Consider the following 58,645-nt stretch of genomic DNA (forward strand, 5'->3'; position numbering starts at 1 on the left):
GGGCCCAAGCCCCCATGAGGGTCTGCTCCCAAAGGACTGACATTGAATAAGTAGCAAATGCAAAACAGTATGACTGGCAGACATAGAGAAGAGGAACAAGCCTTGTTGATGTTTTAACAAAAGGGCCTGCATTTTCATTTTGCACTGGGCCCCAAAAATCATGTAGCCAGTGATGTCTGGAGAGCATCTCCAAACTCAACTCAGGGTTGGCCAGAGCTGGGTGTGAGTCATGGGGACCAGGATGGGACTTCAGGCAGCTGTGTGGCAACTGTTGGGAGCCCTAAAGTTCTAGGTCACCCAGAGAACGACATCTATGCATACCTTGGCGCAGGATGCTCTGTAGCTCGGAGATGATATACAACTTCCCCCAAGTGCTCAGGTCAGTCTGACTTCCACTAGGTCATCCTGTCCCTATCCTCACTTGAATTCGTGGTGACCATCAGAACAATCTGTGCACATACATTTTGTTTCTTCTGCAGCTGTCCACAGGCACCCAGCTGATGCAAGGGCATCAGGAAATGGGAGCAGGACCAGTCTGCTAGACAGTGAGCACAGGTGACAGCTCACTGTTCTCTTTAGCCACACGGCAACATCTCAATCCACGTTTACTGGGTGAGTAATGACCAGTAGTGTAAGGCGTCTCCAGGGTTGCTAAGTCAATTAGGCCTTGATAAACCATAACACTTTGTCCCATTCCTTGCCTCTTCTTGTGCTTTCTACACTCTTATCTGATAACACAGTCATATGAACTTGCTGTTTTTGCCAAGAGAATCAGGATTATAGCATTCAATTATTCAAGCCAATGTTCAGCTCTGGAAAGCCAATGTTCAACCCTTAAATATACCTGCAAGATGACAGGATCGTCTGGCTTCCCATGGAGTGTTCTTCTGTTTATATACACACCTATGCCATGGACATGGACCTTACCTAAGCGGCTTGTGTGGAGGTGAGGGTGGGGCAGCCAACGATACGAAGAGGAAATATTCTGGGACTGAGGAAGCTGTTGAATATGTGAGATAATCCAACTCAGCAACAAAACCACCCCCAAATCCAGGAATGTATCAAAACATGTTGCTAATTCTACAATGTTCTAAACATCACAGTTTTTAAGTTCACTTAATATACTTGACTTTGGCCCTGAAGTTAAAAATATTTATCCACATGGTTCTGTGAGTATATTACCCTGCCCAGTGACATTTATAAAGCCCTTAATTAAAAAAAAAAAATCACATTCAATTAAATCCCAAGTAACATTTGCTAAAACCCCAGTTATAAGGAGCTATTGGCAGCAGGATTGAATTTAACCACACTAAAAAGGTGAAACATGACTTTAATTTTGAACAGAAATGTTCTGAAAGGAGAAGCTGTCTATACAACAAGCTATTGCCATGTTGATTGTCCTCACTATTGAGGTCCTCAGTGCAAACAATGTAATCCGCAAAATATCCGCTTCGTGAACTGGAAAGCCGAAATTCAAGGAACGGCCCCAGAAGTACTTTAAGTGAAGAGGAAAGGCAAGTTTTTTGTACAAGTTCTATTAGTCAACAGGGCAGTTCAAATCAACTTTGTTTCAGATTTTTCTCTCCCAATCACCATCCCTCCAATATATCACCCCTATGAAATCACAGCCAAATTGCATCTTAGCTTCAAGTAACAAAATTTGTGGTTTGGCTCTGATATTTGGTAAACCTGGAACCCAAGTCACCCAAGATACCCTTGTTGGACCCTGCGAAGCAGGTAGCTGAACACATGTTGACGTGCTCACGTATTTCTCAGAGCACACCTTTAAATCTTAAATGTGCCTTGGACTAGGACCTAGTAGGGTATGTTCAGTCTCTCTAAATCAGGCATGGAGGTCAGGGAGAAACAAAGAATCTCATACATTAAAGAATATTTTTCTGACCTTAGCAATATTACATCTATTTGATTTGAAAAGTATTGGATAAATATTGGTTAATAAAAATTGACAGTGAGCGCATGACTAGAGACCAGCCAATTTCAATAAAAACAGACTAATATTTGAATGCTTTTGTTCATGTATTTATTAATATTTATTCAATGCCTACTATGTGCCATGCACTGTTCTAGAAGATTCACTGGTGAGGAAGAGAATCAAGGCCCTCCTCTCATAGAGGTCACATTTTAATTTAATTGAGTTCACATTTGATTCACATTTACAGAAGTTTGAGCCAGGTCTCTAATGTTTTTAACAACTGATTATTCACATTCCTACTTAAAAATTGTATTAAAAGTTCAAACTCCAAGTTGGCCTGCTAAAGTTGTTTTTCTTTCCAAATAAAGGATAGAAAACCAAGAAACCAGTGCAAGCAACACCTCCTATTATGTATTTTAACACCCAAAACATTCAGAGTATAAATTAATTCCTCCCAGTTTGCTTACTCACCTGAAAATGGGATAACAGAGAACGCTTGTCATGGCTAAATGTGATGGTGTATGTGAAATCACTCTGTATGTGTGTAACAGGGTAATAGTGACTGCTTTAGGAGTGAACTGTTTTCTATTAAAATCCTAAGAGAATTAAGAAAAATTATAAAAAATAACATAATTGACCGCAAATGCTTTAAGGCCTAAGTACCGTGTTTCCCCGAAAATAAGACCTAGCCGGACAATCAGCTCTAATGCGTCTTTCCCTTATAGTAAAATAAGACCGGGTCTTATATAATATAATGTAAGACTAGGTCTTACATTAATTTTTGCTCCAAAACACACATTAGAGCTGATTGTCAGGCTAGGTCTTATTTGCAGGGAAACACGGTAGGTTTGGTAGTCCACAGGGTGGCAGGTTCTGCTGTCCTTCTAGGCCTCTGGGAGACTGAAGCTTCCAGCCTCTTTGCGACGTAGGTGAGTGGAAGTCAAGTGAGTCACTTCTGGGATGGACTGCTTACTGCTAGCAGGACACTCTCTAGAGTTCCCTTTCCCTTGTCCTGCCAAGAGTGGAAGACATGGAACAGAGCCCTCAGCTGACTTGAGATGCACATGGAGCCTGAATGAAAATGACCTTTGCTGCTTGAATGCACTGAGATTCTGGGGCTGGTTGCTGCTACAGCATAACCCGGCCCTTCCTGACTCATCCACATGCCTCCCCTATAATCCAGACCACATTACCTGTAGTGGTTGTTTCATTAAGTTTATCAAAATAATGCCTACTGAATTATGAGTTTATCAATAACATGACTACTAACTCATGACCTAAAATCCATGAAATATGGAAAGACACAGAAGCCAACTGGGCAATAAATACTTGAAATCAAGTAAGGAAGTAAATGATCTTCAAATTAGTTATAGGTACAGAATTCTATCTATCCAAATCAGACTACAAAACGTTGAAAGAGGTTATTTAAAAAACAAACAAACAAAAAATTACACAGGCTGATGTTTTAAAAACACCCAGAGGGTGCGTGGTCGGTCCACCGTGATGTGAAACTAAAACCTGAGCTAAACGTACAGGCTTACTGTCCTCCATTGACACAGTACAAGAACAAAAGAAAGGGTCAAGTTTGCTCTTCTTGGTATGTGGAGAACCATCCTGCAAGTAGTTAGCACCCAGCGCCCTTAGTCTCTGAACTCTAGCTGTATTGTGGTCCCAATAGCATTTTGGCCTAACCAAGATGGCAAATTTATTCCCTTTAATGGCGTAAGTTACATGACTTACCTGGGTAAATGTAGAAATAAGTATTTCATATTGACAAAGTAAGTGAACCCTATGGTGATAATACTTCCTGTTAGGTTAGGAATGAGTCTTATAATTACTGTGGTAATCTGTATATTTTTATATTAAAGGTTCTTGAAACATTTAACAGAATCTGACATATTAACCTTCTGATTTTCGTTTTAAATATTTGTGATTAATTTGAGAATTTAAGTTCACAAACAGCACTTGAAAATTTGGAAACTTGATTTACTACAAGTGTAAGTTGGATTTATTGGCGTACAAGTTAGTTAAGTGCTTGCAAAGATTTTGAAAGTTAACTTTCAAGACTGCTCTAACTTAGGTTGCTTGAAAGCTCTGGTGGAATCAGATGTAAAAAAGATTGTAAATGTAACTTAAAACATTTAAGCCTTAAACTCTAAGGGGATTTAATTAACCTGTTTGTAGGTGGGGCTAATTATTGAGGGGAATCTTATTCAGTGCTCTTGAATGCTAATTAAAAGCCCTGTAACTCCCTCTTATGCTCAAAGAGCTCTTGGCCATTTAAAAGAAAACACTAGAATGGAAGAGGTTTGCTCTCCATTTTCAATTGTTATTTGCCTCAATCCTTTTTTCAAGACATTTTTAATGTCCTTAAATTCAGTATCAAATCAAAGTTAATATTGAGCCTCTTACTGGTCCTAGCCTAATGAAAACAATGAGGAGGGTAGAAGGAGATGGATTTTGTTTATCCTTCCTAGCTGGCCATCTTAATGCTACAAAATACCAGGGTGACCACAAAGCACAGTCAGAACACTCCAAAGTGTTCTGAAAGAAATGCAAAAATCACATTATGTCCAAGATCCACTCCTTCCCCTGCACTACTTCTACCTCTTGCTCCAACTTCTATTAAGTTCAGGTATCAAATAAGATTGACTCCCATTCTAGTCAAGACACGGACAATATTACATAGTAGACACTCAAAAAATATCTCATTAATTGTAAGTAAATTCACTGGTAATTAAGGTGCTAACTATATATAAATGCAAAACAATGCCATTTCACATTAGTTTTCTTAGCCTCCTAATAATGTATTTTTACCTCACTTAACTCAATGAAAGAAGTATTCTCTTGGAAGATGCATTCAAGTCTTCCATCTCACCAAATAGCAGACAGTACAGTATTATAGTAACTGGATGATCAGTTTCTTAAAAAGCCCAAGTAGCTTAATGTAACTCCCAAAAGTTCTTAACTAACTCCCAAATACCAGACTATACAACTTAAAATAACAGATAAAATACTGTTGTTATATAATATAGCTGGAATCATGTAAATAATTGAGAACATGTTCTTGGAAAAAAGGAAATAAACAAGTAAAACAAAATGAATAATAATAATAAAAAGAACGATACTCACAGTTTCAGATTTTATTTTCATAATTTCATAATTTATTTTCATAGAAGCAATAATCTGCATTTCCATAACAACACATTTAATATTCTACTCATCAAAGAGCTGGAAAAAATAGGCATAAAGCAGATTCCATACACAAATACCACACTCTGCATATGTACAAATAAATTCAATATATTACATATACGTATTTTGTAGGCTGACTGCACTTGCAATATAATATAACATTGAACATTACATTCTGAACATATTCATGCAGACTTCCACTTTGGTAAAAGTAATGACATGAGTTGTAGAAAACAATCTTTCCTGTTGTAAACACCAAATTTTCCACTCTGACTATACTCTGAGGATAAAGATTTATGTAAGTGGAAAAACTAAATGCTTAAGGTGGAACCAGTGCTCTTTACTGGAATAACCCTGACATAAGAGAAACCCACAAGTGCCACGTATCAGTTCTTCAATGCGGGCAGGGAAGGTGGAGAGAGGCTGCACTCCTGTAAAGCCCTTTATGCTGTTTAAGACTCACTTGCTGCCCCAGAATGCACTGAATCATTCTTCATTTTTGTTTAATATGTAAGAAAAGAGTAAAAGTGAAAAAAAAATTTCCAAGGCTGTAATGGATAATATGGTCTATCAATAAATGATGTAAAGTATCTTTTAAGTGCTACCAAATCTGTTTAAATAGATAAGCAGCTCAAATTACATTAATATAAGACTCCTGAAGTTTCTCACTGGATCTAAAGGGAACAGCAGCAATGAAAAGTCTTTGAAATATCAATATGTCATTAAATATAACTGCCTAAATAAAGTTTTATTGAAATTGGTCAAAGTTAATCTTCACACAATTATTGAAAATTAGCAGCTACCCGCTGAGCTATGCAAGTAACTTATGGAATCAAAACATCAAATTTACTAGTGTTTTGAATCAGACCTTCAGTAAAGATTTCTATCCTAATATCCACCCACCCCAAGCATACTTGCCAAATGAGGAAGTTATTCTAAGCTCTCCCACCTAACCAACTGTGATTAAAACTATTTATGATAATCTACCTTAGTGTTTTCAGGAAGTCTGGCAAAACTGAACACACTGTGCCTGCATCAGGTAGGAATGAGGAGACGGAGCAAATAAACAGGAAACCACTCTGGGTAGCATCTGCCTGCAGAATGCCCAGTGCTGGTGTTTGGAGCCTCTTTCCAATTGGGAAAAGGGTCTAAGCCACATACGGTGAAAAAGGAATGCTTCAAAACAATCTTTTAGGAAATATCTATAAAGGATCAAAATAGTGGCAGCACAGGACTTTAAATATAAGTACTTCAAAAACAATTTTCCATTTCAGCAAAATTTTTGTGGTCTACAGCATTTCCCATGTCAAGTTACTGTTCTGTTGCAACTCTAAATCAACCAAATTATTTTGGAGGAAAAAAATGTGTATGTAGATTGATGGAACGTTAACTCTTTGTTAGAATACATATAAATATCCACATCAGTTCCCACTTAGTCAAGAACCAAGTGGGTTTGGAGACAGTAACTATGTGGGGATATTTTTAGGTGGAAAAAATACCTGTATTTCACAGAGAACTAAAGACATTTACAGAATAAGTTTCACGTGCTACCTACTTTCAAACTTACATATAAGACTTTAAATGTATCTTTTATTGGGCTAAATAATATTGTAAGGCTCAAAACTGTTTCCTGTCCCAATCTCACCTCTGAAAAGACTTAATAATTTAAATGTATCTGATATCATAGGGGATAAATTTCATTTTCAAAACAAATGTTTAAAATACTATTTTGTTTAACTAGTAAACTTCAATTTTAGCAGCAATTATTAAATAAAATGCAAAGAAAATTTGCTAACAATAAATTACAAGACCCCAAGAGAAAAGAGTATCTATGCCTACTGTCTCTTTTGTTTAGAACATAAAGTATTTAGAATTTGGCTTTCAAACTTTAAAATCAACTGTATTAAAATATGACAGTACTTTTCCCTGTTCATTCCTGCTGCTGTCTTAGAAAAGCTCTTCTGGAAAGAAAAAAATGCTTCATAGATAGTGGGTACAACGGGTGGTTTGGGGAAATAGTAACTAAAGAATGAGTCTTTATTAGCATTCAAAACCATGCCTGAATGAAGTGTGGGCACCCTTAGGTAAGTTCCCAGTCCATGAGAGGCTTGTCAGGATTCTTCCCATGCTTTCAGCGAAGTCTAGCACAGCCCTCCTGCATACTCATCTTCGTCTTCCTCCACAGCAGTGGTAGTGGCGCCTTCAGGTTTGGCCTGTGGTGTTGCTGCCGCTTTCTTCTTGATCCCCCCACCTGGAACTACCAGACTCAGGCCCAGCTTAGCATACTGTCAATGACAAAGCATGTTCTCAAAAACTAGAAAACTAGAATCTCCACATGTGATGTCTCAATAACAGCTATCTGTAAAAGGCAGCTCTCTAACTCATGAAAACCAATAATGTAATACCCTTTAGATGGAAAAACAATCACAAAAACCCTACATTGCTCTGCCATCAGACAGCTCATGATCATGACTTGAGAAGTACACAACTAACAAAAATGTCAATTATACACCACACTTAGGAATTTGAGATAATCGGGGCATAGTGAGTTAGTAATACTTGCATGCAGTTCCTATGAAATAAAGATCTGTGAGTACATGAAGAGTGTAAGCTAGGGACAAATTCTTTAAAAATATATACAAATTTATAAAAGCCTATTAGGAATTTTTCTAGAAAAAAATTGGTTTCTCTATATACACCGTGATAAAATAATTGAAGGTATTAAACTGATCTGACACCATAATAAGACTAAAGTTGCAAGACAAAATCAAATGACCAGGTGCTCACAAATCTACTGAAAAGGGAAATTTGAAAGAAGAGAAACTCATTATCATGGCTCACTTTCTACGTACAGCATCGTGTGAAGCTATTCTGTAAACGCGGCTAAATCGACTCTTCACACAGGCCTGCGAGACCAGGACCATTTATTTCTCCAGACGAGTTAACTGAGGCTATGGTTAGTTAATTAATACCCTGCATCACACAGCTACTTGTCCAGAACAGTGGGATTCCAAGAAGTCTAATGAATTACAAAGGCCACTGTATGATGGGCCTCTTTCGGACAGTAAGCCTAAAAGAAACTTAATAAACTAAGCAACCTATAGAAGCCAACAGATGGAGGAAGCTGAAAAATGGGGCTGAATTAAAAAATACACACATGGTCAACACAGTTCAATGGATAAATAACTGGCTGTAAACGCACATGGTTGACATTCAAATATTTTAAACCTATACTCAAATTCAGTGCAAATGCCAAGTTTCCTTTTGAGAGGTATTTTGAAGTAAAAAGTAGAGAGAGAAAAACCTCACAAGTCCACGGGAGAAAACTATCTCACTAGAAGCCTCTTGCGTTCAAGAGGAAAGAAGAAAGCTAAGCGAAGGCCACTTACGTCATTGTCCATGTACTTGAAAAGCGGCGAGTTGCAGACCTCTGACACCTGGTCTTGGTCCTGCTGGTCGTACCCTTCGAGAAGCTGTTCCAGGGCGGCACAGTCTTCACTCCCATTGAACCCTGGGATGCTAAAGCCAGCACGAGTCACACATCCCTACCTGTTCCTTCTCAACCAAGGCTGAATCTGCCCCCCAGCAAAGGTTTGGCAATGTCTGGAGACAATCGTTACAAGTGGGCAGAGGTCTGGCATGTGGCTTGATATCCTACCATGCACAGGACACACCCGACAACAAAGTCACACTGCCCAAAATGTCAATACAGTTACACAGCCCCGATTGGGACTGCTCATTTTAAACCCCTCTAACCGGAAAACCCCTTATTCTGACCTTCCTGTACCATATACTCGGAGAACTTTTTATTTTGGTTCTTTTTTTCTTAGAAGGCAAATGTAACAAAATTATTGAAGTCATTCACTCTGATGGAAGTCCCCAGGAGAAAAACACAGAAAAGAACACCTATAAAATCCTGCTGTAAAAGCTGAAATAGTAAAATGGTAGTCAAGCACTCATATCACTATGAAATTTATTAAAAAAAAAAAAAAAAAAAAAAACCGGCTTCATGGCCAGGAATATTTGTCTAAACCGTAATCATGGCTTAACAGAAATGGTAACACTGCAAATCAAAACAGTGCTGTCAGTCTTACCTGTAGCTTTCCCTGACACATCTTTCCGCAGCCACGTAGTCATTTCTGTGGAGATGAACTAAGACTTGAGCAATTGTTTTCTAAAACGAAAGAAGTGATTATAATCCAGATTTGTATCTATTTAATAAAGTCAATTTCTTCACATTTGGAATTTAACTTTCAGAGTTTTAGTTTTATAGAGATTTATAAATGCTACAGTAACTTCCACAGGACATCTGAGGGGAAATATCCTGAAATGCAGTACATCTCAAACTCTAAGGTGCACACAAACCACCCAAGGGTCTTGTTAAAAGGAAGACTTTGATTCAGTGGGCCCACAACAAGCCTGAGATTCTGCTGCTACTGCCAGTTTGAGGATCACACTTGGAGAAACAAAGCCTTAGAACACGACCACACATTTTAAAGAAAATTTCTTTTAAATATCTATATAGGTTTAACCTTGAAAAGGGAATAAAAAAAGGGGGGACACAACTCTATAACTATACTTTGGAATTCTTAAAGAGATACTAGGAAAAAGCAGAATGAATGAAAACTTTAGGTAACAGAAACAATGATACTATTTATTAGGCAACCAAAGCATTAATAACATGTGACTGATAAGATCTTACGGACAAAATAACTCTTCATAATGTATTTTTCAGTCCTTTTTATCTTTATTTTTCAGGTAACTTTCATTGATCTATCACTCAAGTTCACTGAATCCTTGTCATCTCCATTATCACATTAAGTCCATCCAGTATTTTATTTCAGATACTGCTTTTTTCAGTTTTAATATTCTCATTTAGTTCATTTTTTAAAAAATCAGTCCTTTTGTCCATTCATCCATCTGTGTTTACCTCTGCCTCATACAGCAGTGATGATAGCTGCTTCAAAGTCCTGATGTGATAATGCCAGCAGCTGGGTCATCTCTGGGTTGGCATCAATTGTCTTTTCTGTTGAAAATTGGCCATATTTTTCCTGGTTCTTCCCATGTTGAGTAATTTGGGACTGTATCGTGGGCACTGTGAATCTTATGCCGCATGGACTCTCCTATAATTCTCAGGAGACTTGGGTGTTTCCAGCAGGCAATCGCCTGATAGGCTCAGACTGCATGTTCTGTCTGCTGTGGGTGGGCAGCAGCTCTAGTCTTAGTTCAGTCCCTCTGCTCTGCTCCTTGGGTTCTACTCCCCGCATGAGCCCTGCAAGGGTGCTGTGAGCCCTGGAGAGTGGTTTCATCTTATTGCAGCTCTCAAAGCCTATACTCTGCTGCTCTAGGTCTGGCCCGCACATGCATACCTGGACAGTAAAACCACACACACACACACCCCCCTCAGGGGATTCCCTATTCCAGCTCCCCTTTCTGAGGTTTTCTCCTTGCTCTCTTAACTCATCTTCCCACTTCCTCTGGCCAGACACTAGGTTTCTTTTGGCGTTCTGTCTGCCTGTGCCACCAACCACAGCTGTACTGACTAGAGCTACATGACCAGCTCCGGAGTCATTTCTGTGGAGCAAAGCCAAGGGAGCAAACAGAGGAAAATGCGGGCCTCTTTTCCCAGTTCCTCTGGTTAGAAAGACGGTATAGATGGGCTCTTTAAGATTTTTAGCTATTGGATCCTCTGCTGCCCAGCTCCACGATTGGGGCTTCTCTTAAGTCAATGCCACAAGAAGAAACATGGAAAAACCCTGAAACCCACTCCTGTACTGGTTGCTTCTCCAAATGCTTGCTCCCCTCCATAGTCCTCCTGCTCTTATTTATTTTTCCGAGTCTGAGGGTAATTGCTTTTTGTATTTTGTCTGGAAGTCTTAGTTTTAATCAGCGGGAGAGGGGCACTACAGTTGGCGTACTCCATCTTGGCCAAAAATAGAGGCCCATAAAGTATTATTTTAAACAATACATATATATCCATGAATCTGGTCATAAGTATATAGTTACACAAATACAAAAAATTATCTAATGGAAAGTCAAAAATAAGCACTTTTAAAACATACCTTAAAACAAGTTGGATAATTCTCAATTTCCTTATAAATATTCTTTTCTTTCTGAATAGAAAGAGCTGCCTCATCGAACCTAAAGACAAAGAAATATAAATCAAGGCAGGTCTAAATGGTCTATAGCAGAGGTCATTCTTATAATGTATAGTACAGATTTTAGAGAGATGAAGAAGATTATCAGGCATTTTAGCAACTGCTCCATAACCCATGTTTCCATGCGCTCTGCTTATATGGCTTGTCTTTTAAATGCTAGACTCGCCCTTTTACACATCAGACAGACAGACAAAGCAAAGGAACTTACGGATCGGTTACTTCAAATGGAGTTTTAAGTCTGGTAAAGATTATTCATTAATCAGTATCTATCATGTTCAACAAACTGCTTTGTGGACGTTTGTGAAACGTCTTAGAGAGACAACTCTCATTTTGATCATCCCAGCTTTCTTTCCTTCCACTGAAAGGCCATCTGGATACCTCGAGAGCACTGGCCCCCACTGAAAACCTCCTTGTCCCTCGTCCTCGCTGTGGCGTGTTCCACTGCTGCCTTAGTGAGCTCTCCCAGCAGCTGGTGTCCAAAAGGGCAGCAGTGGCGGGCAGACAGAGGCTAGACAAAGTCCTTCCTGCCACCTTTGATCCTCAACACTCATCTCTTTCTGTCTGGTTTCACATATTTTCCTTTTCCTCCATCTCACTCAGAGGGCAGAATGAAGAAACAGGATAACCGAAACTCTCCCTCTGATCCTCCAAGGCCTTACCCTTTTCTTACCTCCCCAGCCCTAATCCCATCAAATTCTAATCAGATCCTCATCTCCCTGTTAAGTTTGTTGTGTTATACTCCAAATTCCACGACTCCCTTACTACCATCTAACTTGTGACTAGATGAATTTTTAAGTCTTCACCCATTTCTCTCACCCCAACAGCCAAAAATGGCAAACAGTCTGTACCATTAGGATACAGAAGGAGAGGTACGGCTATGAGCCAAATTAAAAATATAAAAATGTTATACTATATTTTTAGGTGTTAACTATGATCTTTTAATATATTTGCATATAAATACACACACTGGCTTGCTTTAACGCACATCATGAATTACACTGGATTTTTGTGGGCTGCGCTGTGGCAACTTACTGCCTCATAAAATAAGACTCATTGTAGTAATGCATTCTGAATTTCGAAATATCAACTTGCTAAACTGTAGAAACAAAGTCGATGGCTAAGTTGGGCATGGTAGCAGACTTGAAGGGTGTTTATCTTAAATGTTATTAAACAGAATTTTATTCAGGACAGAAATTGTTTACTAAGCTTAAATTGAGATGAAGTAAAAAACAAAAGAAACACCCAATAGGGATTCCAGGTTTCTGGGGTCCAGCTATTTGTACATTAGGTTATATGTTTAAAGGATAAAGTTAATACCCTATTTAGTGACATTATTTGGCTGTCAAGAAGCTGTCCATTTTCATAGGTGAGCATTTACGACGTCTTGTTACTTACGCCTATATAGATATTTCCTTAAGAAAGAAACATTATAATATAACCAAGTTAATAGGTCAAGAAAACTGCTCTCTCACATGCTGCTAAGTCAGTTCTTAGCCAATAAAAGCATCATGCATGATACATTTTGCGATTACACTTTAGAAAAACAGATCTTTTAATATTTAACTCAATGTGCCATCTCGTAGACATCAATTTTTCTACTGGGTTGCCTGGTGTGGCTATGGCTTAAACCAAAAAGATTAACAAGCCATTCCCAAAATTACTTAACAGTTCCAAACATGAACAAAAGGTATACAGAGACATACCTGAACACAATTTTGGAAAACTTACCTGCGCCCTCGTACTAGCAGTCTGGAGGTTTTTCCTAGTAATTCAACTGCTTGTCGTAAACGCTCCTCATTCTGAAGGAACCAAGGAAAAGAGTGTTGGCTACTTTAATGTAGGAATCTTTTTTTCCCTCCAATAATTATTTGATAAAAGAGTAATGGCACTCGATATGGGGGCAGGTGTGGGTGGAGGGGATGACACCAAAGCTGCCTAGTCCAAGTCATTACCGTCTAACAGAAAAAAACAGAGTTCAGTTGTGAGCACAGAAAAGTTTTAAAACACAGCTGCTGCATTTCTCTGTTTCCCTACGGATCATGAATCTAAACATTCTAAGTATATTTTGAGAAAACAATTAAAATTCAAACTTACTTCAAACACATTAGCTGTTTGTTGATATAATTGTACAGCCTTTTCTGGATCCACATTTTCTATAAGCCTAAATTAGACAAGAAATTTTGACTTATGTGAGAAATAGAAAACTTGTTTTCAAAGGACTTTATTAAAACAGAAAACAACAACTTCCGTGCAGGGACTGTGTCCCACACACTCACTTGCCGGCTCGTTCCAAGGCCATGGCCGCTGTGTCAGGGGTGCCGTTTTCTAGATACATCATGCTGGCTTTCTCAATCAGTTGAACAGCCTCTGGCAGTTTTTGCATCTCCTTTAGGCAAAGGATATAGCATGGATCAGCACATGAGTCAGCTTAAGAAATACAGAGTTAACAATCTGCAATTCAATTATTTTATCCCTGATTCATGAAAGTAAATGACTCAAAATGTCATACAATAAATATACTTAAAATGAAATGTCTTCATATGGTTACTCTCCCCATCAAGCTTCATTTAGCCAAACCAAAAATGTATCAGTTAATTTCTACACACAGTTTATCATCACTTCAGTTTCAGGGAAACTATACAAACAGTAGAAACCAAAACATTTGCTCTTTACTGTTTTCTAAGCATTCACAATTCTTTGAACACTTACTGAGTCCCTACTACACACAAGACCTATGCCAAAGGTTGCAAACTGGTAGCCCAAGGGCTGCATCTCATTTCTAAGTGCATCTTACTTGAACCATCTAGTATTTTTAAATCAGATACTTTCATAAAAGTTGTTTTTAACTTTCTATTTTAAAATATGTATTTATCAAAAGCTATGGTATCAGCAGGCTTGCATTCCCACGTGGCAATAATGCGCCAGGACTGAGCAACAGCTGCCCAGGTACCACCTCCTGGAAGCAGCTGCATTTCGCTCTACTGCCCTACACACCCAGGCCTGCCTCGTGTGTCACTCCCCTGAGTTCATCTGAGCTTGCAACCCTTTTCCGTGCATGCTGAGTGCCATCAACAGAATAACTCTGTATCTTACCATTAAACCACAAGTCTCAGCATCTTGTGGACCTCATATCTAAGATCTCTAAATCAAACTGTTTAAAAATTCACTTAAGAGCTAGATATAAAGTATACAGGCACGATTTATTTAGGGTTGACATGTTGTATCTTAAAGGAGGCTCCACACTGACATCGCCAGTTGTTTTCAAATCTGCCTATTCGGTCCCTCACTAAGTTGATACATTTTTTAGGCCATAAATCTTGCTGGTCTCAGTCACACTGACTTCAAAATATATATATACATTTAAAATTATTTAGCTATGGAGCTAAATAACAATAAAACAGACTGAAAGATATTACACGAAGTTGCTATCAAACTCAAGTAGAATATTAGTTAATATATCCTCAAACCTCGGTGAAAAAAATCTTTTTTTTTTGTTATAGAAACCAAAGATCAAGGAAAGAATCAAGTGTCTATGGTACATGTTGAAGGATATTTGGTAGGAAGGGGAGGTTCAGTCTAACAAAATCTATTTCACCCACTTTAATCCTAAGGGTCCCTTTGGCTTTTACAGAGTATTTCTTCCCCCAACTCACTTATCCATTAATTAAATAAACATACTGAGCATCTACAATATGCAAAACATAGGAGGGGATAAAAAGAATATAAGGATATAACAAATGGTACTATCTTCCATGAGTCTTACTCTCATAGATAAGACATACTGAGCAATAGCTGCCTGATAAGGAAATATGAAATAAGTACCATCTAAGTCATGTGTCAAAAACAGTAAGTATAGAGGCGGCCCGATGGCTCAGTTGGTTGAAGTGGGAGCACGTAGCAACAAGGTTGCCGGTTCAATTCCCGCATGAGATGGTGGGCTGTGCCCTCTGCAACTAAGACTGAAAACAGCCACTGGACTTGGAGCTGAGCTGTGCCCTCCATAACTAGACTGAAGGAAAATGACTTGAATTGGAGCTGATGGACCCTGGAGAAACACGTTTCCCAATATTCCCCAATAAAATTTAAAAAAAAAAAAAAAAAAAAAAGACTAAAAAAATGTTAAGTATGTCGTACTGCTTTTGCATCAAATCAAACATGACTATGAATAACAGAGGCCCAACCACAACACTGGCACCTCTCCCTAAAATGGTGGGTTGCCTAATGAAAAGTTACACTATTTTATACTCTTAACCATGCATGGCAAAACCATGAGAAGAAAATTTTAGAATGCCTACTTCCAGTGGCTTGTGTACCTGAGTCACCTATCACTTCTGTGGAGCAAACAGGACATAAAATCATAACAGTTGTAAAATGACAAAACCAGAAGTTGATTCAACAAATCCGTGTGTCTTCTCTTGTGCCTCCATTTACAAACTGTCACTTCCTAAGCCTCGTTGGGAGATGGATATGAAGGTTTGTATGACAAATGACGGAAATTTTAGCCCACAGAACTAACTGTGGCCCATGTAGCTCCGGGCTCCTAATGATGCCCAGGACTGTCCAAAGGCATTTAATTTAAACACAAGAGCGTGCCAGAAGGTATTTTCTTTTGTCTTTTCCCCTATCCATTAGGTTTATTTTTCCTTCATTCAAAGCAGTGCCTTTCAAATCCTCAAATTAAACAGATATTAGAGGAACGGAAATGATTTCTGCATAATAACTTTTGATGAAAACTAAAGCCTCAGCACTGCGCTAAAATATAAGCTGAGGCAGAGGATGATATATTATCAGTGCTCTAGCATTGCTGTACTAAGACAGTGTATACCAATAATAGGCAAAAAGTACACTGAGACGACAGGAGGCCCCCTGGTGCTTCCCAGTCTCGGGAAACCTAGACATGAGGTCAGGGCAGACACCTGGCTCCTTTGGCTATGGGAGTAATTTTATTTGCTAAGGAACTGAGGCCAATAACCTGACTTGTATCACCAAGTATCAATTTGATTGCATGTTTCAGCCAGAAAAGCTTTATTACAATGGTTATATAACAGGTTATCATAAGGAAGCATCATAAGGTTATTTCTTATCATTTATTATTAAAAATTTTATTAAAAATTTAGATAATTGCTGTTTTTTCTTAAACAATGTAGCAATAAACATCCTTATACATAAATCTTTGCTATCTCTCTATTTCTTTATGATAGATTCACAGAATTGAAATTCCTGGACCAAAGGCTATGAAACTCTTAAAATCATTGATAATATATTATGAAAGTATTTTTTAAATGACATTAGAAAATCTTCATGAAAAGGTTAAATATAAACAGTAAGATATAAAATGCTGTGTAGAGCATTATCTCAGTTTCCTGCATACCTATGAAAATGTATGTAATAGAACAATAACTAGAAGAAACTAAACATCTTAACAGCTATTACTAACATTCTTTAAATGTTTCACTGTTTCTAAGTATTCCATAATGAGCATGTATTCACTTAAAAAATCAGTAAGTTAAGATTATAAAAGTTGTAGGAATTAAAAAAAAACAAGAGTAAGTTCATAAAACAAAGCTGTATAATAATTCAAAACATATTAGAGAACCGTGCTAGAGAACATAAAAATGGAAAGGAAAATATTCTATTTCACTTGCCACTGGCATACTTTGAGATTCAGTGTCATAAAGTAATATGTTCTGTCTCACCATTACAGAATATTAATTCTCAACCTGTTTTTAAGAAGCAGAAGTAGGAAAAGCGGCATAGGAACATTAGCCAAAATATTCCATTCCAAAAGAATCAGAGTTAAGTAGCAACAGATTAAGTCTATGGTTCTCCTCAATGCTAACTGATATTTATATAAAACAAGCAAAACCTCTCCTTTCTATAATCCATGGGTAGTAAAAAAGATATACTTGTAAATTTTCACTACATTAAGAAGTACTGAAGTTCTCAAAACTAGGGAAACCTCCCACATAGCTCTTTGTTTAGCAATTCACTCTCTCCTGGTTACAAAGCTTAGAACCTTGATGTCCCCGGTTCCCTCCAATACATACTCTCTAAATTTCACTTTTAACACTCCCTATCTTATGACACACACAGTGTGCCCTATGAGTCCAATTAGCATTGCTTTGGACAAGAAATCTTAACATCTCTCGTTTTACAGGAAGAACACTTTCCATCTTCTACATAAATTTACTTCTGCACTTTACAGTTAACTCATTTTACCTATAGAACAATTATGACACATTACTGACCTTCAACATCATGCCAGCTTGCTCATAAGCTCTGCAAAGAGAATATAATTTCTTGGATGAGATCTTAAAGAAACAAGGGGGAGGAGAAACTTCCTACTACAGATAAGAAAAGTAATTTCACTGAGGCACTACATATTACTTTAGGTTTATATTAGCCCACAACATATTTTTTTCTTTTTCTTTTCAGAGGCAATAATGGCTTAGAAACAGCAGATGTCTCAGTTGAAGGCATTTTATTTTGCAGATGCAAAATAAAGTTTGACTCAGAAAGGTTAAATGACTTTCTAGATTACAAACCTAAGTCCACATTTTGAAAACAAATAAGTAGTCTCCACAAAAGCAAGAGAAAGCTTCCCACTTTTCTCCATAGACACTATTAACTATCAAGAAAGAAAGAAAAAAGATTCTAACTTGTTTTTTCATAAATATTTCATAAAAATATTAGGATGAATTTAATTTAAACACTGTATATTTTAGGAGAGAGTTTAGTTTTTAAGGTTCAGGTGAAGACTGAAACAAATGGAAATGACTTTTATTTAAATCAATAGAAAAGAATTCACTATCTACAAATTTATAATTTAGGAAAAATTTACCGACCTATGAAAAAACAGCAACATTTAAAACATTATAATCTGCAAACACATGGAAACTTAGGAGAATATTTACTTACTTGGCAGCATGAAAAAGACTGAACGGATGTAACAAAGTCAAAATTAAGGAAAAAAAGCAAATCAAGCACTTCTAAAGATTTACTATTTAAAAGACAAAGATAACTAAATCACTGCCCCAGTTGTGATCCAAAAGGCAAATCATACAAACAGATAAAGAAGAAATAATTTAATGCCTGCTGATGTCTCTTAAAAATACATAATTCACAAGAACAACGCACAGATTTTAAACTATTTCCATTATACAATAATCTGAAGAGTTTTACTAAAATGCAAGGTTATTATAACCATAATTAGCAAGTGAGACACAAAATAAACATTTTTCAGTGTAAGTTTTAAAATACCTCAGGAAAAATCTATTGTTTTAAACTACCCATAAATCTTATTTCAGATACCTGAGGAAGACTATATTTTTAAAATATTTATATAGCAGTTTATACATCTCCCATACCTGTGCTAATCTTCATTCCTCAGTGACTGTCTCCAGATTTCCTTCACTCCATCCCAAGTAAAACCATCACCAAACAAATTCAGAAACAACAGAAATAAACTCTCAAATGTAGCTCCACAAAGCAGTATGGACCTTATAATCAGAAGTCTCTATAAAGGCTCCTTCAGAGTTTAAGTATGCAGAATTTTTCTAATTTAATACCATAAACTCCGTATTTAGCAAATTTATAACAAAAGAAAATCATGAGTTTCTGTCAAAATCATTGAATTGCTAAGTCCTTTTTAAAGGCTGAAAAAGATACGCCCTGTTATTTTCATGGGCAATAGCTTCTCTCAGGCAGGCATCTTTTGCTTGCTCAAACTGTCTGGCATTTTTAAAAGCAACAGCTGAAACAGAACAATAACAAAACAAGACTTTCTATGTCAATCATTTAAAAAAACTTCAAATGAATCATTACCAAAACATGTATTATGTGTGAAGTATTAGAAAATATACTTATTTTAATCAAATACTTAGGAAGTTTCAAAAAACTATAAAATACTACTTTTTTCTAAAGCAATTCTATTATCACTTTTTTAATTATCAATAACTTGGAAGTATTTTCAAAACTTTGGCTACTTTTTTAAATTGAAGACTATAAGCTACAAATCAGTGCTACTTCCACTAAAAACCAGAGTCTTTCAAGCATCAACATCTAAGCTTTGAGAAACTAAGATCTCATCACTCAAACTAATATTCCCAAATAAGAGGTACTGTCACAAAAGATAGTATTTTACTTCACTAGTTTTTTTATTTAATAAAAACAGTGCTTTAGTTATAGCTTATTCCATCTTTTAAATTATTTAGAAATAAAAACCAATAAATATATTAAATATTTTTCATAATAAGCCTTCTTTTTTGGCACAATCTTTAAATAAATGTCTAAAAAATTAATGCATTTTTTAAAATAAAGCTTTTGTACTGTTTAGGTCTCTGTGAAAAAGACAGTTCAGTGTCCAAAGAGTTAAAATACATTGCTCACTGTTGTAAAGTGTCATCATCAGAGCAAAACAATTAGAACTGGCCCTAATATATGATATTAGATATTTTGGCAAATTTACCAAAGGCTGCTTACAAATAAATAAAAAGGATATTGCTTTAACAAAAAGTTATTTGTTAAAAACACACTCTTAAAATTCTCTTCAATAAAATACTGAAAATAAACTACTGGAACTATTTCCCTCTCTGGATTTCCACATTTATTCTTCTGATTAAATGTATTTTGTATAACCCCTTAAAGAAAATAAACAAAGGATGCTTTAATGAGAACATCTGACCTGAAATTATTTATTTTTGAAAGCAGCTCATGGTCTCAGATGCATATACAACAAATCTGTGTCAAATTTCCCTCAGGGAAATTTGCAAATTGTGCCCTCCAGTTACAAAAGCATTCTTGTACAAAGTGTCCATAAAATCCATATAAAGTTTGAACTTTTAACAATTTTCCTTTTAAATACGATATAAAAATATTATCTTCTTTTTAAATATGATATACTGGGGTGCCAAAAAAATGTACACAAGTGAACACTTTGGTCAACGTTGCTCAAGCAGTAGTTTGCCATAATCAAAAGTGCCTGGATGTTGATGGTAACCACTTTGAGCACCTCTTGTAATTGCAGAAGTCAAATGTGACTTGTATTCATCATTTTTATCGGTATATATTGAGTATTACAATTTTAATAGCTTTTTCCTTTCTTAAAATGTGTATACATTTTTTTTGGCACCTTTGTATAAATACCATAGAGAATTTACTGAGGATTTAAATAAAAGTGCTAAAGACTCATTTGTTGTCATTTCTTTTATTATCTAGAAAGTAAAACCTTTATTATGCTGACTAGTTTCAACTTACCCAATTTCTTTTTTTTTTTTCTTTTTTTGGTGATGTACTAAAACTAAAGTTTGCCGAAAGCATATTACCTACTTGATGTCTATGCTGGGATAACAAACATGATCAGGGCTATCACTGTAACACAATTATAAACTATGTTCAGGGTACTGTGAATTGTATTACGCTTTACATCCAAAATAATCCTAGGTAAGCTGAAAGCTATTCTATAATTTAAAATGCTAAATTTTTAGTCCCTGTCTGTTGCATATTTCAGATAAGTTTTTTAACTTATATACAGATAAATTTATTCAAATATTTATGCTGCTGAAGACTTCATGAACGTTATCAGTGTATTGCAAAGTAAGGCTCGTAAAAAATTATGTGCCAAACAAACGTATGATTTCAGATCTGCTTAGAATAAGGCAAAACAAAAAGTTAACCAAAAAACCCTTTAGTCAATAATACTAAGTATAATAGAGGGATATGGCAAAATTCCTGGAAATAGCGTACAACTGACTGGAGTTCAAGAATATATAAACTATGCTATTATAAAAACCTGCAGCTGAGTACTGCCCATCTCTGCAGAGGTAGCCAGATCTCTGACTCAGACCTTACTTAAAACATCAGAAAAGAACAAGTGGAAAAAATGCAAGGGTTTGGGCAAATTGTTCAACGTTGTTTCTTAACTATTAGAATTCGTATCGGAAGCATTAAGAGTCGGCATTACGGTGAGACAAAGTTATCAGCCTACTTTAAGATTACACATGGGAGAGTTGCAGTCACATACCTGCTTTTCCATATTCAGAAGCGGCACTGTCATAATCTGGCTTCCACTTTAAAAAACCAGTTTTCAGGCTAAAATGAAAGGAAGACACATTTCACAGACATTACCAACCACATTCCTAAGTCAGAAGTCTGTTTATAAAGACTTTACGGGTCATTTAAAAAAAGGGGCAAGGAGCCATAATGTACCAAGTCCTCATCTTGCTTACCTTCATCTAACCTTACTTACAATTAAATACAAACTCACCATTTTCCCTCCCACTGCCATAGACATGGTTTTTCCTCCTTTTGAAATGCCTGTATAACATAGAAGTACAGCAGAGATTCTTAGTGCATGATCCCCAGCTCAGCATCACATGGAAATGTGCTAGAAGTGTAAATTGTTGAGCACCACCCCAGAACTACTGAACCAGAAATTCTAGGGTGGCAGCAAAAACTCAGGGTGTGACAAGCTCTGAAGCTTGAAGCCCTATGAAGCACTGTGTCAAGTAAACAGTTGGATTTGTGAGACTGAAGCTCAGGAGAGGCTAGAAATAATAACTGAGGAGTCACCAGCGTATGGCATACCAAGAGCCCAGTTAAGATCCCCTGGTGAGACCTTAGAGAGAGGGCAGAAAGACTATAGAAAACCAACAAAGACAGGAACAACAGAAGGAGCTACAAAAAAGTGCTGTGAATTAGCCACCAGTGAACAGGACAGATAACCAGAAAGACAGGGATGTTATGAGAGCAAGAGGAGCCGCTTTCCAGGATCACTCCTGGCTTCTCAGCTGCCAAACCAAATGACAATCGATCTTGAGTCTTTACCTTACTTGCCCTTTCTGCAATATCTTATTTTTTTATTTTAAAATAATTTCGTATTTCCAGTTTAAACTAACTCAGTGACTATCAAGCTTGGGTATGCATAAGAATTGCTAAATAAACACCATCTGAAAACTTTAATTTCAATTAGTGAAAGCCGACTAACATACAACATTGTCAGCTTCCCAGACATCAGGGGGGAACCTCAACTGAGAGATGGGGAGTCCCCAAGGGCCCTCAGAAGTAGTACACCTTCATTTTGTGGCAGCTGTGTGAATTCATCAGAGACCCTAACTTTTAAGGAATATTTTTTTGCCAATTACATTTATTTAAGATTTGTGTTTGAGTGTATATGGGTATAAGATTCAAATTTGTTATAGTTTTTCAAGTTTACCAACAAAAATCCTTAAATTGAAGCCTATCCACTATAATCCACAAAATGGAGGAAGTATGAAATAAAGCAAAAATTTAATCCTCCACTCCTACCCTAAATCACTCACTATATTCTGTACATTAACATAATTTAAAAAATCTCATCAAAAACAAGAGATAATCATTCAATTGTCTGATAGGATACACATGGAAAGAGATAAAGAGTTTAAAATATAGTGAATCATCCACAGTCAACTAAGCACCCCTAATTAGGAAGAGAGAAGGCACTCTCGTTAGTTTAATGCCTATTGTTAGTGCTTTTGACTACTTTTGTCAAAAGAGTCAGTAAGGAAATCCTGTTGAGGCCAACAATCTGATCAATTTCCATAGGACCAAAAAACGACAAAACCACCACCTGCTTAAGGAGATTAATTATAATTACAAAACTTCCTTTAACACCCCACTGGCACAAATGGACAGATCCTCCAGATAGAAAATCAACAAGGAAACAGCGGCCTTAAATGACACACCAAGCCAGATGAATTTAATTGATATTTTTAGAGCATTTCACCCCAAAGCAGCAGCATATACATTTCCAAGTGCACATGGAACATTTTCCAAGATAGACCACATGTTAGGCCACAAAACAAATCTCAATAAATTTAAGAACACTGGAATCGTATCAAGCATCTTCTCTGACCACAGTGGTGTGAAACTAGAAATCAATTATAAGAAAAATACTGAAAAACACACAAATGTGGAGACTAAGCAACATACTACGACATAATGAATGGGTCAACAATAAGATCAAGGAAGAAATCAAAAGATAACTTGAGAAAATGAAAACACGACCCAAAATCTATGGGACACACTGAAAGCAATCCTAAGAGGGAAATTCATAGCAATGAATGCCTACCTAAAGAAAGAGGAAAAACATCAAATCAACAGTCTATCTTTACACCTAAGGCAACCAGGAAAAGAACAGGAAAATAGCCCAAAGTGAGTACAAGGAAGGAAATAATAAAGATTAAAGTGGAAATAAACAAAATAGGGACCAAAAAAACAACAACACAAAAGATTAATGAAACCAAGAGCTGATTTTTTTGAAAAGATAAACAAAATTGACAAACCTTTAACCAGATTCACCAAGAAAAAAACAGAAAGGACCCAAATAAATAAAATCAGAAATGAAAGAAGTGACAACAGACACCATAGAAATACAAAATAATTTAAGAAAATACTATGAGCCACTATATGCCAACAAATTAGACACTCTGGGAGAAATGGATAAATTCCTAGAAGCATACAATCTTCCAAGGCTGAATCAAGAAGAAACAGAAAGTCTGAGCAGACCAATTATTACCAACGAAATTGAATCAGTAATCAACAAGCTCCAAAGAAACAACAGTTCTGGACCAGAAGGCTTCACTGGTGAATTTTACCAAACATTCAAAAAAGAATTAACGCACAGTCTCTGCAAACTATTCCAAAAAATCCAGAAGGAAAGAAGGCTCCCAAGCTCATTTTACGAGGCCACCATACCATTCCCCTGATCCCAAAACCCAGAGATACTACCAAAAAAGAAAATTATAGGCCAATATCCCTAATGAACATAGATATAAAAATCTTCAACAAAATATTAGCAAACCAAATTCAGCAATAGATTGAAAAGATCATGATCAAGTGGGATTCATCCCTGGTATGCAAGGTTGGTTCAGTATCTGCAAATCAGCTAATGTGATACACCACATTAATAAAATGAAAAATAAAAATCATATGATCATATCAATAGATGCAGAAAAAGCATTTGACAAAATCCAGCATCCATTTATGACAAAAACTCTCAGCAAAGTGGGAACAGAGGGAATATATCTCAAGATGATAGAGGCCATATATGACAAACCCACAACTAACATCATAGTCAATAGGGAAAAGCTAAAAGCATTCCCCTTAATATCAGGAACAAGACAAGGATGCCCAGTTTCACCACTGTAATTCAACACAGTAGTGGAAGTTCTAGCCACAGCAATCAGACAAGAAAAAGAAACAAAAGGCATACAAACTGGTTAGGAAAAAGTAAAATTGCCATTATTTGCAGATGACATGATACTATATATAGAGAACCCCAAAGATTCTACCAAAAAACGATTAGAATTTACATATGCCATGCTCATGGATAGGAAGAATACAGTTAACATGGCCATACTACCCAAAGCAATATGTAGATTCAATGCAATACCTATTGAAATACCAATGGCATTTTTTACAGCACTAAAACAAATAATGCTAAAATTTATATGGGACAATAAAAGACACCAAATAGCCATGGCAATCCTGAGAAATACGAACAAAGATGGAGGTATCATGTCACCTGATACCAAATCATATTACAAGGCTAAAGTAATCAAAACAGCATGGTACTGGCCTTAAAACAGACACATAGATCAATGGAACAGAATAGAGAGCCCAGAACTAAACCCATGCCTGTACGGTCATTGATCTATAACAAAGGAAGCAAGAATATATAGTGGGGTAAAGACTGTCTATTTAATAAATGGTGCTGCAAAAGCTGGACAGATACATGCAAAAAAATGAAACTGAACCACCTTCTTATGCCATATACAAGAATAAACTCAAAATGGATTAAAGACTTAAATGTAAGACCTGAAACCATAAAACTTCTAGAAGAAAATATAGAAAGTAAACTCTCAGACATTACTCTTAGTAATATTTTACTTATATATCTCCTCCAGCAAGGGAAACAAAAGAAAAAAATAAAACAAATGGGACTACATAAAACTAAAAAGTTTCTTCACAGCAAAGGAAACTATCAACAAAATAAAAAGACACCCTACTGAATGGGGGAAGATATTTTTCAATGATACATCTGATAAGAGGTTAACATCCAAAATTTATTTAAAAACTCATACAACTCAACACCAAAAAAACAAACAATCCAATTAAAAAACGGGCAGAGAACAAGAAGAGACATTTCTCCAAAGAGGACATACACATGGCCAACAGACAAATGAAAAGATGCTTAATGCCACTAATCATCAGAGAAATGCAAATAGGAACCACAATGGTACCACCTCACTGGCTGCCATCAATAAATCAACAAACAACGAGTGCTTGTGAGGATGTGGAGAAAAGGGAACCCACCGGCACTGTTGGTAGGATTTTGAATTGTTGCAGCCACTATGGAAAAACAGTATGGAGGATCTACCTTATTGCTGGGAGGACCCAGCAATTATACTTCTGGGTATTTGTCCAAAGAAATCCAAAACACTAATTCAAAAAATATATGCACCCCTATGTTTACTGCAGCGCTGTTCACAATAGCCAAGATATGGAAACAGAAACGCCCATCAGCAGACAATTGGATAAATAAATGTGGTACATTTATACAATGGAGTATTGCTCTGCTATGAAAAAAGAATGAAATGCTACCATTTGCAACAACATGGATGGACATAAAGGATACTATGCTAGGTGAAATAAGTCAGACTGAGAAAGACAAATACCATATGTTCTCATTTTTATGTGAAATCTAAAGAACAGAATAAACGAGCAAAGAAAACAGAAATAGACTCATAGATACAGAGAAAAAAACTGATGGTTGCTAGATGGGAGGAGTTTGGAGGCTGCGGGAGAAGGTGAAGGGATTAGAAAGTACAAATTGGCAATCACAAAATAGTCTCAAGGATGTGAAATACAGTAAGGGGAACATAATCAATAATGTTGTAAAGACTATGTATGATATCAGATGGGTACTGGACTTATCAGGGGGATCACATCATAGATTATAAAAATGCTTAACCACTGTGCTGTAGACCTAAAACTAATATAAAATAATAATGAAAGTCAAAAATAATAATTACAAAACTACCTGACAATATTGAATCACATTATCATTTGAAGACAGGGAAATATCAAATCTTCTCTCCAAAACTCCAAGCCAATTTTTCCTGCCCATTTACCTACTGAGTAACTGTCTACAGGCACTTCAACATAACACATTCAAGCCTAAATCCACACCTCCCTGTCCCAGCCCTACCCACCCATCATGTTCATTCATCTCTGGTCCGTTTTGACTGAAGGTCTGTCCTACACTCCACCTATGGGTCAAGCCTTTCCCTCAACACCCAGTCAAGTCATTAAAGCCTGTCAATTCATGTCACCCAATCCTGCCCCTTGTACTGTTGCTTTAATTCGGGCCCTCATCATGACAGCCTGCTAACCTGTAATGGGGAAGTCACCTTTCACAAGTCACCTTTCATGCTCTGCCCTCCTCTTTCATTCCCCCACCCTTGGGATAGCAACTTTTCCTTACATTGTATCTCCATTGAAACCACTGTATACTTCTGTTCTAGCATTTAATACCGTATTTTTACTCGTCAGTTCACTTGTGTGCTCTCCTGTGAATTCTAAGCTCTTGAGGAAGAAACCACTTTTTACCTCAGTAACCCCAGTAGCTGGTGTACAGATAGAAGGCAAGAACTTTCTATCTGTACATGTTTTCTTACTGAATATGCCAAAGTTCTCACTCTCCTTTCCCCCCAGTCCATTCGGACATTGCCACCACATTTCTTTTGTCAAAAAATAAATATAACCAGGTCCCATGCTTATTCAAGCCCTAGGAAAGCTAAGGTTCAGGGCCATCATAGGGGCAGCCCCTTCACAGTCTGGCCCCAAGTCTTCTCCTCTCTATCTACTGTGTTTCCCTGAAAATAAGACCTAGCCGGACAATCAGCTCTAATGCATCTTTTGGAGCAAAAACTAATATAAGACCCGGTCTTATTTTACTATAAGACCGGGTCTTATATAATAGTACAATATAATATAATAAACATAATATAACATAATGTAATATAATACTGGGTCTTATATTAGTTTTTGCTCCAAAAGACGCATTAGAGCTGATTGCCCGGCTAGGTCTTATTTTCAGGGAAACAGGATAGTTCATGCCCTGGCACTGCAACTACTCTATTACATAATATATTAACTTTCAAGCCTGTGCTCATTACTACATCCTGTGCATAGACTCTCTCATTGGATTTTCCCTAGTCTAAAAATTTATTTTTCAGGCCCTGCTCAGAAATCACCTCTGTGAAGTCTTCCTAAGTTTCCCCAGGCAGAAAAAAATTTCTCCCTCTGTGTTACTAAAGCACAGTTAACACTACTTTAGTATGGTCCTTACTCTACACCCTATCCTAATAATGTTTGTGTTTTCTCTCAACAGAAAGACCCTTGTGGCACCTGCACCAAAAGAGCCCCAGTACCATCCACACTGCCTGGAAATACGTAATGTGGTATAGCAGAAAGAGCTGGAGTTTTTCCACTGTTCGAAATCTGGCTCTGTCACCTTTCCACTGGGCAGCCTTGGGTAAGTCATTATGAGACTTCTCCAAGTCTCATTTCCTCTTCTGTAAAATGAGAATCTCTATTTGGTAAATTGCTGAGATGTCAGATTAGGTATTTGAAGCATCTAACACGGAGCACAATATGGACTTTTCATTATCTCTAACCGCCAGATAAAAAATTCACTGGAGTAATGCAACCGAGAACAGGAGTTTCAAAAGGCTTGATGAGGCAGAATTCAGTTCCGCAAATTTTGTTCGGTGGCTGCTACACACCGTACCAGAAGCTGGCCGAACATACACGAAAGTACTAAGACAGCGCAGTTCTTGCCCTCATTAACAGTATAATGGGACATGACAAGGGGTCACCCAGTAATTTTCCGGTTAAATTTATAAACCACTCCCCAACACAAGGTAGTCTTTTAGAGCAGCGGCTCTTCACAGGCCGATGTTGTCCCCCAGGGACAGTTCTGGTTGTCACAAACAGGGGGGGAACAGAGAGGTGCTACTGGCATCCAATAGGTTGAGACTAGGGATCCTGCCAAACGTGCTACAATGGGAGGCGGCCCCCATTACAGGGAATCATACAGTCCAACATGCCAAGGCTGTGAAACCCTGTGTACAGCGAAAGCAGCGGAGCCTAATGCCCATCGACACCCCCACAAGAAGCACCGAGGGCTTCGGGCGGGGCGGACCAACTACGCTTCCGCAGGCGCAGTGAGCCGGCCGCAGAAGGCCGCTACCCACCCTCGCGTCCCCGCGCCGTCCCTCCAACCCCCTGGTGTTAAGACCGGCCACGGAGAGGCATGGCCCCAGCACCTGTACAGAGGCCCATGTTAGAGTATCTCACTATTTCTCAGCTTTGGCGACGTGCTCCAGCCCTTCATTTATCTTCTGAGCCGCCATCTCCACGGTCCGGCCCCTGACGTGGAAGAAGATAGCCCGGCGAGGAGACGTGGGAACGCCAAGGAGCAAGTCCGCACAGCGCGACAGCGAAACAGCGGAGCGGCTACAGGAGCCAGCAGGGCTCAAACCTAATATGCAAAGCAGGGACGGGAGGCGGCGAGGGGGCCGCGCAGGCAGACGCCGCGCAGGCGCAGAGCTCCCGGGCTCGTCAGAAACGTGGGCTCCTCACGCAGGCGCGGTGGGTTACATACGTTCATTCAACAAATATTTCTTCAACACCTAATATGTGTCAAGCACTGTTCTAAGCACCGGAAAAACAAGAGGGAGTACAACAGACCTAAAAACAACGCCAAACCCGCACTGATGGAGACTTGCCTTGCCTTCCCAATCATGTAAAAATGCCTTGTCGCTTTATAATTTATTACATTTGTTCAACAGCTATAATGGAATTCATTTTTTTTCATTTTGCCTTTGAGCGCCAACTATATGTCACTCAGTAAGCAAAACAGACTGTTAGTCCTGATTGCTGTCAAACTATCGCTCCACCAATGCGAACTGTGGAGTTAAGATCGCTTCTGATCTTCTAGCAGAAATTATAGCCAGTAATATAATTGGTCAATTAATAATTCATGGTAATTTCAATATCTACATGGATAATTCCTGCAATGTCGATGCAGCCTCTCAGTTTTTAACCTCACCAATTACTAACAACTGTGTGTCCTTCATAAGATCAGTTTCAAGAAGCCCATTTTACCTCCTGTCATTCCAGCTCACCTTCACTAGTGCCAATAATTCTTCACCTTCAATAGAACTCTCACCTTTTTTCTATTCCTCTGCTCTCATTCACACTCCCTCTATACACAGCATAAATTCCCTGCTTCATCATTTTAGCTACTCTTTTGCATAGATCCTCAATCTCCTTGCCCCTCTCTCCTTCCTTTCTCTTTGTCTGGAAAAACCCCAACTCTCCATCTACTCTGGAACTGCTCTTGGGCAAGAATGTGACTGCAGAAAAACAAACAAGCATGCTAACATTACTCATTTTAATGATAATAAACATCAAGGAGAACTTTGGTGTTGCTGGGCAAATGTACAATATTTCCCTGGTAAAATCACCCACTCATTTGGATGGCTGTTGACACCCTCCTTCTCAAAACTCCAATACAGTCTCCCTGCCAGCCTGCCTGCCAACTTCTATTTCTTGTTTAATAAAAAGTAGTAATTAGAAGAGATCTTCCATTTGCCTCACCACCCTATCAATCAATTACCTGCATCTGTTCCCAAATATTCTGTTTTTTTTTTTGTTTTTTTTTCCTCTGGTGTCAATGGGTGAACTGGCCTTGGTCCTTTCCCTATTTATCCTCCCTCCCTTATTTAATCCCATGGATATAAGTACCACCCAGGCATGAGGTCTCCCATCATCCCATTGTCTAGCTTGAGCTTCTTTATATGCAGGCTACAGCATCCCAAGAGGGTGAAAGTGGAAGCTACAGGCTCATAAGGCCTAGGTTCCTAGGACCATCTCACATCACTTGTGCCACATTTTATTGGTCAAAGCAAGTCACAATGCACATCCAGATTCAAGAGTTGGGGAAACAGAATAATTGCAAAACACTATGGCTGTGACTTCCAGTTCACCATAGCTCTGGGATGACCGATTAAGTACAAGAGTACTCTTGCTGGTGGCTTTATCAGGAAACAGGAAAGCTTTGCCTTTTAAAGTGAAATTAGACTTACAGTAATAACTACCCAGTGCCATCAACCTCTCAAACCACTGAAAGTGCCCAGATGTTTTTCTAAGGGATCGCCACCAAAAGTCTATAGCCTCTTCCTCATTCTCACTTGTTCACACATTCATTTATTAAGAATTTCCTGAGCAACCACTCGACACAAGACACTGCTCCTACACACCCAGGACATAATTGTGAGCAAGGGAATGCAGGGGAGGAAAATAATCTTTCTCTATCCATCTTAGGTTCTCAGCTGGGGCCCTGTAAATTAGACTGGCAAAGACAGAGCAACAGGTGAAAAAGCATACACATTTGTTTAATATAAATTTTATGTGAGAATAGCCTTCATAAGGAAATGAAGACCCACAAAAGCTGTTAAGCCTGAATGTTTTTATACTAGGTCTGATGAAGGGTGGAAAGCCATAGAAAAGCGTGACAGGACAGAGGGTATGAGCTAAGTGCAGCAAATGGGGAAACTGAGCAAAGCCTTCATTCAGATTTCCTCAACATTCCTCTGTCTTCAGAGATACGGATGTTCCTTTCCTTCTGGTCTAGGGAGAGCAACTCTCACATAGGGTTGATGGAATTCAGGACATGCTACCCCAAAATATGGCGCCTTGGTATATTGAATATATTAAGCTGCCAGAGTTTGAAAAACAGCAGAAGCAAGGTCACTCTGACCTTCCCCCACCCTTCTCCCCTGAAACAGGTCATAATACCCTAATATGACAGGTGCCCTCCTTATACCCGGAGGAAAGAAGTCTACTTATCTCCAAAGACAAAGGGACAACAAGAAGCCTCTAAACAAACAGGCCTTCCTAAGTCTCCCCAGTTTACTACACTTATCTTATACTCCTTAACATGCCATGTTCCTCCACCACTGTCCACTTGCACTCTTCATCGAATCCAGCAGAAATGTACTCAGGTCTCACTGTTTCTTCAGGTCTTCATTTCCTTATGAGGGTACTGTGTCACCTAAAACTTATATTAAATCAACTTGCATACTTTTATCCTGTTAATTTTTATCAGTTTAATTTTCAGAACCAGCCAGGACTGAGGAAAACTTTCTCCTCCCCTACAGGGTCTTAGGACCTGCTTCAGGGAGATCTTCCTACACCTGCCATTTCTCAAATTCCTCAACTTAAAATGTTCTAGTTGTCAAGGTATCATATTTTAGGGTAGCCTGCTCTGAACTCCATCAGAATATAATGCCTGCCCTCATGGAAATTATGATCTATGAAGGGACACAAACATTAAACCTAATTTTATTTAAGCATCAACACAGAACAAATGAAAAAGAGGAATAACGTTACGATAGTCCTGTGACATTTGAGGGTTCTATGATCCCAAAGACCTATGACTGGGGAGCTGTGTAAGTACGAACTCACCTTTACAGAAAAGGGGGCAAGAAGAGGGTGAATAGAGACAATAAAGGGGTGACACAAATACCCCCACTTTCATCCTTCTCCCTTCCCTCCCTACAATAGATTCAGGTAGGGATTGAGTTAGGGAAATTTACACTGGGAAGCCAGCTTGGATGAGCTGGGAACAGAAAGCTTGGACCAAATAAGGAAAGATTGAAAAGTGTAGTTTTTCAAACTAGACCTGATAGCATAACTCAAGCATTGGTGACCCATGAAAATAAGTCTTGGTATCACAGCAGCTGCTACCAGAACCTAAACCAAAGTTGTCTTTGTGCCTTCAATCCATCTCCTGCTTCCCCCCCTTCTTCCAGGCCATCTCTCCCTTACTATCCTGGACCCTTTCAGACACTTAATGTCCCCCTTCTTCCTACTGGCTGTAGCCCAAGTGACCCTATTTGAATCCATACTTTCCTTTTTCTAAAAATGTCTTTCCTTTATCCTGCCTCAATAAAAATTTACATTCCCAAGTACTGTACTTATTTTGCATCTGACTAAAGTGGTTCCCACCCAAATATGAATGAGCCTTAAAACAGAGTTTGCTATCCCAAATCGCTTTCTACTGGTGGACTGCAGTCTGGGACAACTCTTTGTGCCTTGGTCCTCAGGTTCCTTGCATACGCAAATCTGCCTCCTGCCCTAGTCAGGTCTGCTACCAGGAAACAAGATTTTTAGACCCACCTCTCTCAGTTCAGTAAAATGAAAGGTCTTTGTCATCAGTTGGGGGGAGAATTTGGTCCATAAACTCTGACTACTTCAACACAAAAATCATAAAATGGGGAAGCACAAGAGCTCCCATATCTTTAAGTTTTGTGTGTTTGTTTAATTGCTAATACCTCGGTAGTGTTGCTTTCTTTTACTTGTGTTTTTTGTAAATATACTGCTACCTTCATAGATTAGATACATTTCTGAGGCTTGGCCCAAGAGTTTAACCATGAGTCATAAAATTATTTGTCTGGGAAAATATATTCTGAGTTTTAAAAAAACTTAAAAATAAACTCAGAACAAATCCTGCTATAATTTGACAGTTTCCTTTCCTTGGAATAGGATTTTAGAAAATTATCTTTGGCTTTTGTTGGGATAAAATTGATAGATGCCATTATGACGTATATTTATTTGGTGAGTAGTAATGAATCCACTAATAAAGAATTACCCTCAGATCTAGATGAGATCAATATGATAATTATTTCTCCAGATTCATATGTCTAATGTGTGCTCAACAGCTCCGCTCAGAAGTCTCAAGTCTCAAGCATAACCTGTCTGAATCTGAACTCCTGATGCTCTCCAACCTGCTCTTCCTTCATCTCACCCATGTTAGTTGATGGCAACTTCATCCTGCTTGTTGCCCAAACCTGTGGAGTCATCCTAGACTCTTCTCCCTTTGTCACACATCGCATGTAATCGCACCGAAATCTGTCCAGAAGGTGTCCCGACCCAACTGCTTCTCCCTCCTCATTGTCACCAGCATGGTCTAAGTCACCATACTCTGGAACTGTGGTAGCCTTTGGACCCAAGACCCTGCCTTGTCCAGAAAGGTGATGCTCAACACAGCAGCTAGAGGCTTCTTTCCAAACATATCAGATCTCCTCATTACCGGCTGAAAAACCTCCAATGGCTCCCATTTTTTCAGAGTAAAAGCCAAAGACCTAACAACACCCTGCAAGACCTACCAGAACCTGAGCACCTCCCACAGGTCTGCCATTGTCTTTGGCTTTTCCGTCCACACTGGCCACACAGGCCCTGCCACTTTATAAACACACAGGCACAGCCCACCTCAGGGCTTTGTTCTAATGATCCCTCGCCTGAAACACTTTCCCCCGAGAGCTCTGAGCAGATTCCTCAGCTGCTTCAAGTCTGCTCAAACCTCACTGCTCTGTGAGGCTGCCCGCCACGCTGCGAGCTGCCCTCGATACTGCGAACTGCTCACTCTCCTCCGCACTTTCAATACCCCAGTTTTGACCTACTTTCCCCCGAACCCTGGTATTGTTTGTCTTCTAACATGGCATAATTTACTTATTCTATTAAGTTTTTATTTATTATTTGTCTCTCCCCATGGTATTTAAGCTACATGAAGCCAGGCATCTTTGGATGTTTTGTTTGCTGGTGTTTGGAACAACGTCTCACATGTAACAAGCACACAATGTATGCATATGGGGTTAACGATGAATTGTTCCCTTGTACCTGCAGCTGCAGCGCCCTTTTATATTACCCTGGCGGTGCCTACTTCCGGCCTTGCCTGACAGTTTGCTGTGTCTGCCCTCCAATAAACTGAGTTATTATGGGAGAACAGAAAGACGAGTTAGAATGTTCAGAGGCTATTTCCCCAGGAGCCTTGGTGGGGCCCCTTTTCAAAGTGATTTCTTTAGCTCGTCAGCTGCTTCTATTTGCTGTGTTTTTCCACAGTTCCCTGGGTCTCTCTTAATTAACCTTTCACAGAATCATCATTTTTAAATTCTTAATATTTTCAAAAGAATTTCAAACACAGAGCAAGAAAGTGAGTGTGTGAAAATGGAGAAGGAGCAGCGGGGCCACCCACACATGCCAGCCTTCTTCCCTCAGCACAGGACAGCACAGACCAGCGTAACCTAAACCAAGGCTAAGTTTCCTGTGGAACCGTGGTCCCACCATACTGTCTGCTTCAGTAGGGAGGAGGTGGGTGATGGTGGTGCTGGGAGTGGACTCAGCACCGGTCAGCTTGCCTGACCATCCAGCCTCCTGGTGGAGGCCAGAAGCTAAGACCCTGATCCTGGGGACCCTGGCAGTTGTGAGACAAACAGCTATTGAGCAATTATCATTTGTCGGAAACTCTGCTAAGTGTATTATGAGTACCCCTTTAGATACACTATTATTATCACATTTCACATATAAGGAGACTGAGGCTCAAAAAGCTAGGTAACTTGCCTAAGTTCTCACAGCCAGTAAGCGGGAAGACAGGACTTGAACCCAGAACCATTTGACTCCAAAATCTATACTTGAGCCACTGCAATAGACAGAAAAATGGTCTCCGTTTTGTAGTAGTTTAATAACAACTCACACAACATCCCTGCTTAGCTTCATGAACCAATGATAGATTTTCAAATATTTTTAAAGAAAAAATGTCACAGTACACTTTACTATGCACAGTACATTATTGCCATTTTGAAATTTCACTAATAATGAAAAAATTAGACTTGGGAATTTATTATGTATGGCTTAAATAAGTTACCGAATGGTTGAGAAAGAAACATCCCTAACAGATAAGGATAAACATTTACTGAGAATGCATTAGCCACGAAGGCAGCTTTCTGGGGGTCATTTCTTTGTCTGTGGGCTTGTATTTCTCCCTAGCAAACACACAGTGGCACCACTTGCACGTGCTTTTACAGCCACAAGGGATCCAAACAGAAGTGATTGCTACTTTGGATTACAGTCAGATTCTGGAAACATTTTGCCTTCGTAACTGAATTTTCCACATCAAAGTGATACCTGTCACTATTTTGCACACAGAGATAAGCATTTTTTCCCAAGAGTTCAGAGTACAGTAAAGTTAAAAAGATCTGCAGTATTAATATGCTTAATAACAGGTCTCTCTTACATCCACTTTAACCAACACAATTGTTTTGATGAATACTACTTTTAAGAAGAGAGGAGATGTAGAACTTACTCTGCTAGTTATCTTTGAATAAAAGTTGTACCCAATGAACTGAATTGGCTTAGTGGTGTCCTACTGTATATTTTATTAGACAGCATGCAGATAACCTACTTCTATCCTATAAGTGTTCTCTTTTTAAAACTATATCCCACATATATACCTATGAAGAGGACATTAGTCTTAAATGGTAATAATTTAATTTTCTTGCCAGGAGAATATATTCATGTGATTACACTTTGTGCAAATATAAATTATATAAATTTGAAATAATACAACATAAACTATTCATAATACTTGAGTTTATCAATGAAAATTTAAAAATAACGTGTATTGCATATTAAAAATTCCTCAAGAATTGTACAATTTGAAGCTGTCAGGAATAATGACTTGTGAATTGGGCTTATTCACTCTTTACTATTCACTCTTTAGGCGTTTATTCAACAAATATTTATGGAGTGGCTTCTCCATAGAAGGCACTATTCCAGGCCCTAGGGATAGTGGAGCTCATGGAGCTTACATACTAGGACAGGGGATGGTGCGGTGCGGGAGTGAGAGACAAGCAGGAAATAAGTCAGTGCAGATGGAATGCTAGATTGTATCCATGCTTCAGGGAAAATAAAGCAGGAAAAGGAGCTGGGGCAGTGCATGTGTGAGGGTAGGGGTCATTACCTCACTGAGCAGGTGACAATTGAATGAAGACCTGCAGAAGTGATGGCCTGGGCCATGGGCTATCTGGACAGGGAGCATTGCAGATAAAGCGTAGCACATGGTGAGGCAGGGAGCACCTGGCCTATTCCAGGTTGCACTAGGGGGCCAGTAGGTCCACAGTGGAGCGAAAGAGACCAGCTCAGCAAGTGTGCCAAAATCTTCAGGAACACATCTCTTGCTTAAATACAACTTTGTTCTACTTCTGTGATTAGAAATTAATACATGTTAATAAAGAAGCTAGGAAAGTTCTTATAGTTCTGTAATACAGAGCTTACTCAAAAATGAAACCGTCAAGCCCACAAAGTACACTGGGATTGCAAAAGCAGCCACAGGACCCTTTTTGTCAAGATTCTCATGTAGCTGAGGAGATAGAATAACAAAACTATGGCAGGACACATGCTAGAAAAGAGATAGAGAAGATCCAGAGAGGAACTGTGATCACAGTAACCCAGTGGGGCCTCTGAAATCCCCAATGAAACACTGTGGCCAGCCCCAAGCCCCCCTTTGTCCTGGCCTTTCCCTTTCCCCCCACTGAGTGGAGTGCTTGGCCCATGGATATGCTGGAAGAGGGCGTGGATTCAGAATTGCAATCTCAGATAAGAATTCTAGAAGAGACTTTCCAGATTTGGAAAAAGGAAGAAAAAAACAAAACAAAACAAAACGAAAACCCAAAAATCTCTTTTCTCCTCAGCCCCCAACACAATCAGAGATGAAAGAAGACAGTTTTAGCCTGGCATACAAGAAAATAAACAAGTGCTTGAAATGGATAAGTTTTTCTTTTTTAAATTTGTTTTTGTAAAGGGTTTTTCTTCCCTGAAAAACAAAATACTAAAATAGCAAGTTATGTTTTCATTTATAACTCCTTCTCAAGAGGAAATCTAATAATAACAAGGGGTTCCCATTGGATTCCAGCTTATTTCATAAAGTAAATATATTTGTATCCTCTGGGGAAAGAAACCTACACTGAGCCAGGTAGTTCGCATTTAAATTGGTGATTTTATTCATTGGTATTTTTCCTCTTCTTTTGCCTTGAACAACCTCTCACACTGAAGAGAAGCTTTAGATTCTAGAGCTGTATGTTAGACTGGACCTCTTCAGCTAGTGATGCAAAGTATGGGAATATGTTGGCAAAATGATTTCCTATGCTTTATTCTAAATCCTGTCAGAAAAGCAGTGTGCCTCTCACCAAGTTTTATCTTACTTGTATTTATACTAAATGTTTATAAGTTGAGAGAGCAGGGTTGTGTACTGGAAAAAGAAAAAGCCTATAGTTACTCATACTTTCTAAACTCAGCTGTGCTTCTTATAGGACTTAAATTATTTGGCCTCAGTTTCCTCTTCTATAAAATAAAAGTAATAATAATGTGATGGATTAAAAATGACAGTTAAATCTCTGACTCTCCTTGCATTGAGAGGTGAAGTGTATGTTCCCTCTCTAGAACCCCCCAGGGTAGAGAAAGTTCAGTTTCTGTGACGACTTTGCTCCATAGAACATGAGGAAGCTGTGTTGTTCCAGGGACCAGGTGTTAGAGCTAGGAAGCTCCCACCTCCTGTCACTATTGGAGCCCTGAATAATCCAACCACCCTGAGGCTGCCATGATGTGAAGAAGCCTAAGTTTACCAGGAGAGGGTCCGCGTATGGAGAGAGAGATGCCCAGCCAGCCCCAGTGCTTCCAGCCCCCTGGAAAGACATCCCAGTTGAGGGTGCAGATATCATGAAGCAAATGTGAGCTCTTCTGACTGCACCTTATCACACTATTAGGAGACACAATAATAACAATTTGTTGTTTTAAGCCTTTGAACTGTGGAATAGTTTGTTACGCAGCAGTACAAAAGCGCAGTGAGTGCCTATCTTGTGGAGCTACTGTCAACTTTACAAATAACCCTCCAAAGCACTGGGCCCAGAACTGACACATAGTGAGGTGGTCAGTACATTGTGACCATCCTCATTACTGTCCTTTGTATTTTCTTTTGATAGGTCAGTTTTTTAGAAATGTGGGCAGAGAATCCTCTCCGAGCTCACAGAAGACATTGAAATCCCTCACACCTGACTCACGTGGGAGTCCACAGGCTTTGGGGATTACAAATCCTCCCTAGTCTAAGCAAGTCAGGTGCAGGGAGAGCCACTAAGTCCAGCCATTGCTGGCACTTCCATTAAACACGTACTCTCTCAGTGAGCAAAACATGCTTGTCCTGCATTCCAGAGACATCACAGGCACGTACAGGGTTGCTCCACACTTGCCTTTTTTTCCTTCTGTAAATCTCTTTGACTACTTAATCTCAATAGGCAGCTACACACAATTGAGTTTAAAGAAGAGAGCTTCTTTGGGTGTTGACACCCAGGCTTGATGGAGGAGTTGAGAACTCACTATCCAGGCTGAGAACCTCTCAAGCACTCATGGTCCCCATAGCCACCAAGGGACCTTATCTTTTGGTCACAGATATTTAGGGGACACTTACAATGATGACCTCTTGGGACCATCTAGGCACTGGTAATATTAGGAAATACAATATTCTTAAGGTAGTGAACTTATAGAACTCAGAATTTCAGAAAACGGTATGTGCTGATTCTTTAATTTATCCTATGTAGGTTCATTACTCTCCATCCCTGTTGCCAGTGGCACCATCTCTTGCCTGGAGTACTGGTCAACCTGCTCTTACTGATTAGTCATTTGCCACCACTCTGACCCCTGTAGACTCCATCATCCACTGTGCAGCATAGCCTTCTTAAATCACAAATGTCACTGTGTGATCACACCATTCCCTCTTTCAATAGCTTCAGTAGTTCCCATGGACATAAGAAAATGTAGCAACTCCAGAGAGTGGGGTGGGGGTGTCCAGTTTTCCTGGCCCAGAACCTGTATCTGCCCCCATTTGTTGTACTGAGAGCTAGGGGCCAATGCTTTGCCCATCCCCAGAGAGTAGGGGAAATTGGGAAGAGTGGTGGATGAGGGTGAGGGTGATGTAGCCCAAAGGTGATGGAAGCAGACAAACCCAGCTTGGAGGTGAAGTGAGGATCTTTTGCTTAAGGACTTCATATTTCTCATAATTCACCTCTGGGAATCCTAACCTGGGAATCTCTAGATCAGTTAAAGTTACCAAGACTGGGACAAATAATGTTGGATGATATGCTTTCCCCATTGGTTCTTTGGAACTGCTTGGAGAAAGGAAATGACTAATGAAAAGCAAAATGTACAAAAGCAAAATCTAAGAGGGGAGAGGTTTCAGCCAACACTCATGTGTCCCCAACAAAGCTGGGACCTGTACTTTAATTCTTGTGCTGAGGCTTCCAGACACCTCTGTTTTCCAAGGACTGCAGCTCCGCCTTAGAGCTCCCACATAACCATTGCGGCCTACTCAATCCCCACTTAGAAACATAACTTCTATTCCTTGCTCTGCTCCACATGATTTTATTGTTTTGCATGGTTCAGTTTTTTCCTGTCACTCCAGCTCATGTTTTCAGTTCTTCCTTCAGAGTCGTAGCGCACATTTCCAACCCCACAGACCTGACCTGGCTTCTTTTCTTGACCTGGCATACAGGTACCAGCTCACTTCCATTCTGCCCACTTGCCTCATTACCTTTGGAAGGATACTTTGTATGGCTCCATGTTGTCCTTGGTTGGCTTTCTGCCACTCACCAAGTATTGCTCTGGGGACAGAAAGACAAGTGATCTGGAAATTTCCATCTAGTGGGCTACACATATAACACTGAGAGCTTCACAGACAGATGGGATGGTTATGAGGCTGTAATGTGTTTGTGGACAGTTCTAGGAAGGGTTTCTACATTAGCAATGATTTACTCTCTCTCTATGTCATAGGATTTCGCTGATCCCACAGACAGAGAGAGAAAGGTCCCATTCCTATGGTCAGTGTGACTAGATGGCAGCAATCCAGCTGAGCAAGTAGATCTCCTCAAAGTGCTTCTAGAGCATCAGTTTTAGAGCCACTCTTCAAAAGCTGTAGTATTTTCCTTTGAAGAACTTTAATTTTATGGTTCTGACTTGTAAACCCAAGACTGAATCTATAAGTTAGGAAAGCATCAACCAGCAGGTTACTTACACTTTAAAATAAAGTGTTAAGTCTTTGATATTCAAAATTGGCTCTCAAGTAAATTCTGAATTATAATCTCTTATATATTATTTTTTAATACAAATTTATAAAAATGAAAAAAACTTAGCAACATTAACTATCCCCGTATGAATTTATTAACTCTTTGGTTGTTGTTAGAAGTCCTACTGCAAGCATGGTTTCCCACCTTGGACTGGCTCTGTATCAAATTTGGCCAAGTTGATGCTCTTGGTTCCCAGAGACCAGCTTTGGCTGCCCTGCTCTTCAGGAAGTGAACAGAAAAGACAGAGATCATCTCACTTGTTGCTGGGACTATTTGTGTGTAATTTTTCCAGACAAGATTCTTTTTTCTGCCTCCAGAGTAAAGAATTCCCTTTCTGTTTCTTAAGCAAGCATTGAATATCTTTGCATAGAGGAGCACTGACAATTAATTTTGCTCTTGACAATAGTTTTGTTTTGAATAGAGAGTTAGAGTAACATAACCAAACATTCCTAATTGAATCAAAAGATAGTTGTTTTGTTTTGTTTTTTAAGCTGGACTTCTGCTGACTTTATTGCCAGAGCTATGATGAAATCTGTTTACTCTATTTTACATTTTGTAATATTCTATAACTTTGAATTCTGTTGGGGCTGTTTTTGTTTTTAATGAAACCAGGCTTTATGGTTGGTGGTGGAAATGAAATAGCACATTCAATGTTTACTTATTCATCCAGAAGATATTTGCAAAGTCCATGGTGTGCACAGAGCATGGGCAAGTTCTGCATGGCCCCTTCCTTTGAGGAGCTCACTCTGTAGCAAAAGTGACAGATATTAAATGACATTTTTAAAATTTACAAATATGGAAAGTGCTGCCAAGGAAGTGGAACCTGTCTAAGGGTGGGGATGGGTTGCTTAGGGAGGGATGAGCATGAGTGCAATCACAAACAGCTCAGGAAAAAGTTTGAGATATGAGCTTCTAAGGAAGAAGATACATGGATTGTTAAGCAAGCTACTGAGACTGGGATCCAGGTGTCCATGAGCTCTACTTATAGTTTAGGTATGAATGAGGACTAATGAATGACCAGGCACTCAACACTTACCAACTTAATTAAGTAATGCTTCATCAGCGTGTTACAGATTTCAGCTCAAATCCTGAAAAGTTCGCAGAAAAGTTTCAGGAATAATAATATAAGAATTGAGGCAAAAAATATCAGGTAAGCCTGGTATTTTTCACATTTGAAGGTTGTTCTTTAGAATGGTGTTTGAATGATCAGTGATTTGTATGTGGTTTTTGTAATTATATGAAGACAAACTGAGGAAACACTTTAATTGGGAGAAGGGAATGGAAGAAGAGAGATGGCTGGAAGTAGAAAAAGAGCCTAATTTGGGTTGACTCTTGACTTGTAAGCAATTCCAGAAAAGGGTTAAATGCTTCTTAATGCTACAGTAAAAAAAAAAAAAAAAAAAAAAAAAAAGGTGCTTCCTTTCTGTGATGAAATCCACCCCAGCTCATGCTGGTGCGAAAGGTGAATAGGATGTGTAGGACTCTCTTTTTAAGTCATTTTGAACTCATTTAAGGGCCACTGCCTTTCCCTCCTGTTCAGGAGCAGGCTGTGACCCAGCCAAGAAGGAACTTTCCATTAAAGTCCAGGACATAGTTTGTAAAACAAACAAAAAGCTTTGTGATGCAAAACACACACAGGCACATACACATACAGACACACATGCATGTAAAAACATAACTCTCTTAGGGAGAGCAGGGAATTCCAAGAGAAGGAGTTGGCTTTGATTGAGGACTTAAAAAAAGAAAAGAAAAGAAAAAAGAAACCTTCTTGCAAGAAAATGGAGAAAGAAAGAGAAATCAGGAGAGACAGCATGCATCTGAGGGACTCAGCTCTGGAAGGCCCATCACCTATGGGATAGTACAAGGGGGTAATAATTTGTGATCTAGTAAAATAAGAATTCTATCCTCAGTATTTCTGATACTAGCCATGGATCTGAGATCCAGTTGACTCTTCATGAAAAGATACCATCAAATTCTGATATAATTGATCAGGAATAGACTATCAAGGCAGAGGGATATGGAGAAAAATAATTCTCTGATACCAACAATTTTGTGAGAGAGCTGGGATAAAGGAGTATGATACTTTCATCCTTCAGTTAAATCTAATTAATAAAATCAACTGAAGGAATGACCCATAAAAGTAAGATGTTATTATGTGTTAATGAAAGGCAGGTAGAGAAAGGGACCCATGAGGCTGGCCACATCAAGACCTGCCTATGGTGGGGACAGTAAGATGAACACTCTGATTGCCACCCCACTCCCACTCCTCCCTCCACAATAGTTTATCCAAGAACATCCTCGGATATATATATATATATATATATATATATATATATATATATATCCATCCACACACATACATGCAAGGGGTCTTCTACATGGAGGTTGCATAGTAAATGGTTTTACTATAAAGAAGTAGAGCAGTTTAGGGATTTAAACTTGGATAATCAATATTTAACAAAAACCATCATGTCAAATATTTGGTAGAACGTATTCTGCATGCAATCTGCATGTTTGGGAATTTATTGACACCTGAGAATAGTATATCATTACTATGTGAACACTCTGGGGACAGATAATTAAGACACTTTGATGGGAATGCAATCTTGTGTTTATGACTTACGTAACTGGGAGACAACATGCCTTTCATTAACACATAATAACGTCTTATTTTTATGGGATGTTCCTTCAGTTGATTTTCTTAATTAGATTTAACTGAAGGATGAAAGTCAATTTTTGCTACACAAAGCCCTGGAAAGGAAGACCACTGTGTTTAATTTAGTAATTGAACATGGAAGCCACATACATCAAAGGTACACACAAATAAGAGGATTGTATTTTCTAAAGATCCCTGGACCAGTGAAGGCTAGTTTCAGATGGACCCAGGGTTTTAAATTTAAGTGAAAACTTTCATACTGGGAGTAAATGTGGGGCAGAACTAAAATATGCACACAGGTATCGTTACTACATATTCTAAAAGAGGTAGGTAGCATGCAAAGATTATTTAGTTCCCTATGCCTGAATGAGAGTGTACTAGAATAAGAAATAAATAGGTGGGTTCTTCTTTATTAAATAATTCTCTCAAAGGAGAATCTCTCTCTGCTGTCAGAAATAGTTTTTGTTTTTTTCCTAAGCAAATAATTTGCTCAAGTCATGTGAAATTTTAAGTCATATTACAACTTTGGCTTCTACAAAACCTGACATTAAATATGGCTCCCCTCTAGCGAGGATCTAAGATTTGCCAGCACATCCAGGTCATGTCTGGATTGTTTTTATTTTTGTAGCCCTACATTCTGTTTGCCCAGATTCACTCAGGTATTTTTATAATCTACTTGATATTGCTGAATTGTAGGAATTTCCATAAGCTGCCTTGAATCATTTTTAGAATAAATTGGGATATAAATAAATAAATAAATAAACATTGATTGCAAACTAAAGAACTCAAACAATTTAGCCATATTAAACTAACGCAGGAAGATCTAAATTAATGCAGTAAGATCAAAAGCAAGCATATAGATCAACCATTCAAAAGCACAAACAATAAAGCACTAATACTGTGTTTCCCCAAAAATAAGACCGGGTCTTATATTAATTTTTGCTCCAAAAGACGCATTAGGGCTTATGTTCAGGGGATGTCATCCTGAAAAATCATGCTAGGGCTTATTTTACGGTTAGGTCTTATTTTCAGGGAAACATGGTGTAAGCAAAAGTAGAAATTAATAACCACTGCTGTACTCTAAATATAGCCCCTTCCTATCAGATCAAGGTAATGTTCCCTATTTTATCTTTCCCTGAAAAGACATCAGACTCTTAAAACTTTTTGGTCTTTTATGGAAATGAAACCCAGTTGTTGTGCCTCCAGTGATTCCCAAACATGCTCTAATGACTTGCCCGGCAGATGGACCCTGTTCTTCCATTGTAATTAAGTATCTTGTGTGAGCTTTGATAAACCTGAATTTTAACAACTATCTTTTTGCAGAATCTGTATTTTGTGGATTACATACGATACATACGTTAGATGCCAGACCTGAGGGAGGTAAAGTTGATGTTACATTGGAATAGCTTCCAGACACAATAAATACATACATAAATTATTTATTTATAAAAACTCTGAATCTTCTCAAGGTCTTATAGCAATTTATTTCTACATCATGCAACATAAAAGAAATAACTTTAGCTTCTAAATCTTTAAAGACACCAATGCCAAAAATGAATGTCTTGTTTTTAAAACTATAACTTATTGATTACAAAGAATGGACTAGAATAAGGGAAGTAGTAGTACTAATACAAAACTGGGGTCATGGGTGGAAGCAGACTGATTTCATCCCAGTATCAGAAAGAATTTTTAAAAACTTACAAATACTCAGAAATGGAATGACATGCCTCGAAGATTTCAGCCATGTCTCTGGAAACGTTCAAGCTGACACTGGTCATCCTCTTCATTTACAGCACTGAGGGGAATATCACTTCATTGGGTATGTGGTAGGGCCAGATAGTCAAAGGTTCTTTGAATGTAAACTCCTCTATTTGCGGCAACATACTTCTTATTCCTCAATGATGGAAGGGCATAGCCTAATGATAGGTTTACTTAATGTTGTTCATGTAAAAATAAATAAATATAAGTAAATAGTTGAACCTCAGAATAATCGATTTAAGTCATGCCATCTAGGATGAGCTGACCCGCATGCACCACTCTGTCATAGCACGACTCCTAGTAAAAAGTAGTGAGGCTATGTAATTAATTAGCATGAAGGAAGATAATGGGACTTCACAGACCTAACAAAAACAGGCTGAATAACTGTTTTTAATCTTCTTTATTAATAGTTGTTCACATGTGTGGCAGAATTCTGCATGAGAGCTACTTTCATCTCACCACAGTGCCTGGTAATAAGATGGCAGAATCACACATTGTGGGGCAAGATTGTGAATTCACAGGTCATCCAAATGTGCCAAAAATAATCAGAAATTATAAAAAGCCAAGTTCCCATTCCCAACATTATTCTTGAGTCTTTTGTAAGAGACAGAACATAATAAAACAGTATTAGTCTCCACCATGTTGTTCATAAATAAAACTGCTTTACAGAACTAAATCCTAAAATTTATTACAAGAAGGGAAGACAAGTTTTAAAGACATTGTCAAGAAATGAATAGATTTTATTTTGAGGCAATCAAGGCTATAATAGAATATGGAGTAGATCTTACTTCAGTGCTCATCGAGAAAATGTTTAAAGAAAATTTGAATTGGAGATTTAGCAAGATCGTGGACTTTCAGCACAGAGATCTTTCCTGAGATCAATATAAATTGTAGTATTAAATACAAAACATGAATAATAGTTGTAGAAAATTTTAGGTTAAAACATTATTATGTGACTGAAAGTGGTACCATAGGGAACTCCAAAACTGTCTTCATCACTAAAACAATCCTTAAGCTAGCAAAATCTGTCATGAATTAACTATTTTTGATTTCTGAAATCTAATTTTAAAACTTACAACAACCAAGAGAATGCTTAAAGAAGAAAGAAGCTGCTGAAATTTAGTAAGATATAATTGTGGAATGTTGACTTACCTACCCATGATAGCCCTCACCTCAGCAAGCAGGAGCCTGAGCCAGGGAGAGTAGGTGGATCTTTCTCTCAGAGAATTGTGTTTGCGGGCATTAATCTGTCTGGTGTCTCCCTGACGGATGAGCCCAGGGGCATAACCTTGGTTTTCCCACCTTGGAGCTTTCTCAGGGCTGGACGGCCTACTGAGGAATAGTTCCCAAATGCATCTAAAGTCAAATATACTAACATCAGCCACCAAAGGGCAAGCAGCAGACAAATGAAACAGCCGGGGAAGAAACAAGTAGAGAAGGAGACCCGTGGGGGAACAAGGGCTTTAAAAAGCTCCCATATATACCAGGGACTCTAGAAGGTCATGCACATGTCCAGGGCTAAATATATGTTCAGAAAAGACCTAAGAAGAGCCTCAGTTTTCAACTCTGACTGACCTTAAATGCTTGAGATAAGCAGGAAGTGAAGGGAAAGACAAAATTGTTAAAAGCCTGGCTACACATGAAAGAGTGTCCCAACAGGACCCAGTCTGTAAACTTGGAAACATACTTTTATTCCTTTATATCCAGACATTTAAGGAAATCTCTGTAATGACAAAGCTAACAGAACTGAGACATCAATGACCATGAGGGGCAAATAATACAGTCTTCACAATAATAACTTACATAAGTCACTCTCAGTAACAAGACCCGAGGCAACAGGGTAAATCTGATTTCTAGAATTATTATATTATAAAATTAAGAATACCCCATTTGCACAAAAATATGTAGCATGAAAAAGAAAAAAAAAATAGGGACCATTCATGACAAAAATTGAATTTAATAAAATTGCCCTTAATAAAACACAAACATTAAACATACGAGAAAAAGACTTTGAATCAACTGCCTTAAATATGCTCAAATAGCTAAAGTAAATCTTGGGCAAAGAACTAAAAAACAAAACAAAACAAAAAAACATAACCATAAGCACAAAATAAAAACGATGAAGAAGCAGCTCCTCTTCTCCGACCCGGCCCACTCTTGCCATCTGGAGAGCATACTGTCCGTCTTTAATAAATTTACTGCTTGTTTGGGCTTATTCAGTTAAAAAAAAAAAACTATAAATAAAAATGTAAAAATTATAAAAAGGAGACAAATATTCTCAAATTTAAAAATATAATTATAAAAATGAAAACATCATGAGTAAAGTACAATATATTAAAAGAGTAAGAACAACTTGAAGATGTCAGTTGAAATTATCCAGTTTTAGAAAAAAAAGGTAAAAAAGAAAAAATAGAATAAAATGGAGCTGACTGACATAGGGGACAACATTAAACACACCAATAAATACACTTAAAAAGTCTTTAAAAAAACACAAAATAAACACACAGAAAGAATATTAGAAGGTATACCAGTCAAAAATTCCCATAATAAGATAAATCCAGCTCACTCAAGGGTTACTACTAGGTAGACCAAACTAAGAAATTTAGAGTCACACAATGCAGAAAGACACCCAACTTTCCAACTTCTAGAAAGCTGAGACATACAAAAGGGGAGAAAGAAAAAAGCCAGACAAGGTGCAGGAGAAGCTTTCTACCAGCCTCAAAGCTCCTAAATGGAATGTCAAGCCTCTCTTGGGAGAAGAAGCCAGCAGGCTCCCTCCTGGAAGTGGAGGAGGCAGATACGGAGGAAGAGGAGGAAGGTCAGTCACCCACCTTGTCTTTCGAGGCATACCTCAACTACGACCAGCCCACAAGGGGGAAAAAAAAAAAAGCTTATGAAGATGCCAGCCACCGTTCTCTGGGTAAGGACTCAAGGAGCAAAGGATCCCCAAGGTGCTAGGGACAGCTTGAACTCTGTGTAGGAATTACCTACGGAGAGGATGAACAAGTCTGAAAAGCTGCAGCCGTCCAGAGCCGGTCGGGACAAGCTGATAGAGGTCCCCGCAGACACAGCACCAGCATGGCCAGACCTCAGGTTTCCCAGGCTGCAGCCGGGTTGCTGTCCACCTCCTGCCTCTGAATGGATGCCCTCCTTTCAAGCCAAGCCCAGAGCACTGTCCTCACCTCAGGAGGCAGAGGAAGCTGGATTGAGCGGACGCAGAATGAACTCAAAGATGTGGGTCTTCGCTGGTTCCAAGCGAGCCTGTCTCCCCAAAATGATGACCTTGCACCAGCAGTGCATCTGGGTCCTTTGAAATAACTTCAGTTTACTCTTTCAAGTGGCGGGAGTTGCATATTTTGTTCTGGAACCCGTTCTGATGACATGTATGCCTGATCAGCTCCATCGCATAGAGAAATGCAATGGTATTGCCAGTGGAAGCAACCGCTCAGCGATGGAAAATGCACTGTCACCGCCACTTTCAGAAAGAAAGGCCGCAAGAGCTTGAGTTGTGACGTGAGATGTGCCTGCGGCTCCAGGATGCCCAAGAGCAGCGGTTACAACTAATGACGCTGAAGATCCGATCTGCACATGCCAACCGGCGCAATGTCTGACAGGCCAAGATGATCCTTTTGGAGGCTTTGGAAAGAGAAGGAGCGTCAGTCCCAGTGAAAGTGGAGGTCAAGCCAAACCCATGCCCCATGGGATACAGCTGTGCTCCCTGGGGCATTGTGGCCGGCTGGCTGCAGCTCTGACTCCACTACTCAGAATCTGGCCTACCAAGGCTCCAGCACCACCAGTGCCCGCTGGGCGAGAGTGGTCAGCAGCACCAAGTCTGCAAAGCCGATTGCCCCAATAATGACCAAGACCATTAAAGACTTCAAGACCAGATTCTTCCGCCCGATGATAAATCCGGGGCTGGCCTTGGAATGGAAGGGTGGGAGATGAGGGGTATGTGGGGTGGGGGGTAGGAGCGTGGAGAGGAACACAAGAACAGTTGGGGGGTGGGATGGTACTTCCACGGGAGACTGCAATCCTGGACTTTGTGGACTCTAACCCCTGTATTTGTGCAGTGTTACATCTGTGACCCTCAGCGCCACAGCCACTGTCTGCCTGCCTGCCTGGAGAGTGTATGTGCCTGTGTGCACGTGTATGTGTATACCCATGGAAATGGATCTGGGATAATACGCGGATATAGGCGTAGGACCACCCTTAGTGTATCTGGCTGGTGGGGATGTGGGGTTTCCACTGTATTGACTCTGAGTGTTACCCATCGTTAATTTCAACTGGTTGGATAATGTGGTAACCCATTGTGTCATACCGGGCCTACAAATGAATATACTCCTGAGAAGATTGATTTCAATCATGGCTGTCGGGGATTACTCGATCTAATAAATGCCAAGCTTTGGGATGTCATCACAACCCAGAACAAAGGGAACAATGCTTGGATGGTCTCCTCGATACATCGGGCAAAGATAACTGGCTCCCGCGTTCACCCAGTGTCGCCCCAATGAACCAACGTCACACAGCCACTTCCTCCTTGCTTGGACAGCGAGTGTGCCTGTGTGCATGGATACACGCATAGACCGGGAGTGGGGCGTGGGGGGTGGGGCGGGATAGCTGCAGGGATATGTGCTAAGGCTCACCGGGGGTGAACACCTTCAGGTATGGGACGGGATGTATGGGGGGCGGTGAAGTGGACTTGTGGGGTTTTTATTTGACTTTCTCTGTTGGTTACCGGCCACTTCTGGAAGCTGGACTGGTGATGGTGACAGTCATCTGTAGGCAAATCCCTTTCTCTGTCTAGCACTCAGCCCCTCACCCCCTTCAGAGATGTGTGGGTGGGCAGCGCTAACAGAGAACCTAAACTCTGTAGATTCAAATGGCAGCTTGTCCTCTTCCTGTCACGTGACCGCATGAAGGTCACTTGGATGCCCCTAGGCCTTGGGTCCCTCATCTGGGAAAACTGGGGACAAGGTAGGGGACTCCATGTCCTGGTCCCGCCCGCGCAGGGATGGGGCAGGCCTTCCATGGCCCAGGGGTGTGCCTAGATCTCCGCAGGGATGCCAGTTTAGCACCAAGGGGGCGAAAGGCGTAGCACCAAGTGGTACAGGGGCTGGGGTCTCTCCTGGCCCCAACCCCGACCCTTAGCAGCTGGGTTATAGTTCAAGAGACTCTCTGTCTCGCCTGTCTCTGTGGCCCTTCCAGTGGAGAAGGGTGACACAATCGGTCGCCTGCCTAAACGCCAGAACGTCGGATGCCCAGCCAGGGACCCGATGGCCCCATGCAAGAGGTTGGCTCCTGCAAAAGGACACTCTGAGGCTGACAGAAGGGACTCTGGGGACAGCAATTCCCCCCTGCATCCAGCAGCTATTTTCAGAAGAAGGAGGAAACGGATCGGCAACAGCAAGCACCCTGCAGAGCTTCCAGCGGTGGATCACAGGGCCCACAGCGAAGGCAGAGAGCACAGAGCGTCCTCAGAGCTTGATAGCCCCAGCCACTGCCCCACGGTCGTGGGGGGAGAGAGGGGAAGAGGCCCTGCTCCCAAGTTTCACCGGTTCGCTCTTTAGGGCGAGACACTTCTGGCATAGGCCAGGCCGCCCCTCCCCGCTGGTGGGTCTTCATCAAGTGTCCTGGGACCCACACAGGAGCCCAGCCCAGGCCCACGCGGCACACCGGCAGCCTGGGAAAGGCCTCTTTGATGTCTCTTGGGACCGACAGGGGCTCTGCCAGGAACAACACTGGCGGACACCCCATGGAATGGGGGCCGTGAGTCCAAGTCAGCAACACCCCACAAGGACAAGTGCCCCATGGGTAACGGAGGACCTGAGAAGTTTCCTGCTTTGACCCTCCAGAGACCGCAGCACACAGTCTCCAGAAAAGAAGGCAGGGAAATTGATTTTGTGTCTGGGTTCTCAGTCATATAAGCAGTTCTTTTCTTTGAAATTTTTTTGGTCTGTATGGCCTGCGGAGCAATTTTCATCAAATGAACTTTGAGGCAAATGTACTATCATCAGACATTAAAGAGACTGCAGCAGTTAGAACATGAAACCTAGGGAGGTTAAGTCAAGAACTTCACGTGAGGTTGAACAATCACCAGGAAATCTAGGAGCCCAAACTCATGCCAAATCATAGATATATGTTCATAGAAGCCCTGAGAAGACCCTAAGGTTTCACCTCTGATAGGCCTTTAGGCTTCCCATATGCTAGACATGAAAGTTAAGACATAATTGTCAACAGCCTGGCTGTGATAGAGTGTCCCAAACTAAGCCAATCTGTGAACCCAGGAATGTTTTGTTTCTGTTTTTGTTTTTTTATTCTAGACCTTTAAAGAAATCTCTGACCAATGAGAAATTAATGAGACATCAGTGGCCATTTGTTACAATGAATACAGTCTTTACAATAATAATTTAGAAAAATCATTAAATAGGCTAGTCCAAGACACAACATGAAGAACAACAAACCCTGGGCAGGTGGATGAATCTGATTTACAGTGTAATGACATTATAGCATTCAAATATCCAATTTGCAATGAAAATTCATGAGGTGTGTAAAGGAACAACAAAATAAGTTTCATTTATAAGAAAAACTGTTAAAAGCCAGAGACAAAGAAACAATATTTAAAGCAGTCAGAGAGAAGTCAATCTTCACATTCAAGTTAATCCTCAATAAGGTTAACAATTTACTTCTCATCAGAAACCATGTATGCCAGAAAGCAGTTAGATGACATGTTTAAATTCTGAAAGAAAAATGATTGTGTTTTGCCTGCTAAGTGGTCTGAGCCAGACTCCTTACAGATGAGTCTGGGACATGGGGCTTCTGGCACCCAGAATACCCAGGTTTCTCTCATCCCAGGACTTCTCTGACAACTCCCCTAAACTCTTAAGATCCCGTGAGTTGGCCTTCCTCTGGGAAATGCAATCATTGGTACAGCATCTGGAACCTGATTCTGCCATTGTCTGAGCCACTCCTGACACTCAGCCCATCCCATCCATTTTATCCCTGGCCTCCATCAGGACCCACACTTACTTCCCCGTACACTCGAAGTCACATACCATACCCTGCAACTGCACCCTGTTGCTTTCTTGGAAAACCCAACACTCCACCTACCTCTAGCTAAAAGAAAATTTGATAAAGGGTCAATCCATCAATAAGATATTATCATCATACATATAGCCTCACTTAACAATAGTCCTTCATAATATCTGATGCAAACATTGATGGAAATGAAGAGAAAAATAGATAATTTTATTGTAGATTTTAATACCTCACTTTTAATAATGGATGGGACAACTAGACAAACGATCAACAAGGAAACAGAAAACTTGACCAACACTATAAATCAACTAGACCTAACAAACATTTATAGAACACTTTACCCAACAATAGCAGAATACACATTCTTCTCAAGTACAAAAAGGACATTCTCCAGGGTGGCCATATGTTTGGCCACAAATAACTATCAATAATTTTTAAGATATTGAAATCATACAAATTATCATCTATGACCACAATGGAACAAAAGAAGAAATCAATAATGGAAGTAAAACTAGAAAATGTACAAATATATGAAAATTAAACAACACACTCTTAAAAACCAACGGATCAAAGAAGAAATTGCAAGAGAAAATAAGAAAATACTTTTATACAAATGAAAACAAAAATACAACATACTAAAATTTATGAGGTGAAGTGAAAGCAGTGCTCAGGGGGAAATTTATACCTGTGAATGGCAACGTTAAAAACAAGGAAGATCTCAAACTGAAAGTTAATTATGCACCTTTAGGAACTAGAAAAAGAAGAACAAACTAAAACCAAAGCCAGCAGAGAAAAAAATTAGTATAGAGCTAAATGAAATAGAAAAACAAATAGAGTGAAAGTTCTTTGAGAAGACCTGCAAAATTGAAAAGCTAAGAGAAAAAGAGAGAAGATTCAAATTACTGAAATCAGAAAGTACCAACCTTACATAAATAAAAAGGAGTATATGACAATACTATGAAAACTTGTACGTGACAAATTAGATAACCTAGATGAAATGAACAAATTCATAGAAACAACAAACTACCAAAGCTGACTGAAGAAGAAATAGAAAAATCTCATGACCTATAATTAGTAAAAACTTTGAATCAGTAATCAAAAACCTGGCAGCAAAGAAAAGCCCAAGACCAGGTGACTTCATTGGTGAATTCTACCAAACAATAAAAAAATTGAAACTGAACTTTATTAAACTCTTAAAAAAAACAGAAGGGGATGGAATACTTCTTAACTCATTTTATGAGGCCAGCATTACCCAATGCCAAAGTCAGAAAAGGGCATTATAAGAAAAAAAAAATAATAACAGTCCAACATCCATGATGAATATAGATACAGAAATCCTCAACAAAATACTGTCAACTGAACCCAACAGCATGTTAAACATATTATACACCATTATCAAGTGGAATTTATCCCAGAAATGCAAGATGAGTCAACATAAGAAAAATAAATCATTCAATACACTACATTAATAGAGCAATGAAGAAACACACACACACACACACAAACACACACACGATCATTTCAATTGATGGAGCAAAAGCATTTGACAAAATCTAACACGCTTTCATGATAAAAACACTTAGTGAGCTATAAATAGAAGGATACTTCCTCATAAGATAAAGGGTATTCATGAAAAAAACCCACAACTAACATCATAGTGATGAAAACCTGAAAATTTTCCTCCTAATGTCAGGAACAAGACAGGGATGCCTACTTTTGCCACTTATATCCAAAATTTTACTAACTGTTTTATCCAGAACAATTAAGAAATAAAATGAATCCAAATTGTAAAGAAAAAAATAAAACTATCTTTATTCAAAGATGACATGATCTTATATATAAAAAATGTTTAAAAATTCTCATAGAAACTATTAGAGCTAATAAATGAATTCAGCAAGTTGCAGGGCACAAGATCAACACACAAAACTTTAATTGTATTTCTATACACTAACAATAAACAACATGAAAGTAAATTAAGAAATTAATTGCATTTACAATAGCTTTAAAAAGAATAAAATAGTACAGAATAAACTTAACTGAGACAGTGAAAGACTTATACGTTAAAAACCAGAAGATATTGTTGAAAGAAATTAAAGACCTAAATAAATGGAAATGCATCCTTTCTTCACAGACCAAAAGACTTAATATTGTTAAGATGGCAATACTCCCCAAAGCAATTTACAGATTCAGTGCAATACCTATTAAAATTCCAATAGCTTTTTTTTTTTTTTTTTTTTTTTGCAGAAATGGAAAAGCCAATCCTGCAGTTCACATGAAATTGCAGGGGACCCTAAATAGCCAAAACAATATAGAAAAAGAAGAGCAAAGTCCCAATTGCAAAACTTACGAGGGGTTTCCAGTCAAGATGGCGCAGTAGGTAAACACTGTGCTTACTTTCTCTGATGACATCAAAATTTCAACTAAGCTACAAAACAACCATCATTAAGAATTGCCAAAAATCTTGCTGAATCAAACCCTACAGCTAAGGACATGCTGAAGCCACCTTGAAACTGGTAGGAGGGGCAGAGACACAGAATGGACTGGTCTCACAACCAAGAGTGACCATTAAAAATTGGGAGGGATATCTCAGCTATGGAGGTCCCCCTGGAGGAGTGAGGGGCCCCAGCCCTTCCCCAGCCCAGGGTTCCAGTGCCAGGGAGAAAGTTCCCCATAATTTCTGGCTGTGAAAACCAGTGGAGATTGTGACTGAGTGAGATGGAAGGGGATGCACTCTGGGAAGCTCCTCTTAAAGGGACAATGTGCACATTTACCCACCGACAGAATCACTAGCTCTGAGTCTAGCACTGGGGCAGCAGTTAGAGAGGAAACAGGGACATACAGAAAGCAGGGGGAGGGGTTTGGGGGAAATGCGGAGGGGTGAGTGGAACTGAGATGTCTGGCTTCAAGACAGGGGCTGGAGGGGTGTTCTCCTGGGTGGAAGAGCTGGTGGAAGTCATTGTTTCTTTGTTGATCCCTTCCCCTTCCCTGTGTGCAGATGCAGGCAGATGCCATGTCTGAGTCTCCATCAAGCTGCTTAACACCAATGGTAATTTGGTCATGACCTGGTGATTTGAGACCCCAGCCCACCCAACTTTCAGGCACACCCAAGCCACTTCCAGTGGCTTTTATGTACAAATGGCCTGCCTTGGCTCATGCTCAAACTTTCCTAGAGTCTCTCAAAGATTCACGGAACCCAGAGAAGCAGCATCTGGCTTGAACATGTCTTACACCTTTGGCTGAGTCGCCCTACACACAGCACTAGTGGCAGCCAGCCTTGATTTGCAGCTGGGCCTCTCAAGTCACTTTTGAGCATGGCACAGGCAGTGGCCATCTTCAGATTTCTTTGTGGCTTCTGCTGGGTGGCCCTGGGTGGGACACAGGCTGCGGCTGAAGTTGACCTGCAATGGTCGCCTCCCAGGCTTCAAAATAAGCTAGATCACCCAGCCACCTCCAAGTATGACACACCCAAGGGGCAGACTATACAGGCATCAGAGCCCTGCTGAGCAGATGCTGCTCTGTGGGGTCAGTCCCTGCACCACAACTCATTCACTGTAGTCAAGGCCAGTCATCACAACCAGTGAACTCGAGGGTCAGTCCTTCCCATTGATGTGCAAATAGAAACCAATGCTCAATTACAAGAGGAAGGCACACACAACCCACACAAGGGAAACACCTGGAGTGTGGCTCAAGTGACCAGGAAGACTGTGCCACTGAGCCCCCTAGCACACCTACTACATAAGGCCACTCTACTAAGACCAGGACATAGCAGCCCTGCCTAATACGTAGAAAAAAACACAGGGTGGCAGCCAAAATGGGGAAAAAAGAAACATGTCCCAAATAAAAGAGTAGAACAAAGCTCCAGAAAAGGAACTAAACAAAATGTAAACGAGTGATCTACCAGACGCAGAGTTCCAAACACTGGTTATAAGGATGCTCAATGACCTCAGGGAGAACTTCAACAAAGAGACAGGAGACATAAAAATGGAGATAGAGAACATAAGTAAGAACAAGTCAGAAATAAAGAATACAATAATGGAAATGAAGAATACATTACAGGGAATAAACAGATTAGATGAAATGGAATCAAAACAGTGATTTAGAAGATAAGGTAACAGAAAACACCCAATCAGAAGAGCAAAAAGAAAAAAGAACCCTCAAAACTGAGGAGAGTTCAAGGGGCCTTTGGGACAACCTCAAACATACCAACATTTGCATTATAAGGCTACCAGAAGGAGAAGAGAGCAATGAATTGAAACTTATTTGAAGGAATAATGATGGGAAACTTCCCTAACCTGGTGAAGGAAATATATATACAAGCCCAGGATGCACAGAGAATCCCAAACAAGATGAACCCGAACAGGCCAACAGCAAGACACATCAAAATTAAAATGACAAAGATAAAAGACAAAGAGAAAATCTTAAAAGCAGCAAGAGAAAAGCAGTTAGTTACTTACAAGGGAGTGACCGTAAGACTATCAAATGATTTCTCAACAGAAACTTTTCAGGCCAGAATTGATTGGCACAAAACATTCAATGTGATGAAAAGCAAGGATCTACGAGGTTGGACAATTAAGTTTGTGAACTCATCCTAGAAAATACCTCATTGCTGAATATCACTATGATCACTTTTGAAGTACTCCCCTTGGGAATCTATGCACTGATGCCAGCACCTAGCCCATCCTTCAAAGCAATTTTGCAACTCTTTCTGGAATGGCCATCAGAACTGTCATCGTATTACACTTGATGTCCTGAATGTCATAAAAATTTCTTCCTTTGAACATTTCCTTTATCTTGGGGTAAGAAATAAGTCATTGGGGGGGTCAGATTAGGTGAGTAGGGAGGGTGTTCCAATACAGTTATTTGTTTACTGGCTAAAAACTCCCTCACAGACAGTGCCTTGTTAGCTGGTGCATTGTTGTGATGCAAGAGCCATGAATTGCTGGTGAAAAGTTCAGGTCGTCTAACTTTTTCACGCAGCCTTTTAAGCACTTCCAAATAGTAAACTTGGTTAACTGTTTGTCCAGTTAGTACGAATTCGTAATGAATAATCCATCCGATAGGGGCTGGGGGGTGGGAGATGAGGGTAAGGGGGATCAAATATATGGTGATGGAAAGAGAACTGACTCTGGGTGGTGAACACACAATGGGATTTATAGATGATGTAATACAGAATTGTACACCTGAAATCTATGTAATTTTACTAACAATTGTCACCCCAATAAATTTAAAAAATAAATTAAAAAAAAAACAAAACAAAAAACATTGTTGCAACAAATTTGCAAACTTAATTATCAGATCTCGTACAACCAAGACTACTCTATCCAGTAAGGCTATCATTTAAAATCAAAGGACAGATAAAGAGCTTCCCAGACAAGAAAAAACTAAAGGAGTTCATCACCACCAAACCAGTATTACAAGGAATCTTGGACTTCTAAAACAAAAAGTAATGATAATAATAGCAATAAAAATATGAATAATAAAATAGCTATAACTACATACCTATCAACAATTACTTTCGGAGAGTGACATCATAGAAATGGCAGCAGTGAGGTGGTCTTCTTGAGTTCTCCTCCAGAACTTACCACAAATTCAACATCTATAACGCATCAAAGAACTCTCTGCTCATCACACAGAACAGCTAACAGATTCGTACAAGGATTACTTGACGGTGGGCAAACTGGGCGAGCAGGGGAAGAGGGAAGGGAGCGGAGTGGAGACGAGGCCCGCATCCGTGGCTATGGAGATGCAGGGGTTCCCAGGACATAACAGAGACCACAAGAACCAGGAGGTGGGCTCTTTCCCTGTGTCCCACAGCTGATCTCTCCTGCTGAGAGAGCAGCATATCCAGTGGTTAGAGGCAGTAACCTCAACTGAGACCTCCAAGTGGGCCCTAGGTCAGACAGAGAATGTAAACACCATACCTGGGCCCCTCTCCCCACTCTCCCAATCCTACCCCGCCCTTCCAGAGACTCAAGCAGCCCCTGAACTGAGGAGTAGTGTCAGATTACAGAGGAGCAGTAGTGCTCAGGGTCTGGGAGGACCCGGTTTGCAGCTGCTGTGGCCCAGGGAAGAGGCTGGGAAGAGTGTGACATGGCTGGGAGAGAGATGACTCCTCCATCCCCAGCCCCCACCCTTTCTGGCCTGCCTAGGGCAGGGCAATTACAACTTTGGAGACACTCCCAGGGGTCAGCAGCAGGTGGTAGAGGCAGCTTGGGGCTTTCAGCAGCTCAGAAATCTCATGCGCCACACACACACACACACACACACACACACACACACACACAGAAGAAGTGCTCTAAGACTCAGGAGACCTGGGCACAGGGCTGGCTGTGTTACTCTCAGTGCAAATACGTGCAGGCAAGAACAGAAACTGCATTGACTTTGTAAAAACTACCATCCATACCCCATAGCTCTACTCATCTAGAACTCAGTCCCAGCGTCACTCTGGGCACCAGGTGACTGACTCTGCCTGCACAAAACGCAGAGGACTCTTTGGTACAGCAGAGGGCAGCCTGGAGATTACTTAGTGGGCTTAAGCCAAGACTGGCGCTTTTTTTGTTTTGTTTTGATTTTGTATTTATGATATTTTTGGCTGTGTTGAGTGTGAGTTATTGGTTGTTTTTACATGTGAGTGTATTTGGTGTTTTATTTGTTGTTGTTGTTGCTGTTGTGCTTGGTGATTTGCTTTGTTCTGAAATTGCCCTACACCAGGGCCCAGCCCAAGAGGCACAAGATTCAACACACCTAGAGGCCAACTCCAGACCAAACCCGAGTATTACCGGGTTTGACCTACAAGTGACACATCCAGAGGGAATTCTCTACAGGCACAAGAGCCCACAGCCCTGGACCAGAT

At 39.5% G+C, this 58,645-nt stretch overlaps 1 protein-coding gene across 1 annotated transcript; it reads right to left on the bottom strand.

Moving 5' to 3' along the window:
- Positions 1-5,061: 5,061 nt before the first annotated feature.
- On the bottom strand, positions 5,062-28,864 carry NAPG (NSF attachment protein gamma). Its single transcript, XM_019712604.3, has 12 exons — positions 28,687-28,864; positions 21,308-21,375; positions 18,955-19,039; positions 18,205-18,222; positions 17,535-17,565; positions 13,563-13,672; positions 13,381-13,447; positions 13,015-13,085; positions 11,191-11,269; positions 9,223-9,302; positions 8,518-8,647; positions 5,062-7,413 (listed from the first exon to the last, which is right to left on the bottom strand). Exons 1-12 carry the CDS (start codon positions 28,740-28,742, stop codon positions 7,270-7,272), a joined length of 939 nt encoding a protein of 312 aa, XP_019568163.1. The 5' UTR covers positions 28,743-28,864; the 3' UTR covers positions 5,062-7,269.
- Between the last annotated feature and the right edge of the window lie 29,781 nt (positions 28,865-58,645).

This window comes from Rhinolophus sinicus, chromosome 4 (assembly GCF_057876585.1).
Source record: "Rhinolophus sinicus isolate RSI-liver-muscle chromosome 4, RSI-T2T, whole genome shotgun sequence".
In the NCBI taxonomy this organism is placed as follows: Eukaryota; Metazoa; Chordata; class Mammalia; order Chiroptera; family Rhinolophidae; genus Rhinolophus; species Rhinolophus sinicus.

Bases quoted from the DNA above. Each gene is read 5' to 3' on its own strand.
- NAPG (XM_019712604.3), bottom strand. From the start codon at position 28,742: ATGGCGGCTCAGAAGATAAATGAAGGGCTGGAGCACGTCGCCAAAGCT. The intron at 13,673-17,534 runs GTCAGTAATGTG...CTTTGCCTAAAG, and splicing joins AAGCTGGCATGATGTTGAAG to GAGATGCAAAAACTGCCAGA. The intron at 9,303-11,190 runs GTATGTTTTAAA...CTTTCGTTTTAG, and splicing joins ATTATCCAACTTGTTTTAAG to AAAACAATTGCTCAAGTCTT.